Source organism: Orcinus orca, chromosome 1, assembly GCF_937001465.1.
Source record: "Orcinus orca chromosome 1, mOrcOrc1.1, whole genome shotgun sequence".
Classification (NCBI taxonomy): Eukaryota; Metazoa; Chordata; class Mammalia; order Artiodactyla; family Delphinidae; genus Orcinus; species Orcinus orca.
The window spans coordinates 135,851,919-135,924,007 of NC_064559.1; the positions used below are offsets into that span (position 1 = coordinate 135,851,919).

At 40.0% G+C, this 72,089-nt stretch overlaps 2 long non-coding RNA genes across 10 annotated transcripts; both read right to left on the reverse strand.

Annotated features, from left to right (window-relative positions):
• Window positions 1-18,474: 18,474 nt before the first annotated feature.
• On the reverse strand, window positions 18,475-27,632 carry LOC125964258 (uncharacterized). The gene is made up of 2 exons (XR_007477128.1): window positions 25,540-27,632; window positions 18,475-25,264 (listed from the first exon to the last, which is right to left on the reverse strand). It is a non-coding gene; the product is annotated as an uncharacterized LOC125964258 (long non-coding RNA).
• A 586-nt stretch (window positions 27,633-28,218) lies between these two features.
• Window positions 28,219-54,380, reverse strand: LOC117202233 (uncharacterized). 9 transcript variants are annotated; one of them, XR_004484455.2, is made up of 7 exons: window positions 54,283-54,379; window positions 50,954-50,985; window positions 50,037-50,122; window positions 48,501-48,995; window positions 48,241-48,401; window positions 45,909-45,985; window positions 43,767-44,629 (listed from the first exon to the last, which is right to left on the reverse strand). It is a non-coding gene; the product is annotated as an uncharacterized LOC117202233 (long non-coding RNA). The 9 variants fall into 9 exon arrangements; XR_007477029.1 differs by lacking the exon at window positions 43,767-44,629 and adding an exon at window positions 28,219-28,356 and having other exon boundaries at window positions 48,241-48,995; window positions 54,283-54,380; XR_007477058.1 differs by lacking the exon at window positions 43,767-44,629 and adding an exon at window positions 28,219-28,378 and having other exon boundaries at window positions 48,241-48,995; window positions 54,283-54,380.
• Window positions 54,381-72,089: the final 17,709 nt, after the last annotated feature.

The window sequence follows — 72,089 nt, forward strand, 5'->3', positions numbered from 1 at the left end:
TGCCTTTTTTTGCCTCCAAAGCTCTTATCACTCCCTGACATGATTTTGCATGTTGATTTGTTTGTTTATTGCACGTTCCTTCACTACAGTGAAAGTGCCCTGGGGGCAGAAAGACCTTGTCTGTTTTATCACCAATGCCTAAGAGTGTGTGGGACACACTAGGTGCTCCATAGATATGTTTTAAATAAATGGAGGAATGAATTCCATTCTTGGCTTTTTTCTATTGACATTCTCCCTTCTTAGCTGCCCTGGGCAACTCTGGAGGTTCTTTGGCTATTTTGCACACTGTTTAGTGTCTTTCTCTGTTATTTCATTTGAATTTTTTCCTTACTTAGTTTGGGTTCCCCCAAAAGTAGAGCCTGAATCAATGGCTTTGGTGCTAGCAGTCAATTTGGAGGGTGATCCCAGGAGCGGAGGGAGCAGGGTAGCAGGGGAGGGGGCGTGGGGGAGGAGTGAGGGTGAGGTGAGGAATGAGGAAGAGCCATTTCGAGGTCACTGATATAGACATTGAGCACTCATTCTGCCTGGATTTCCTGAGAGATACACAGAACACCTCCCAAAACACAGAGGATGGAACATTAATCCACCAAAACTGAATAGTTTGGGGAAACGCTTAGTCCTTGCCATTGAGAAAACTTTGTGTGAAGATGAAAACATGAAATGCTTATGACCTATTTGTTGTACCAAAGGGAATTAAATCTTATTGAGTGCCAAACATGACCTAGGCACTGTGCTAGGCGATTTATGTAAACTATCTTATTTCATTATGGCAACAAAAGCTGCCACGTATTGGCTTCTACCATTTAGTTAGGTTCTTCGCATACATGGTCTTACTAATTCTCACAATAAGGGTTTTTATCTCTATTTAAGAGAGGAGAAGAGTGAGACTTTAGATAAAAGAAGTCATTTGCCCTAGACCACACCACCAATAAATGGCAGGTCTCTGTGACTCTGTTGCGTGTCCTGTAGAGAAACAATTGTAGAGAAAATCAAGAGGAACATACCTTTGAGTGAGTGACTGGGACACAGACATAAAAAACTATCAGGATGCAGAGATGGGAAAGATTGTTGTGAGCTAGACTTCGTTTTAACAAGATTTCATTAAGAAGGTGGATCTTGGTTAAATTTTTTAAAAGGTATGAGAGGAGGAGAAGTGGGGAGGAGAAGGGGATGACAAGCTCAAGAAGACAGCTGGAGAGAATGGCATGGAGACTGGCTAACTGGCTTCATGAAGCTGGAATCACTGGGCATCAAAAAGCTCACCCCACATTATCTTTCATAAAAAAGTAGCACGTCGTGGAATTATGGAACATGAAATGTGGATTTAAAACGTGATCTAAGTCAAATGAAAAAGAAGAAAAAAACTACAACTAAGAACAAAATCCAGATTGCGGTGATGATTCTGAGGCCCTTGAACCTTAGGAACTCTTTAATTTTTCAAAGTGTATTTGAAAAGACATATATTCTGTTTTTGCAGCCTGACAACAGTGGAATGCTAATAACATTTAATTTCCTTGACTTCTAACCTTCTTAACCTGCTGTGCTGTGGGAACAGCACAGTAAATCAAAATATACCGAATTGTATGGGGAACATGTGTACTGAGCCATTCCAAACTGCCTGGTGATTTTTAAAAACACCACTCACAATGGTATTTATGCTGTTTTTATTTTTCATACGTCTTTCTTCTCACTCCTGCCACAACTGGTTAGCACAGGTGTCAAAAACAACACACAAGAAAGAAGAGAGCAGAAAAGAAACTCAGAGAAAATGTTGAGGGAGGCCAAAATATCCCTGACATCCCTCCCGACCCCAACTGTTCTAAATATTCTTCCATTTTCAATTAAAAAAAAACTGGAATATCTCCTTGAGTCTACTAAATCACTGGCAAATTAAGAACCTGTTTTTAATAACATTTAACTTGTAAATAATGCATTAATTGACTAGCCTGAATGTTAGCTTGAGCGTTCAAAACTCTGCTACTAAATTTGTAATGAAAGAAATGTGCTGTAACAGTAGGCTATATGGTGAATATAACAGATTAAATATGACAGTTGATATTTGTGAAAATGGGGTTATAATTACAGGACACCTGCAGCTATTTTCCAACCAAAACAACAGAAATTAAACATGCATAGTGTGTGCATGTGTGTCACATTTTCTGGTGGCGCGTTTCTTTTGTTCTCCTGGAGTCCTGTATTGGGTTTTTTCCCTATATTTTGTCAGGTCATACGTCTATGCAAGCAACAAGTGGCTATTGTGGATACACTTTACTGGATCTCTAAATGATACATTCTGGGGAGGAAAGAAAAAGAACATGAATCTTTTTTTCCTAAGAATTAGGAGTTACTAAAAAAACATGACTGATGGCCCAGCATATTTATAATACTCAGAATTAGAGGAAACCACATGAAAAGGAACCAGCAGTCCCCTCAGTCTTGCCTGCCTTGCCCCCAACTATCTAGTAGGATCTCTGAGATGAAAAACATGAAGAATGTGGCACACTGCCAGTTATACATGATTAAAAATGTATGTAGAGGGGGTGGGGTAGAGAAGTTGCTGGAAGTGGGGATTACATTGATTATTGGCAATGGCTCATAATTAATGAAGTGCTTCAGTTACATTAATTTGTCTTTTCATTCATTCAACAAACAGATAAGTACCTTACGGTGCCTACACTGAGTCCTGAGACACAAAGAAGAGAAAGAGCAACCATGAAAGTCAGGGAAAGGGATGAAATATTAAGAAGCAAATCTTGGCCCATCCTGTCACATGCACCAGGGAAGTTAAGTCAGATAAAGACAGAAAAGCTTCTATTGAATTTGTCAATCAAAGGTCATTAGTGACCTTGGCAAAAATAGTTTTAGTGGAGTGTGAGGGACAGAAACCAGATTACAGTGTGTTACACAAGTAAGAGGCAGAACATGGAGAAAGTGTGTGTAGACTGCTTTTTTCAGAAGTCTGACCATGAAAGGCTAGAGAAAGAGGGTAAGAGGGAAAGAGAGAGAGAGAGAGAGAGAGAGAAAATGTATAAAAAGCCATTTTTTCTTGTTGCATATGCCCAGTCGTGGTCACAGCCATTGCACACAGAGGATCCTGGCACATTAACATGCACGTGTGCATCTCAGTTACACTTTTTTTTTTTTGCTATCAGAAGTTGAAATTCTCTTCTGAATTAAAACTCTCATTTCATATGCTAATTAGCCTTCATTTTACAAAGGATTGCATTAAAGCTTTGGATACACATTCAACTCTATTACATATTATCAATGAGTTGCCATTAACTTGATCAATAATCTGCATTTTTCTGTATGAAAATGTTCACAATTTACTATCTCATTCTAACTGGGTTACAGTGAACCATATATAATTGCCACACTTGTGGGTCGAATATCACTGAATATTGGCAGTTTCATGTGGATCAACCTAACAGTAGATTGGGGACCACAGAGATCATAGCATTTCAATATCATTTTGAACGAGACATAAGGTGAGAAAAAAGAAACAAAGAGGAAAGCTGGGACAAAGAGTGAGTGAGCAATAAAAAAAAAATTAGTAATCTTTTTGTCTGGGTTAGGTGTGTGTTCCCAAGGGAAATAATTTTGGGCATGTAGCTTGATAGTAATAATAGCACTTTTAAGGAGTACGGATGGCTCAGGGGATCGATTGGGATTTAGGGAGTGGGGATTTTACCTGCAAGCTGTCCAATTTAGTCAGACTAACTTGCAATTTTACACAGTTAAACATCTTAACGGATCTGAGACCAACAGACCAAAGTAAAACACTCTTACAATTGGATGTCTGGGTAACTCTTGGCAAGTCTTTTATCCTCATTGTAATGTGATTGCTCCATCTTGAAGATGAAGGTATGGGTTACTTGCTCAGTCTCAATCTCATGTTAGAAGTCCAGAATTCTAAGTCAGAGTTAAGACAGTCCTGGTGCAGTCAGCAAGGGAAAGTAATTTTTTCCAAACTGTTTGCACTAAAAATAAACTTAAGATAGTCTCAGGGGACAGCTATCCAGTCCCCTTCACGGACAGTATAGTCACTGTGGTGGAAGGTTGAGATGGACTAGGAAAAAAAACTAAAACCTAAAGAAAGACAAACACCCTAATGAGGGCACCAGTGGTGAGTTGATGGGAAGTGAGTTACCACTGGGAATGTATTACCTGAGTGTTTTCTCCAGAGAAGGGTCATTGGACAAATCTTCAAGGAGAAATTTCCACAGCAGTTCACTATTTGGGCTCTAGCTAAGTTCTTGGAATGTCCTTTGTCAGTTGTCAGAGTCATATACTCATAAACAAAGAGAAAAAGACTCACTAACATTAAACTAAAGAACAAAGAACACCAGATCCTGGTTCCTTCTGTGCTAACAGAGAAAACATGAAACTGTTTAAACTAACGTACCAGGGGTCCATGTCACCCTTGATACCTTCATGGTTGGTCTCAAGTTGCTCACCACTGTGAGGCCAGGGCTAGGCAATCCATCAGAATAACTCACTGCTCCTTGCAGGGCACCATACTCGGCATGGGAAGTCTTGAGTCATAGGCCTTGGTTATACAGCATCTTAAAGAAATATCCTAGTTCTCCATCAAACTATAAAATTCCTCCTTCTACACAAGGAAGGCGTATGGAATTCTCTACCATATCTGGATTTTTATTTTACTGAGTTATAGGCAGAGCTCTTTCCTCTATTATATTAGATTTATATTATTATAAAATTGGTCATGGAACTTAAGAAGATCTCAAAAGCCAGGTCTGGATGGGGTTCTCTCTTTCAGTTTATAAGATGTATTTTGTAACACTTGGCATAGTTGCTTTTAATATTATAATATAATATCTATAATGTATGTGATGAAATACATAACCTGCCTCCCTAAAGGTAAGATATTTCCTAAATCCTAAAGTTAAATAATCTAAACCACAGGGCCAGACATGAAATTACAGCCAGAAATTCATACCAAGTGTCTAACCTCTCTGATGTTACTCCTGGGAGCTAAATGCCAATTGTGTTTGGAAAGAAGTAATTTGACCCATTGTGTTGCTTGAGGAGGAGTTCTTCTGCCACACGTGGAAAAAGTTGTGGCTAATTATATGATTGTTTCAAGTTATTTGTTCCTCCTTAAAAGAAGCGTATACTTCCCCTTTCCCACTGACATCAAGCTTGACCATGTGACTTGCTTTGGCCAATGAAATGTGAGTAAACATGCAGAAGCTTTGAGAGCCATCATGTGGTTCCACCTTGCTCTTCTTCCTCAACCTGGAGAACAGAATGACCTAAAATATGGACTCCTCATTCAGCTTCAATTCCAGAATGAATATATGTGGTACAGAGCTGTAACTGGCCTATAGCCAACACATAACAAGAGAGAGAAATAAATCCTGATTGTTGTAAGCCACTGAAAAATGGGAATTATTTGTTACCTGCAAATAACATAGAAAAAGCTGACCAATATAAAGGTAAAACAAATCCATCGGCTACAGGAAGCGGCTCTGCTCCCTGAAACCCACACATAACCAATCTAGCTGTATCTCCGCACAAATAAGGATGGGGATAATGAGGGAGAGGAACGAAGAAGGAAGTTAAGGAAAGAAATCCCAGGGAACTATTGGTGGTGTTCTAGAAGAAGTGGTTATGTTCTGTCAGCTGCATCTTAGGACATTTATTTACTTCCAGGTTTTATCTCCTCTCCTCTCAGTTGGAACTCCCAGGAATATATTACTGTGAGAACATCGCTTTGCCAACGACCAACCATATATGACTCCAGGAAACCAACGTGTTCTATATTCACCTCAAATGTGTTCTTAATATCCTCCAGTGATTATACTGTACTACATTTTTGTAGTCCAATAATTCTTCCTCCCTAGACAACTGTTTTACACCTACTCTTCTCTCTTCAAACCTCTAAACACTTTTATCATCCTCTCTCCTTCCTAGTTTACTGAGAGAATGACAGCACTCAAGAGAATTTCACTCAGCTTCCACCACCACATCAGCTTCCCTACCTGCATCTGTGTCCATCTACTCAAACTTCCCTCCTAGCCATACTCCTAGTCAAGACCAAACCTTCACTTGCCACTAGAGCCTATCCCATTCACTCACTAAAAGACATCGATCCAGCAATTTTCTCTCCTCTCTTCTGTATTACCAATGTTTCTTTCTATTGGATCACTCTCTTCAACACTGAAGCATTGAAAAGACATGTTATTTTCTCATATCTTCTTTAAAAACTCTTTATTACAATTCTCCTCTAGCTATTCCCCTTTCTTTTTAGAGCAAAACTCTTTGAAAGAGTGTCTATACCCTCTGTCTCCAATTTCTCTCCTATTCTCTCTTGAACCTACTCCAATCCAAGATTTTACCTACAACTCTCTGCAGACATGGTTCTTATCAAAGTCCTAAAGACCTCTACTTTGGTAAGCCAGTGATCATTTCTCAGTCCTCATCTTACTCAGCCAGTCATTAGCATTGGACACAATCACTGTCTGCTCTTTGAAACACTGTTTCTTCATTGGGCTTCCAAGACTCTCTGCTTGTCTGGTTTTATTCCTACTTCTCTAGTCACTCTTCTTTGTTTACCCTTGATGTTTCTCCTCATCTCTCCATCAGAGTCCCCAGGCTTGGTCCTTGGACGCTGTCTGTTTTCTATCTGTGCTTACTCTAGTGAGAAACTGATCCAATCTCATGGATCTAAGCACTTATACTTCCAACCTATCTCTGTTCCCTGAAATCCACACTCATGTATCCATGACACATGTCATAACTACTAGGGAACTAACAGTTGACATGTTAAAAACTCCTAATAGCCCCACCACCACAATCTAAACTGTTCCTCTCACAATCTTTCCCATCTCAGTAATTGGCAACTCAGTTCAAGTCAAAGCTCCTTGAACTTTCCTTGACTCCTATTTTCTCATAACCCACATCCTAACCATCCAGTAAATCCTGTTCATTCTACCTTCAAAATATATCCAGAATCCCACCATTTCCCATAGCTTCTACTACCACCATTCTAGTCTGAGCCACCATCATTTCTTGCCTGGATTAGTGCAGTAACCTCTTAACTGTTTCTTCTTTTTCTGTCTTGATCTTTTTCTTACTCTGTTCTTTACATAGCAATAAAGGTATTTCATTTAAACATGCCAGATGGTACTTTCTACTCAACATCTTCCCAGAGTCTTTCTCCTGATCTCCCCTCTCACTTCCCTCTTTTTCATTTAACTCCATTCCAGCTGTATCGGTGTCCTTGCTATTCTTTGAACATATCAGGCATGTTTCCATCTCAGCACCTCTGCACTTGCTGTTCCCTCTGCCTGGAATGCTCTTCTGAGTACTTTCATTGTGTCTGTGAAATAGGAAGTAAAGTCACCACAGCTCATCTGCTGACTTCCTTCAGAACTTTACTGGGTCAGATCTCACCTGGCCACTCTATTTGATGCTGCAAACCCCATCCAGAATGATTAACCCTGTTTCTCCACTTATTCTTCTTCTAAGCACTTATGATTATCTAAGAGACCTAATATTTTACTTACTTAATTTGTTTATTGCCTGTATCCCCCAACAGAGAACATAAGCTCCATGAGAACAAGGATTTTTTAACTACTGTACTCTAAATACCTAGGATAGGGCCTGGCACATAGGAGGCTCAAAAAACATTTGCTGAAACAATAAATAAAATATTTTTTTTCAAATTACCTTCTTGATGGCTGGGTTCAATATTATTTTTTTTGTCCTGACTTCCCTCCTTGTCTGCTGATTTGTTTTTTGGTATTTAGGGCCATTCTACTACTTGTAATTTTCCAGGTCAAAATTCCACATATCCTGTCTTTTCTTTGTTTCTTTTCTTTTTCTAAACCTATCTTCCAGTCTGCAACTTCACTTCCTTGATAGATGGGTGTATTTATGTGTTTTTAGTGTTTTATCCCCTTTTCTTAGAGTGATAAGAGAATGTCAAAGTTGAGATGAATTTTAGAGTTCACCTCGTTCCACCTTCTCATTTGACACAAATGGAACCTTGGTATGGAAGAGGGAAGAAATCTTCAAGATTACACACCTAGTTCCTAGTTAATAGCATAGCAGGGCCACCCACTTTCCTCCTACAATACCAACCACCTCATCTTCCTTCTGGTTTCTGTAAGTACAACCAGCTTCTGTTAACTCTTCTGCCTCTTTTATTTTGTCTCTCCTCTTAGTTATATCACTTTGATATCATCATAAATCTTCTTTTATCTCATTTTGCAAGAATATTTGTATAAAATTAACAGGGAAGATTTCCATAGAATTTAAACAAAACCGCTACAGACTCTACTAAAGTTTTCATTAGACTCTTTTAAGATGTATTATGTATAAATATGTAAAAGATGTGTTAGAGTTTAAACTGCAGAACACAAATGTTTCAGAAAACATGATTAAGATGTTAATAATAGCATCTGCCTCAAAGGGGCATTACAAAGATTCAATGGAAAAATGTACATTGTCTGACACATGGGGAAGACAGAAAAAACATACACTATGCATGGAATTATGTGTTTAAAGTGTGAGTGTTGTGTGTGTACCAGAGTTCCTTTGTGGTCCTGTTCTACACAATATCAAAAAAAATTTGGTGAATTTGTAAGGGTCCAATTAGTTATAATAATTTATTATTCTACTTCCTAGAGTACTTTTTTGCATACTGATTTCTTTTTTCTAAACAGACACGACATCTCTTTAAGTTAGTGAATGCCAACAGTTATCATCATCTCCATTTTGTCTGATGGAAACTGAAACTGAAACTCATCTCAAACATAGCTAAGTAATGGAAGAGATGGAAGCAGAACCTCGAACACCTAATTCCTAGTCCTGAGTTAGTCCATTGAGTCAGTCTGCACTATAAGTATGAGTAAATAATTTAAAATAAAAAAACTAAACATTATTTTTCTGTACTACTAAAAATTTGGACATTTCTCTCATGGAGAGGTTGACTCTATATTCCATGCCCTTGAATCTGTGACTGTTTGGCCAATAGAATACAGATGTGAAGCTGGGCCGAATTTCAAGCCTAGACCTTAAGAAACTGGCAACTCTCACTCCCTGTCTCTAGGAACCCTGGGTCAGTATGTAAGAAGTCCTGCTGCCCTGAAGCCACAATACTAGAGAAACAATGCAGTCAACACTCCAGCCAATAGTCCATGCTGAGCCCCACCTTCCAGACAAAACTGCTATGGTGATAGTCCTGTGAATGAAGCCATCCTGAACCCTCCAGACAAGCCCATTCACCTGCTGAAGACCACTGAGCAACCTCACCCAATTCAGCATGGAGCTGAAATATCACTGAACTGAGCCATGCCTGAATTCCTGTGCAATAAAGTCCTATATAATAATATAAAATGGTCGTTATGCTTAGCTACTGAGTCTTGGGGTAATCTATTATGCAGCAACAGATAATGAACAGAATTTGATAGCCGAAGCCTTGTAACAGTGGTTTGGGAACCAGATGATGGGCAGAACTGGAACGACCTTGAGGACACTGTTAGTGAAAGCTCGGAGGACTGGAAGGAGACTGCTGGTGAATACTTAGAAGATAGTGCAGTGATTACTATTGGAAGCTGGAGAAAAAGTTGACCCTAGCAGAAAGTCTGGCAATGCTGTTACCTGTGGCAAATGTACACAATAGAAAATAGACCTAATAAACTGAACTGGCTTGGATTTGGATTTCCAGAAAGAATGCCAAATGATTCATTTTAGCCATGTGATATGATATGGATAGAGAAAGGTAAGGTTAAAAAAATAAAAACTGGTCTTCCCTGGTGGAGCAGTGGTTGAGAGTCTGCCTGCCGATGCAGGGGACGCGGGTTCGTGCCCCGGTACGGGAGGATCCCACATGCCGCGGGGTGGCTGGGCTCGTGAGCCATGGCCGCTGAGGCTGCGCGTCCGGAGCCTGTGCTCCACGGCGGGAGAGGCCACATCAGTGAGAGGCCCACGTACTTCAAAAAAAAAAATTAAAAAAAAAAAAAAAGAACTATTTAATTATTATAATTAAATAATTACTTATATTATTTTATGGTATTACTGCATAATTCCTAGGGAGCAGGACTGAGACTTAATCAGTCCAATGCCAGTGTGTGTCCAGTAAGATTTAAGAAGTGTTATAGACTAGGGACTGCTCTGTGCTTTCCATTCTCTCCATTCTTGAATAGGAATGCCTATTGCTTGTGTCTGACCTCTGTCTCAATATTGCATGCTGGGGGAAATAACCTGTTCCTTTAATTCACAGGTTTTCAGACTGAGAGGACTCATACTCTTAGAAATAGACCTGAAGAGTCTTACTCATGCCTGTACCTGATTTGGATGACAAGATCCTGGATCTTAAGCCTGGTCTTGATGGTGCCTGGATCCTGATATTGTCATGAGATGAGAAGTTTGGAGTCCTTCCGAGAGAGTGAAGGTATTTTTGTATTGGGAAGGAATATGAAAAATCAGTGATCAAAGAATATACTGTGACAGATTAAACATTGCCACAAATTCTCTGATATCTCTTCCATGGAGAGCTAGAGTGTATATTCCCTCCCCTTGGATCTGGGTGAGTTCTGTGATTTGCTTTGATCAACAGAATATGGTAGAAGTGATGTTGTGCCAGTTGCTGTATCCAGGCTGAATCTACTGACAACCTCCACTTACATTCTCATGGAACACTGTCTCTGGGAGCCCTGAGCCCTCAGCTACCCTGATGCCATGTTGGAGAGACTCATGTGTAAGCATTCTAGTTGACAGTCCCAGCCAAGATCAGGCTTCCAGCCTAGACACTAAATTTGTGAATGAAGCCATCTTAGCATCTCCAAACCAGCTCATCTGCCAGCTGAGTATCCCAAGTGATCTCAGTTGACTCCAAGTGGAACAGAGGGAACACCCAGCAGACCCCTATTCAAACTATTAACCAAAAATATAGTGAAATATAATAACATAGTGTTCTAAGCCACTGCGTTTGGGGGTAATTTGTTACATAGCAAGAGATAACCAGAACACTAACTATTCATACAATAAGTAAATACATCGAGGCATATTTTTCACAATAGATTATATGCCCTAAAGTGGTGATGAGTTGACTTTTTGTAAAGGTAACTACATTTCAAATGTGATAAGGATGATTTGTATTTTTCTTATCCATAAAGCATGCAGATAACAGTCACTATCTCACTTAGTTCACAGGAATGTTGAGAGAAGCAAATGAGATAATGTATATCTCATCTGCAAAGCCTTTCCCACTATGTAAATGTAGGACATTATTATTACTTTTTAAAGGCATATTTGAATAAAGTGAAGGGTTCCTTTGCAATTCAAATAATCATCCAGTTTTTATCAATTTTGTAAGTTCAGCTCATCACAGGCCTGATTTTTCTATATACCCAGGTATTTATAGGCATGTAAAATTGCTGTTCTATAAATGTAGACTTTATTCAGTACTGCATTAAAGCCATGCTTGCTCATAAAAATGTAAAGATATATTTTAGTACAATGTTGACCTGTAGCAGACATATTTTAACTCAGATAAGTAAAGCACAACTGGTATTAGTTCATTCAATCAAACGTACAACTCTTGGGAGAGGTGGGAGATGCAGGTAATAAGTAGCTTGAGATAGAAGTTCTACTCCTAGGTTGTGGTTCTGCCTCATCTTGGCACTTAACGAGGGGCAAGGTGTGCATGAAGGAGAGAGAGAAAGGAGCATTCAAATACTTTCTTCCATGACAAAGAACAAAGTGTTCTGAAGGCCTAGAAGTAGACCCATGCATTGCTTCTGTTAGGAAAGCTGAGACTGTGAGAAATTTGGGTTACTGAACTCAGATTTGTTAAATGATATTTCATGCTTTTAATGACAATTTTTCCCCCTCAGAAAGCTAAAATATATATAAACGGTCTTTAAAAGGTCATTCCTTAGATTTACTATCAAAGAAAAGAGCTAAAAGCGTGTAAACACATACTACACACACACAATTGTCCATTAGTTTCACTAGCAGCATCTGCTTTTACACCCTAAAACCTTTCATTTGAATGAACAATACGCAATGAATGGCCCAATCCCTCAGCTATCACAGCACATGACATTCCACTATCAACCCCTCATTAGTGTTGGGCCCCTTTCCGCAGAGCAGTCAGAATGCCATAAGACTGAGCACTTCTTTTTAAGCGTGCTAGTCAAGCACATCACAAGTGCCTGGTAAGGTGCTCTTCAAATATTGGTGCATCTTCCCTTTCAACCTATGACGTTTCAGAGATTTCTGGAGCAGTAGAACTTGAGAGGGTCTGCTCCCTGTTAAAGGAAAGACCAACTTGGGCTGAAGGAACATTGAAAACGTAACCAACCTCTGTTTCCATTGCCCTTCAGCAAACACCTTTACTGCAGTAGCACCTTAGATTCAGGGCAAGTACTAAAAAAACAAACAAACAAACAAAAAACCTTTCATACAATCTTCCACCACATGGCCAAGACAAGATCCAGCATTCACTCTCACTTAGCATGTTAGACTGACTAGTGTGTAAAATGCAAAAGAAGTATCGAGACTTACTTACTGGGTACCCTCACAACAACCTTATAGACTAGATTATCATTCTCATTTTACAAATGAGGAAACCAAGGAATAGAAAGATTAGGGAGCTCATCCAACATCACATGGCTGTCATTTATTGAAAGGAAAGGAACTGGATTAAAACCTGAGTCTGATTCCTTAACCCTGTGCTTGACCACTGATTATACTGGCTTCTGAGTGAGGATGGGGGCAATAATGATAGCTATCATTTGTTGAAAGATGATATAGTAGAGTCACGAAACCTGGGGCTTTTAAGACAGGCAGAACTCCAATCTCAACCTCTTAACACCTCTATGGCCCCAGGCAGGTGAGTGAACATCTTTAAGATGGACATAATTACAATATACTCATAGGGTTAGTGTGAGTTTTAATAATCTATTCAGTAACTGGAATTTAATAAGCACTCAATAAATGAAAGGCTAATTATTATTAGTTCCTATGTACCAAGCACCATTCATATATTATGAACAACCTAACAGCAGCCATGAAAGGAAGGTATTTTATCTATTTTATAGACCCAGAAACTGAGCCTCAGATTGCCCAGAATCACATAGTTGAGTCAAGATTTGATCCTAAGCCTATATGACTACAAAAGCTTTGCTAGTTACATACTGTTCCTCAACTTCTCTCAGTGCACCAGCCTAGGCTGAGATCACCCTGAACCAAAAATGACATTTTGAATAATCAGTTAACTTTTGTAGCTACTAATGTGGTGAAACTGCATTGTTCAGTTAACCCATTGCTTTTCAAATTCTATTTTTACTCTAATGCTCAGGGGAGGAAGATATCTAACATATTTAACTTATCTCTCCTGGGGAAAATACTGAACTTATAAATGGCAGCACTTTATAAAAATATTCAAAGTTAGCTTAATTTAGAGAAAACGAGTCTGGACTAAGGATCAGGACACTTGGATTTTGTTTTGCTTTACTTTTCACAACTCTCCACTGACAAGCTGTGTGCACTTAGACATGTAACTTCAGGACCTCTACATTCTCCCCATGAAATGAGACATGAGAGACGAGCTCAGAGGGTTCCTTTTAATTCTAAGGTGCTACTAGTTAGTACCTCTTACACACATGTACATATACACATGTAGCAGTCACGAGCCTCTAAACCAGTTGCTCTTCTCAGTAGGGATCCAGCAACATTACTATTGATTAAAGAGCTGTTTCAAAACTCAGTTTTAGGACCCTTGAGATTCTGATTCAGTTGATCTTATTGAAGCTTGAGATCAAATTTGTATTTTCTTCTTTTAACACTGCTCAGCTTTCTCAGGTGAGCTATCAGGCTCCAGAATCACTGCTTCAGACTCCTTCGCAAGGTCGGCAAAATCACCATGCCCTGAGAACACAAGGATGAACAAAGCCTGCACCAAGGCCTCCGCCCACAAGAGCAAGTTCACTGGTGAGGTAGAGCTGTAACGCACCAAATTTGATGTTGCTGGCCATGTATTAGCCCATGGTGGATAGATGGGGGAAGAAACCTTTACAAATTACTTTCCTGTAGAAAAAAATGTCATACTGCTATTATGGCATCATTTTAAAACTGAAGTAAAGGCCTAGAAAACAATAAAATTGGCCCATGTAGTTGTGGTGTCACATTCAACTTGAGAATCACCCAAAATCAAGAAAAAGTATGATCAATGAAGCCCAATGATATGGTCAGTACATGAGCACCAAACCTATACCCCAGTACCTAGGTTTGCTGAGCTGGGATCATGACATGACACCCAAACAATTAGTGAAATTGAACATGAATGGGCAAAATAGATTGAAGAGATTCCAAAGACAAGCACAGTGACACCCAATATCAAGAAATGAGTTATAGCTATTTACTATTGTCAAGACCAGCTGAAGTCATGCTGGAAAGGATGCCACCAGCCAGAAAGAAATGGGTCTTTTCTTAAAATATAAATACTACTCAGACCATCATAGTAAATAAAAATATTTACCCAAGGACTAGTGACACTGTACGTAAAAGGCGGAAGATCATGTAGGCACATATCCATTGTCACTATTTCTAAAACTCAAGGATCATGCAAGCCAGAAGGCCACACAGATCTCTCACCAATTTGAAGAGGTATTTTGTGTGTGGTCTTAAGTAATTCTTGCTCGAGTGTTCAAAATAGAGCTAATAACACTGCCTAAGAGTGTTTGACAATTATTTAATTATAACCTGCAAAGCACACTAAACACCTTGGCAGAAAGAGATGTAAGAAAAAATGGGTGAAATGGATAAGAGCAACATAGTCCTTAAAAATGAAACAGTGCACCTCAGATTGGGACTTGAACCCACACGGCAGGGACTTGACCCTGGCCAAAACTCAGACTGGGACTCAAACCCACATGGCTGGGACTCAAACCCGGCCAAAACCCTGATTGAGACTTGAACCCACACGGCCAGGACTTGAACCCGACCAAAACCCACAGTCTTCCAACTGAGATCACGCACCTTGTTTCAGGATTTAATGAAGCTCAGGTTCTTGATGTCTCAGCGCAGAAAGAATTCAATGAGAGACAAAGTGATACGTAAGAAGTGGATTTATTTAGACAGAAACACACTCCACAGACAGAGTGTGGGCCATCTCTGAAGGTGCGAAAGGCACCAGGGTATGGGATTGTCAGTTTTTGAAGGGGTGGGTAATTTCATATGCTAATGAGTGGGAGGAGTATTCCAGCTATTTCAGGAAGGGGCAGGGATTTCCAGGATGTGGGCCACTGCCCACTTTTTGATCCTTATGGTTGGCCTTGGAACTGTCATGGCACCTGTGGGTGTGTCATTTAGCTTGCTGATGTGTTACAGTGAGTGCACACTGAGGCTCAGGGTCTAGGGGAAGTTGACTTGTCCACCATCTTGGACCACTTGATTCTAATCAATTTATGTCATGTCCTCAGGCTATGTTGTTCTTTCAAAGGTTGTGCACTTCTCCCTTCCCTCCTGTTTCAAAAACACCCTGACACCTTCCACTATAAGCTTAGAAATCACAGGAACCAGGCCATGTCTGTCTTCTAGATCTTCTAATCTCAATATCTCATCAGGTATTTATGAATGAAATCTTTCATTCATAATCAATGAAGGAAATTGTTCATTCATAATCAATGAAGGAAATTCTTCATTGATAAACTGTGAGTCCTGTGTAGATGGCCTCAATGCTCTGCCCAGAAGGATATACAAAAACATAGGGATCTGTGGCTTAATACAAAAATTTATTTGGTCTTTGCCCCAGTTCCTGGCACAGAGCTCCTAAAACCCTTGGTATTTCCTGAGTGATAGTAGTGTCTTTTGTTATTCCTGAGTTTATGCTAGTGATATGAATTAGGGTGGGGTCCCTAGATAATCTCAGGATGGGGCTGGTCACCAGAAAGACCAAGTGATTAGAGTGTTGGAACTTTCAGCCCCACCCACTAACCTCCAGGAAGGGGAGAGGGAGGGCTGGAGACTGAGCTCTATAAAAACTCCTGAACAATGAAAATCAGAAAGCTTCCAAGCTGGTCAACACCTCTAGGTGCTGGCAGAGTGATGTGTCTGGGAAGGCATGGAAGCTCCATTCTCTGCTCTTCCTCTCCTCCCCAATACCTTGACCTATGCCTCTCTTCCACGTAGTAAGTAAAAGACTTTCCAAAGTTCTGTGAGCAAATTGTCAAACCTGAGGAATGGCTCATGGGGATTTCCGATTTAGAGCCAGTCAGTCAGAAGTACAGGTAGCCCAGGACTTGTGATTAGCATCTGAAGTGGGACCAGTCTTGTGGGACTGAACCCTTTAACTTGTGGGATCTGAGGCTAACTCTAGGTAGGTAGCGTCAGAATTGAATTGAATTGTTGGATATCCAGTTGTGTCTGAGAAATGGAGAAATGGTGTTGGAAAAGACACCACATATTTGGTGTCAGGAGGAAAGAAACCTTCAGGATCAAAGGGTGCAGCCAAGTTCATGGAAGCTAAACTATAAGTTGTAGGTGTCTTTGCTGACTTCACTCTCCTCTACACCCCTGAAGGTCCATTTCATTATGCCTACCGGCATGTGTTTGGAAATCCTTGATATTGGGAAGAAAAACTGACCTATTTCCTCATACCAGAGCTTTCCTGGACTGATGTCCCAAAAGGTTACATTTCTAGACTAAAAGACAATTGACCAGGAACTTCATGTCAAGCAAGAAATCTTAAAATGAGATGCTGTTTGGGTTATAATTTTGCTAATATCTCTGCTATTTTAAAATTTTTATTTGGTAGAAATAAAGCCTGTTTTAATGTGAAATGCCAACCTAAGTCCAAACTATTTCACAAGTGGCCTCTTACTAAAACTCTGTAAAAATGAAAAAAAAAAAAAATCCAGAACACAGGAGCAGCCAGGTAACCCACAGTCTCAAGTCCTCTCCTAAGTGAGGTGACAGAAACAGCTTGTATTTTTGTTTTATATTTATTTTAAGTCATAAGCAATATATTTTCTAAATCAATCACTCCTATCTTCCTATCCTATCCTATCCTCCTATCTTCATTCCTTTCTCTAAGCTTCAGAGCTCTCTTTCTCTATCCACTTCTTCACAACCCTAAATAACTTCAGGCTTGTCTCAACTGCTTATAGTAAAGTATATAATGTTCTAGAAAGTGTACTAGTTGGGGATCAAGAGACCTGAGTCTTAGGTCTATTATTGCCTAATACTGCCACTAACTAGTTTGGGGATTTAGAGTTAACATTTAAATTCTCTGAGACTTTAGTGGTTTCATTATTTTTTTTTTAATTTTTTGAATTTTTTTTAATTTTTGAATTTTATTTATTTTTTATACAGCATGTTCTTATTAGTTATCCATTTTATACATATTAGTGTATATATGTCATTAGTGTATATATGTCAATCTCAATCTCCCAATTCATCACACAACCAGTGGTTTCATTATTATAGTAATGCATTTGGACTAGACAATTGAAGATCTAAGATTCTCTAACAACATTTTCTATAATGTTAGCAACACTGACTAGTTCCTGAAATTAAGCAAAGGTCTCAGAAAAAAAATTCTTTTCACAGTAAGAAGAAAATGGTTGATGCATCCTAATTTCATCATCTACAAAGTAAGAGGTCAATAGATTGTTTCATTCTTGGCATAACTGGAGAAATACAGGATTACACATGTTAGCTAAAACTTCAGTGAAACACAGGAAAACATTGGTTCCAATCTTAAGAGGAAAAAGAGCAAAGAAAATCTAGTCCATATACCAAATGAAAGAATAGGCAGCAAAAAAAGCAGAGGGAGAGAGGAAAGCACAAAACAAGATGGAAAAGGTAAATAAAAGCAAAAATGTAGTTCTGAAAATAAATATAAATAAATTAAAGTTCTTTATTAAAAGATTAAGACCAAAATTGGGTTAAGAAACAAAATCCAACTATATGCTGGATTTAAAAATATACATGTAAATTAAAAGTAAAAAGATGGGTAAAGATCTACCAGGTTTATGTAAATAAAAGATTAATAGCACAATAAGTAGACAAAAGGAACTAGATAAAACAAAGACTGTAAATTTAGAGTAAAAAAAGATAGACTTCACAACAAAGGTGTAATAGGTAGGAGCCGTTATGTACCTAGTAACTGGCATTAAAGTGTATAAATCACACAGCTCTCAGATATAGTGGGAGAAATAGGCAGATACACAACTGAGACCTTGAAACTTCCTTCTCTGATAAATCAGTAGGCCTAATATAAATTATATTTAACTGGTAATTTTTAAATAATATGATTGTTATAGTTTAAAGTTTATGCCCTTCCATGAGTACATAGACTTAAAAATATGTAGAATGTTTTTAGAAGTTAATCATGTAAAAGAACAAAAATTAAACTTTGACAAATTCTATAAAGGACAAGTGTACAGTCTACATTCTGCAACTCTAATGAAATAAACTAGAAAATAGTAACAAGAATTTTAAGAAAGGAAACTTTATTTGTAAATTAGAAAACATACATAAGTAACTTGGATCAAAGAAAAGATAAAAATTGTGTTTACAAATTATATGAATGTTAGAAAATTGAATATTAGAACATTTCATATTAAATCTAAACAATAGATTTAAAACTAGTCAGAGGAGATAGGAAATTTCTATACTTGCTTTATTAGAGCAGAACTAACACAAGTAAAAGACTTAAGCTTAATTAAATTTAAGAAGTTAGAAAGTAAAAATATTTTTTGAAAGCAGAAGGAAATAAATAACAAAAATTAAAGCAAAGAGTAATGAAAGCAAACACAGAAAAATGTAATAGTCAAGCATATTCTGGCAAGTCCAGAAAAAAAGTTAAAAAGATAAATAACTTAAGACAAAATTACATAAAATGAGAAATGAGAGAACTAGAGATATGAGAGATACTCTTAAATTATACAATATAATATTGTGTTAAACTTTCAAAATTCACTAATGTTCTGGGAAAATAGAAATGGCTAAAATCAACTCATTAAGACTAGTAAATTGAATAGGACTTTGTCAGTGGAAAAAAAGATTAATTAATTCTAATAACGTTTCTAAGTCAAAACTACTTTACCAGTCTTTGCAAGTCTTAAATAATCTGCCCATCACATATACCATTTTAGCACAGAAAAAGATGGAAAACTTTCAGACCCCTTTCACGGTGAGCTTAGCCATAAGAACCTAATAAAGATAACATGGGGAGCTTCCCTGGTGGCACAGTGGTTAAGAGTCCACCTGCCGATGCAGGGGACACGGGTTCGTGCCCCGGTCCGGGAGGATTCCACATGCCGCAGAGCGGCTGGGCCTGTGAGCCATGGCTGCTGAGCCTGCCCGTCCGGAGCCTGTGCTCCGCAGCGGGAGAGGCCACAACAGTGACAGGCCCGTGTACCGCAAAAAAAAAGAGATAACGTGGGGAAAAAATTACAAACCAATACTACTTCTGAGTATAGATATAAATTCATAAGTAAATTTCTTGAAATTGGGATCTCATAATTAAATAATGAAGACTGTGAGCTTTTACCCTACTTACAGCAGACAAGTTAGCCTGCCATGGTTTCATGTGGCAGAAGAAATGAGACTTTGGGGTCAGAGACAAAAGATTTTATTACTTATAGCACAGGAAGCAGCCTGAGCATCAGTATGTATGTCAGTGCCCCCCATTCTCAGGGGGATGATGCAACATAGGCCCAGGTAGATGCCTGCACATTCAGTGGGTTGCTTTACAGGAGAGGAACCCTGAGCTTAGGAAACTTGAGTCTTTAAAAGTGGGCAATAAGCATCCTCCCATTGCCCCAGAGGGAGACATTATCTTTATTATAGTGGACAGTAAGCATGCTTGCTGTTTGCTCCAGAGGGAGACACTATATCTTCAAGGCTATAAGCAAACCTGCCCTTTGCTCTGGAGGGAAAGACTATCTCCATCCATGAAAAGATATTCTGAAACAAAGAGCAGTCAGTGCCTCTGCTTACAAGATACACAGAAATGTGTGAGACCCATGAAGACTTGCCACCCAACACATCATCAGTAGGTATTATTCTAAAAATGCAATATTTAATATTATTCTAAATTTAAATAATATTAAATAATATTTATAAATATTAAATAATATTTAATATTATTCTAAAAATGCAATATTTAATATTTAAAAATACAAATAAGGCAAAAACACAACAATATAATACAATTCAACATCTAGTCTTTGTGGTTAAAAAGAAAAATTTTTTTATAAATAGAAATATTATTTCTTTAAATGTCTAATTGAAATCTATCTGTTAAAATCGACGTAAATATATTAAATGTTATCCTAAAGCAACACGCAACATACTTACAGTGAAACCCTATAGGCATTCTCTTAAAATTGGAAACAAAATAAGGACGGCCATTATAACTGCTATTATCTAACATTATTCTGGAAGTTCCAGTCAATGAAATGAAAATGAAACATATGTAAGAAGTGTAAGTATCAAAAATCATCATTATTTTAAGTGACACAGTTATACATAGACAAAGCAAGAAGAACTAAGGAAAAACTTTAAAAATAATGAGTTCAATAAAGAAGCCACAACAAAATAAACATTTAAAAAAATGTCCAGTGCCAGCAATAATGAGTTATTTTAAACAATGTTAAACCATAATAACTAGTTACATAAGATTCCATTCCTGCTAGCCTCAAAAATTTTTAAAAAATAGAAATAAACTGGACAAGAAAGAATGCCACCTATACAAAGATAAATTCAGCACTTCTGAGGCTTTCAAAAGAAAGTATTTTAAAAAAATAAATCACATTGATCCTAGGTGGAAAAAGGAATTTTGAAAGTTATTAAATATTTCCAAGTTGAGCTGCAAATATAACTATATTCAATTAAATTCCCAGTAAGAATTTAGGGATCAGACTTGATAAAATATTTTTAAATGTATATGGAAGAATATCACATGATGATAACAAACAAGTTTCTAAAAATAAGAGTAATGAGAAGGGACTTATCCTTCTAAATATTAAAACATATCATAAAGCTACAGTAAAAACTCAACAAGCAAACAAAAACAGTGAAATTAAAGAAAAATCAGCATATAGTGCAGTGGGGAAAAACAGAGATCAGAAAAAGGTATACACATCATAAATCAGTGGAGAAAGGATGGTACTGAGCCAAATAATTTTTTTCTTAAAAAAACAAACAAACAAAACTTAGTCTCTCTTATATAAAATAATTTCTGGATGGTAAAAGTTATATTTCTAAAATAAAACCATAGGAAGCTAGAGTAAAAGATTGGTGAAATCTATTGGGGAGGGCAAGGACAAAAGCACAAAAGTCAAGATGGAATAAGTCATGAAGGAAAATAAGAATAGATTAACTGAAGAGAAATAGAAATCTTTATAGCAAAAAAATGTCACTATAAGCAGCATTAAAAGGCATTCTATAATGACAATAAAATATTGCAAAAGTAATGATAGATGTATTCAATAGTGGGAGACAGCATTGGGTAGTTTACAAGTTCAAGCTGGAATTTATGTTCAAAAAAAGTTCATGTGTTATTTATGATATAGAATAGATGAAAGGAGATAGAGAGAAGTGATTAGGAGCACGGGAGCAAATCCCAGTTCCAGCTCTTGCTAGGGATGTCACCATGCCTCAGTTTTATCATCCCTAAAATGAGAATAATAACACCAAACCTCACAGTGTTGTTGGGAGAGTTATGAGAAATCACAGCTTGGCAAGGGAGTAAATACTAAATAAATGTTAACTATAGGAGTATTAGTTGCAGTATGGGGTATAATAAGTTACACTTTCACTCTTGACTCACTTATCGCTCTCCGTCTGTGTCAGGAACTGGGTGAGAGGTAAACACAGGAATCTAACTGATGAGCATCTATACATAATCCTAATTGTTGATTAAACCGGATTAGAGAAGCAGCTCAGCCTGTGGCCCAAAGAAGTGAGTCTTATTTGGAGAATAAGAGAAACAGAGAAGCTGGCTGCATCCTGGAGACCAGCTGCTCCAAGGAGATGAAGGGGCTGAACCGAGAAGTCTGGGGACTTCATAGGGTCGTGGTGGGAATAACTGAGTTGTTACCTTCTCCCACGTCACCAGCCAAAGAACTCGTTCCACCTTGGGATCCAGAGAGGATCCCAAGTCAGTGTTCTGCATACACATCTCCTTCCTGGTCAGCGGAGGGGAAGCCCTCCTCACCTCCAATCATAGAAACATGAGGTGAGAGGGAGAAGCATTCCGCATCCCACCCCCCCCCCTTACTATTTGGAAATGATTTTAAATGAAGAAATTGCAATGGAATATTTTACTGCCATTCAAAAGTATGTTTTGGGGGTATTGGAAAATTGTCATAATACAGTGCTGAGGGGGTAAGGTGAAGCAGAGTCCTGTTATTTATTCATATTTGCACAGGAAAATTCTGTAAGAAATACAATAAAATGTTAAAAATTGGTTATTTGAGGGGTAGTGAATTTACAGGCAATTTTAATTTCTTATAGTTCACTGTATTTTCAAAACTTTCTACAGTTTCTTATTACATTCCTATTCAGAGATAAAAGAGAGAAATATGACTCTTTACTAGCTTCTTCAGACAATTTCAATTTCTCAAACCAACAGAACTCTAATTTGAAAGGATTTAAAGTATATGGTTTACTTCTTGGCACAGAGATTTTAGAAATGGATCAGGAAAGAGAGACTTTTCCTTTATTTCTATATGCACATCTGTATTTTTTATAAGCATGTATTACCCTTGAAATTAAAATATAAGCCATTAAAATTTGCATTTTAAAAAGTGGGTTTTTTTTTAAATCTTCTACATCAAGAGACAGGAAAAACAAAGCAAAGCCAAATATATATGCGTAAATGTTAAAGTTTATGGTTGGGCTTGGGTAGCCTACCACCAAGAAGCTGGGTATTCATTTCAGGGCTCTGTTTCTGTGAGGTTCAAGGGCACCAAATGGGCATTATAAATATTAATAAAAACTTCAAAAGCTAAACCACATTTTTATGGAGTTAGGAGCATAAACTGAAAGAATTAATTTGGGAAGGAAAAGATGGTGGTTTTCTATGGTTGTTTTGTTTTGCTTTTGCTGAGAAATCCAGCAGTTCTTATTCTGTCACAATAAGGAAAACTGTATAGTTTGTTGTTTTGAAAACCACTGATGCTTGAGTGTGTATCAGGTCACAGACAAACACGCAGAGGGTCAAAAATATTGTTTTCAGAGTAGAATTTATATCTAATTGTCTAGTTATGATCTAGCCCCCAGGCCCTCCAGGGGTTGGGTCATCTATTAGACGATACGTGTAAGCTTGTACATATGTGTTTTCTAAAAGCTGAATCCAAATCTGAAGAATGTGAAGGGCAAAAACATAACTGCATAACTGACCTCTTGAAAATAATAACCAAATTGAATGAGCAGAAAGGATGGGCACTTCTAAGATGGAGCTGCCGGACGGTGAATTCACGGGGGCAATGATGAGAGGGGACAGCCCTGCAGTCCTACCTTCCAGCCAGACTGTGCTCCCTTTATAGGCCTGAGAGCAGCTGCATTAAAGTTTAATCATAATAAGACTGTGTTCTATTTACATGGCCTCTTTCATCCCAAGAATTTGAGGACTTGGTGGACCTCCTCACATTTATCTTCACATCACCTCTGAAAAGCAAGCTGGAACAGGTGTTGTCTTTCTTTTACAGGCTGGGAAACCAAGGCAGGTAAACAGGTCTGCTGTGTCCCCTGGTGAGACAGGGAGTTAAAGAGGGAAGGCTGCACGTTTTTGTCCCTCAGAAGGAACCAGGCTAACACACAGGAAGGACTAAAATCTGCCTTCCAGTTCAGGAGGAATCTTGATGATTAGATAGAGTATCGGTGTCAGTGAGCAGAGTGAGCAGATGGATAGAGGTATGAAATAAGAGGTTCAGGAAATGCCCCATCTCAGGACGTGGAGAAAAGGTCTCCTTGACCAGTAGATGTTGAAAATTCCACACAGAGTCCTTTCTCTATGTTATTGCATTGCAATCTCAAAACCCCCGTGTAAAGTGTCAATATCTCTAGAGGCATACTACAGTATGTTTAGCCACTCTCAGACAATAGCATTGCAACAGTAATTAATTTATGAAATTTATCTTTAATTATATTATTAGCTGAATCCTGACTCTCAATAGAGCTAGGAGCCAGGCAAAATACGTTTTGATGGAAGGAAGGAGTTATCAGTTATGCTCTGCAAACTCAAGTCCTTTTTGCAAAGAAGCTATATATTAATTAATTCAATTATTTAACTAGAAAAATTGGTCCAGACTATTTCTGATGGAAGCAGAATAAGGCAGGGAGAGAATAATAATAATCCTGGCTCGAGTCTTGCCTGGCCATCCACCAGCTATACAACAGCAGGCAGTTCAGCCTCACTAAGCCTCCACTTCTCCTGTGTTACATAAGAACAATCATGTGTGATCTCAGTTTGGATTCCCCCAAGGGCAAATCTTGAGTCAAGAATGGGGAGCAAGTTTGAGTGGTAATCCCTGGGACCACTGGAGAAGTGAGATGGGAGGGGGGGAAAATCAGTCCAAGTGGCTTCAGTGAGCGGTTCCCACTGTGGTCACTTCTTTCAACCCCTGTGAGGACCCTTTGGGACACTGTGGGAACTTGCTTCAGAATTGTCGCAGCAAAGGGAAAAGAAGCTGGGGGGATTTATACAGGAATTCCCATTCTTCCAGGGTTGAGGGTTGTTCCTGGGCCAAGGATTCATGGGTACTTCCCGTTTAGCCCCCAACTAGGCTGAGGATCTTCCCATGAGGCCAGAGCACATGTCAGGCAGAGAGACACCGCCATCACGCAGGAGACCAGACTGCCCGCAGGAGGCTTCCTGGGGTGGAGCAAGGAGATGGAGATGGGCACCAACGGTGTCTGTCACACACAGAGCCGCTTCATACAGCTGCTGAGGAAAGTCATGGAGGATAATGTGAATGTGATTCTTAGCATAACATCAGGCACATGAGAAAGAGCCAATGTCAGTCGCTGTGATTGTCATTATTGCTACTTTTTTTTTTTTAATTAAGGTGGACCTAAGCTTACTGTCACAGCAGAGGGTTCAGGGAGCCACGAGAGAGCCAGAGCCCCTGGGTAGGTCTGAGAAGAGAAGCCATAAGAATTCAGAAGAGTGAAAATAGTACAACCGTGAGGGTGTCAAAGGCAACCTTCATGTCCTTCCGAGTTCTGCCTCCGTGATCCTGGGGGACACTGGTGGGTCAGCTTAGCCAGATCTCTAAAGAGAACCAGAGAAGAAAAAGAAGTCTGCATGTCCTTGCCACCAGCCTTCCAAGGTAGAAGCACACCTGGCAGTGGAAAATCCCAACCCCCTGGCTGGGACAAGAACTATCTGACTGCAGAAGGAAGCGCAGTAAATATTTCTGGTTTAACCTGGGCCACATGACAGCTTCTCTGAAGTTTTACTTCAACTTGAGGCCCAATTCAACTGGCATGAATCCCCACAAGTTAACTCCCAGGGAAAACACAGCCATTTGAGAAGAGAACTGACACCTTTTGCAAAAGAGCAGAACCTTCGGTCCGGTACATGCAGGATGACTGTCTTCGACTGAGGTGAGATATAATAGATCCAGGTGAACCCCCATCGACAGGCACGGCGGCCTCGATAGCTGAATCCATCACCATTCCCCCTGTGCAGTGTTGTGCTTCCACCCCCCTTGTATATGGAACACGGCTTACAAAAGGAAACCGTTTTGTTTGGCAGGTGGAAAATCATTTCAATTGTGCTATTTTTCTGTTTACCCGAATAAATATAAAGATGCTTTTCTTTTCCGCAAAGAATTGTTATTGCTATTTGAATCTATGTTGCTTCCAAAACAAACATCTTACTTTTAGTTCAGAGAAGAGCATTCTATTCCACAGAGGAGTGATATTCTTCAGAAGGCTGGTGGGAAACTTGTAGAATATATTGAAAGGATAAGACTAATTCCAGAATAAACAACCTGGAAACTTTGTTTTCTGACCTCTAATAACTATGAATGGTCCCTCCCATAGGATGTACTATGGGAGTGACTGGAACATGAAGGATTGGCTTATAGGACAAAGCCAAGGGTGGTCCAGTCCCTCTCTATATCCACAACTGATCTTACAAGACTATTCTGAGAGCTGTCTGTCTCTCTTTCTCTCTGCCTATACAGAGCCCTGTCTTCCCCTATAAGCCCACTTCTGCTTCCAGTTGTGTTCTGTGGAAATCTCACTCCCTCTCTGATGAGCAGGTGCTTACTGAGACCTGGACCAGATCTTAAATTACAATGAGTCTCATGGAAAAATTACTGGATTCACTTGTGGCTTCCTTCTACCATCCCACCATTCAAGTCCCAACTCCTGCAGGGAGCCATATCTACCAGCTGTCTGTGTCATTGCCTGGCCAAATCTGTCTAGGATTTCTTTTAGTCTGATTTTGCTTTTATCCTTCCAATCCATGAAATGGATGCTAACTTACATAAGAAAATTCGATAAGTAAATATGCTCTTGTTATTGACCAGCCTCTCTCTCTTTTGTCTTTTTTAGGAGTCAACATGATTATCATCCTCTTCAAAACAAGTGACAATTGGGCTTCCCTGGTGGCGCAGTGGTTGAGAGTCCGCCTGCAGATGCAGGGGACGTGGGTTCGTGCCCCGGTCCGGGAAGATCCCACATGCCGCGGAGCGGCTGGGCCCGTGAGCCATGGCCGCTGAGCCCGTGCGTCCGGAGCCTGTGCTCCGCAACGGGAGAGGCCACAACAGTGAGAGGCCCACGTACTGCATAAAAAAAAAAAAAAAAAAAAAAAGTGACAATTAATGAGTGTATTATCCTGTGCCATTCTCCAAACACAATGAGGGCAATAGCATTATCCCCATTTTAAACAGGAGGAATCTGGAACTTGGAAAGTTAAGTAACTGACCAAAGCATTGTACAGCTAGACAGGGCAGCACTGTCAGATTTAACCCAAGAATCTGCATAGTTTGTGTTTTAAACCACCATGTACTTCTGCCTTCCACCATCTGATTAGGCTGTGGAGTCCTGGGGGACCATCTACCATAGCACATATGCAGATCTTCTATTAATAAAGGCTGAAACCTTAATATCTTCCACGTGTGGTGCCCCATACATTTACACAGCCCCTTCCACATGCATTCTCTTATTGAATTTGAATGGTAACAATCACGATAGGGATCAGTCAGGCACAAGTCTGCTTTCTCTGCTTAAAATAGAAAACTTGAAATTCAACATTCCCTATCCACAAGAACAGCCAATAAGTGACATCTACTTAGCATCGTTCTTTTTTTTCCTCTCCCGTCAGGGTACAGGCTTCTATCACACATCGCATCCCTCTTTTTCGTTTTGCCGCTATGGAAGCAGAATGTTGTTTCCTCTAAGAAAAGCGTTCCCCTGATGGGAGTGACACGCCCGTATTAATGGAGGAATAAAAGTCTCACGATTGAAACCTAGTTAGAACCTGCAGAATTTATAACTCAGCAGCAAAAATTTTCTCTTTGCAGAAAACTGGGACATAATCAAGGCTTTCAATGGAGGGCAGAAAAGGGAAATCACAGAAAATCAATTCAGTATTTTTGAGGCGTGGAATGGAGATAAAGGAAATGTTCTCTCAACGATTTTGTGGGCAGAGAGATATGATAATTGTTTTCCTCTTTAAGGCCAGGACTTCTCCTCAGTTCATGGTGTGACCTTGCTGTGTCTTTCTGGGGTCTGATCCTGTTTCCCCCAGTAACTTTAAGAATATAATCACATACTGGTAAAGAGCTCAGTGCAAACACTGAATGACTTGGGTCACCATCACAACACTGCCACTCATCAGTGTTCTGACCTAAAGCAAGTTCTTTAATAGACTTTCAAAGTCCATTTCCCCATCTGTAAAATGGGGATAATAAATCTGCCTCAAAAGATTGTTGTTGAATTAAATAAGAATCCAAAGCACGTAACATGACTGATAGAAAGTCTTTAGCAAACTAGAGCTACAAATACATGCAATATTCTTTTTTAAAAATCATTTTAAAAGTCCTGTTGTGCTCAGTCTATTAAGTATCCTGTAGTCTAGTGATGACAAATACTAATAAAGATGGTAAGTTATAGCAGTTGGGGTAAATGATACACTTGATACACTGTGACATAATAAAAGGACACCCAGATCTCAACGTCTTAGCACAATCAAGTTTTGTTTCTCACCAATGGCAAGTCCAAAGTGGGGTTTCCTGGTCAGACACACTCCTGGGTTGTCCTTCTTCAGGTGGTGACTCGGGGACCCAGCCATCTACTGCCGAGGGGCTTCCTCCATCTCTCTTGTGTCTTCCAGTTGTTGGTTTTCAGCCACTTAAGGGAGGAGGGAGAGAGGCTAGAAGTCCATGTGACATGTTCTATGGTCACCCACATCCTGGTCTCTAGTCCTTAGTCACGTGACCCCTATCTAGACACACAGGGCTGGGAAATGCTGCTTAGCTGTGTGCCCAGGAAGGAGGGGAGAAGCAGATATGGGTTAACATTGCCAGAAAGGATCAGGAGAATCATTTCACTTTTAATTTTGATACAAGTAGGACTTATTTTTTGGAGGCGTGTATGAAGAAGAGATTATATTAGTCACTTTACATTAGAAACATTTCATCAGAAAACAAAACTTCATGGATCAGAGGCCAAATTGCAAAGGGGATAGAAGTGTGATTTTGATCTTCTCCTGACTTATCTCTCCTCTGCTCCCCCTTCTTAATCAGTGTCTTTCTCTGTCTTCTACCCTCCCAGACCCCCACCATAGGGCTCCATATAATGTTTCATATTTCAGACAGTGATGTCCGTTAAAATATGCCTTATTTCCTCAGAGCCATATTGTCTGATAGGTGACAGCTAATTAATCTGATAAAGTAATTCACGCAGCTAGAATAACGATGATTGTGGGAATTGTGTTACTAGGCCCAAGTAACCTGTACTTTTAATAGGTTCCTTCCAGCCAGAGACAATGGATTAACCCAAATAAATTGGTCTAATGGTAAGAACTGTTCAAATGTGAGAATCTTAGTCATGATGGCAGCTCAAAGAGGACACGTGTAGCAGGAGCTGCTCTGATAGAAACCTTGGACACCTTAACTTTGTTCCCTTTTACTTAACATTTGTCTTAACTGGGCTGGTGAATTATGTAACTGTAAAACTATTTTTTTAATTAAATTTAATTTTTTATTTTATATTGGAGTATAGTTGATTTACAATGTTCTGTTAGTTTCAGGTGTACAGCAAAGTAATTCAGTAATATATACACATATATCCACTCTTTTTCAGATTCTTTTCCTATATAGGTTATTACAGAATATTGAGTATAGTTCCCTGTGCTATACAGTAGGTCCTTCTTGCTTATCTATTTTATATACAGTAGTATGTATATGTTAATCCCAAACTCCTAATTTATCCCTCCCCCCAGTCTTTCCCCTTTGGTAACCACAAGTTTTTTCTTGAAGTCTGAATCTGTTTCTGTTTTGTAAATAAGTTCCTTTGTAACATTCTTTTTTTAGATTCCACATGTAAGTGACATCATATGATATTTGTCTCTCTTACTTACTTCACTTAGTATGATAATCTCTAGGTCCATCCATGTTGCTGCACATGGGATTATTTCATTCATTTATGGCTGAGTAATATCCCATTGTGTATATGTACCACATCTTCTTTATCCATTCCTCTGTCAATGGACATTTAGGTTGCTTCCATGTCTTGGCTATTGTAAATAGTGCTGCTATGAACATTGGAGTGCATGTATCTTTTCAAATTATGGTTTTCTCCAGATATATGCCCAGGAGTGGGATTGCTAGATCATATGGTAGAATGTTTTGATACTAGGCTGAATCATTTAGTTGGAAAAGCACTACATATTTAAGAAAGAATTTTCTGTAGCTACACAAGATTCCTTATATCACGTCCTTTCCTTTCTAAATATGGAAATCCAGCTCCCTGGAAGAGTAGCAACAGTCAATGACTCCATGGAGGTCACAGCCATCATCATAATTGTGTTCAGGAATTAAAATCCCTCACTGACTCTTGATTGGGAAGAATCACATTATGTCCACTTCTTCCTGAACCCAGGGTGTTGTGGGGATTTGGTTTTGGTTTTGGTTTGGTTTTGGTTTTGGGGTATGTGCAAAAGCAAAGGTTTTTGTGGTAAATGTCAATGAAGTAACCCAAGCCCCTTCAGCAGGAATTGTTTCCCTGTGAGTAGGTTCATAAATGGGCAATTTCTGGCTTCCATGCCCTGAGTGTGAAGAATAGATCTGCTCTTTCTGATGTCGTAAGGTGGGAGATGGACCTTTGCAGGCTCGTTCACAGTATGAAGGCCACTCTGGAGAAGATCTACTGTCACTCCTTTAAGAAATCGGAAGCAAGGAGTGGGAGGAAAAGCAAGACTCTGCAACCGGGGTGGCTGTACACAGAACCACCCTCCTCAAGAGTGTCGAAGGACCCCAACTCCCAGGGACTGTCCCTGAGGTCGGCTCTCACATCCAGTGCCCTTTCCCTTCCTTGACACTTACTGACTGTTGAACTTTTCAGTGACCCACTGAGTTAAAGATAAACACCCCTATGCTAGAGAAGGAGACTCTTGGATACAGAAAAAGAAACAACTTTCCCAGGATCATATTGAATACAACGACTGCTCATGGGGACCTTGTCTTACGTCTCTCTAACCAGCCGGTCTTCACATCCCAGAGCTCTTATATGATTGGCTCTCAGCAGGCAGCAAAAGGCAACCTTGTTCCCACAACAGGACTAATGAAGAGGGAACACACGTTGCAGATAAATCTGAGTTCAGATCTGGCCTGGCTGTGCACTAGCCATGTGACTTTGCAAAGTCCCCTGTGGCCTCCGAGCCTCAGTCTCTTCCTCTTAGCATGGGGATCCCAGGGGTAATTGTAAGGATCATGTGAGCTGACGTGTGTGAATGTCCGGCATCTGGAAAGCATTGGCATACAGAAGCATTAATAGCTGATGATGATACTTTAATTTTTTTAAGTTTATTAGACCCCCTCCTGGATATACTGCCCAGGCTGGGGCTGGCCTACGAGAAATAGGATACATATGTGCTCTTGATGGGCTTAAAAAGCTAGTTGGAAGGAGAGGCTATATGAAACAGCAAAAGAGTACATTTTCAGTGCTAAATGAATGGAATATAAAATTAGTAAAATCAGAAATAAGAAGCAACAGTAATAAGTAGAAGTGTCAGGGAAATTAAGGTAGTTTTGGGAGAGAGTTTGAGACAGACACTAGAGGAGAAGTATTTTGCCCACTCCAGGGGAAGTGGCCTGAGCAGCAACGGTGAGGCTTACATATTTAACAAGAAACTCTCAGTTAACTCAAGTGATTGGCTCTTTGATGGCGGATTCCAGACTCAATTAACAAGACACTCAGATTGCATTTTGAGAGTCGCTTCCTGATGCCCTGCAAGTTATGTTTTGCAAAGATCTAGCCCCCTATCTGGAAGTCCGGCCCTGCCACAAAAGATCAGCTAATGTCACAAAGGACCTTTCAGGGTGAGGCAGTGTGAAGGGTCAAATGACTTAACTTGCTCTTCCAAGGGCCCACATCATCCGAGTAAAGCTCACTAAGATAAATACGCACAGCAAGTGCACAGTGTCCTGCTCTTGATCTTTTAATAGGTGTTGGCAAGACAGATGCGAACTCTCTACAGTGGTCATTTCCATCCTTTGTTTCTGAGGGCTAAGCCCTACCCTTATCACTCAACAGAGGTTCCCCAGGGCAGAGCTGGCCGCTGTGTGTGCCTGCTCATGTGCACATGCTTACTCATGCAGACGTATGTCTTGAGCAAGCAGAGCATCTTAGACTTTCATGGGAACACATGTCATGGGGACATTTCATTAACATGCAAAGTCTGGTTCAATAAGTCTGAGGTGAGGCCTGAGATTCTCTATTTCTGACAGGCTCCTGGGTGATACAAGGCTGCCTCTCCAGAGGCCACGTTGAGAGGAGCAATTGGATCCCGTCCAGGTGGTTTGGGGGCCATGTTTGTGGGGACTGGTGGAGAACCACTGCTCTTCCGTGACCAGGGGACCCCCGAATCCCCGAGGGGTAGTCCTGTTCGGATGCACTGTTGTGCAGGCGCTCCAGGCTGCATTCCCGGGGAGGACTGCCGTGGCCAGGATCGCCGTGGCCAGGAGACGTCCCTTAAGTGTCTGGTAGCCTGTGACTAGAACACCTGAGACCAAAGGGACACCTATTCCCAGACCACTGAGGTGTGAGGTCATGGAAACCTCCACCGTGCTCACAGGGCCCCTTCTTTGTGGAGGTCAGGAGATTCCCCCATATGCCTTAAACCTACAGACCAGGCCTGGTTCTGTCTGTTGAAACTTCCTCTGAAGGACTGAGTAGTTCCACGCAGAGTGAAATAAGGCAAGAGGGGCAGCAGGAGCTCAGAGTTCCCTCCCTTGGGGGGCTTTAAGTGCTGCTTTGAGTGATGCTGTTGGGAGGACGAGGGCAGATCATCTTAAGGCCTGCCTGTAGTCAAAAAGAGAGCTTTGGAAGTGAAATGTTCCCACAGCTTTAAAGGCTCTGAGAGAGCAGTGCCTGGCTTTCCCCACGGACACAGTGACACACTGTGATCCAACAGCTGCATGCTTCCCACTGTCGGCACGGGTCATAGTCACTGAAGGCCCCCAGGTAGTACTGCTTTTGTCCAGGACCCCCCTTCTGTGCCTATAACACTGAAACTACATGACATCGTAACCTTTATATGAATTTCTTCTAGACAGCATTTAAAAACACCCAAATCTTTCTTGACCTTTACATTTTAGCAGAGTTTTTTTTTTTTTTTTCTTAAATTGATGTTACAATAATTTTTTTAAGCTGTGGCATTTTTAAAGCTACTTCAAGGGGAACTTCACTTTCCCTTACCCATCCTATTTGAGACCAATCATTAATCATGAAGGGAAGGCACAAAGGACTCAAAGCCAGCTTTATTATGTTTTCATGTTTGTGACATTTTCTTTCTATCAGCTAGTGGGAAGTTCCTACCCTTTTTGTTTATTATCTACAAGTTGTAGAATTTGTTTTCCAGGTTCCAGCCCTCTTCCATCTCCTTCCACACCCTCCTCTGTCATGACCCCTCTGGCTTCTGAGAGGGCCTTTAGATTGGGGTCTGCAGAGAATGGCCAATGGATAGCATCTTAATCTTGTAAAATATGAATCCATTTTGTCTTGGGCAAAACAGACTTTTCTGCCTGTCAAGAAAACTCAGCTGTCATATTTCAATCTATTTTTTTCCCCATAAGGGCGACTCTTATAGAGGGACTGTAAAATGATGGATCCACATTTGCATAAGGGTTTAGGTCAGAGGTCACAAAAAACTGAGGCCCCTAAGGCCACTGTTCTGCCTGGTTATAGTCAGGTAGATCTGATAGCAGTGGCACCTTCTAAACCAGGGGTTCTTAACCTGGAGTTCATGGATACAGCTCTGTGCATAGTAGAATTCAGATGGCCATGAACTTGGATGGGAAAAAAATTGCATCTTTATCTTTATTAATTTCTAACTGAAATTTATCATTTTATTCAATTATGAATACAGGCAAGAAACTACTGTGGTATTGGCAAGCATGCCTTCACTGCGTCATCAATGGAAATCATGGGTGTTTTCATATCACATCACAGTTGTTGTAGATATCTTGAAAAATTGTGTATAATTACCACTACATGAAAATACGGTAGTTATTAGTTTGGCTGCTAGAACTTGTTATTTAATGCATTAATAAAGAAGCACGTATATTACTATCTCATACATTTGTGCGTTTTTTAATACTTTGATAATTATATTTCTATGTAATTGGTTTCCTTTGTAATTCTATGCATTTTATGTTATGCGTTTTAAAACATTATTCTGAGAAGGGTCCATAAGTTTCACCAGATTCCAAAGAGGTTCATGGCACATGCAAAAATATGGGTAAGAAGCCTGACTTAAGAGTCCCAGTTTGCCAGTGTCAAAGTGGCCATGTCATTCATTTTTGTAACATTCCTAATGTTTGTAGGCATTTGAGTTGACTTGCTTAAGTTTAGGGATATTTTTGAAGAATTTTTCTTTATATTAGGAGGTATGTGCTTAATCACAGGGGGTATCATAGTCATTTATTCATTTTATTATTCATTTATTTAAAATATCCCTAATGACCTTTTTTTAAGCTTTCTGTCAGCTACTGTGAAAGATTATCAAATGAAAAGACATTGTCCCTGCCTCCAAGATCTTGGACTCCAATAAGATGTTTATCATTCTTATGAACTCCTTATTAAATTATAAGTGTTCTGTACTGTTATTCTCACCACTAGCAAGATCTTTCATCCTCTTCTAGAAAGTTTGAGGACTTTCATCCAATAGCCATTTATTAAGTATCAGTTGGAGGTGTGGACAAGGGAGATAGATGTCTCTAGATGACTCTCAATTTTCTAGCTTGAGTCTCCCAGTGGAGAATGCTACCTTTCAACAAGAAACAGAATGTGTGTGAGGGGAGACAGGAGATCATGCTTCCTGGGGAAGGAGATTGTTGAGTTTTGACCTTGATGAACTTGAGGTTGTGTGATTATAGTTGGGTATGTGGATCCAAAGCTTAGAAAAAGTCTGGATTCAAAATCTAAATATGGGAACCATCAGCTGTACAGGTGGTTAGCAAAACCACTGGCAGGGATGAGATTGCTCTTTTACCATGCAAACATGCATCCTTTGAGGACTTTTATGTGGCTAAAACAATGACAGGTGTATAGTAAGTAACTTCCCAACCCCCATTCCTCCATGGAACAGTACACAGTAACTTTGGAACTATGAAATCTCTGTGCAAAATCATATTCTCAATATTAGCTTAAGACAATGCCAAGAATGCTAAAAAAAACCCCGAAATATATATATATATATATATATATATATATATATATATATATACACACACACATACATATAGTGAGTAAAAAGAGAAAAAGAAACAAATTCTATGCCCTTCTGCCCCTCCCAACTCCTACCACAGAGCTTTGCTGCAAGCAAAGACAGACCAATAAAAACTGCTAGGAATACAGAAGAAGGACACAGGCAATGGGACCTTAAGGAAAGTTGGAGAGGATACTAGGAAGATTAAACAGAACTGAACATCCTAAAGGAGATTTCAAAGTTTGTGCCTTTGAAAGGGTAGGCAACTCCTTTAGAACCAGACACACAATTTAAGGTGGGAGACACAGTTTAAATGAGCAAGTATGATTTAAAAGAACAGTCTTTCAAACACATAGCTTCTGGAAGAGAAAAAATAAAAGAGGAAAGGAAAACAAAGGAAGGAAAAAGAGTCCTTTAGCAATTAGGTAGTAAGGCAGAAATGAAGAAAAAGGTAGCGTCCTGCAAGAAAAAATACATCAACAAAATTAGTGGACTCAAAATCCTCCTCCACCACCAAAACAAACAAAACCTGCTAAAGCATTTGAATTTTAATAGATCAACAGTGAAGAGTGCCTTTTAACCAGGACCATGTAAAGCATTCCAGTATCACAAAAAGTAAAATCAGGACAATAAAATCCAAAAAGGACTATTGCAGAATGAATTTACACACAAATCAACTGAGAAAAATCCAACCACCCTCTTCCAAAAAAAAAAAGACAAAAAACAAAACAAAAATAAAACATGAAGCAGAAGGAAACTTTACGTTTACATTCCAAATCAAATTAAATATATCATAACAAGGATTTAAGGATATGAAAAAAACACTTTAAATTATAAATTCAAACACTGAGAACAGAAATGGACAAAAAAGGTAGGAATGAAAAAATAGTTGATTGAACTCAGGAAAGAAATGGAAGATAAAAAGATGATATTATCTCATAAATAAAGAGGAAATTACAGTGTCCAAGAGGAAATAGATTCAAATGAAAATTTAATAAGGGACATTGAAGAAAGACAGGGAAACAACCAAGAGAATGAAATGACACAAAGGAAGATATAAAGAGGATCAGGGAAAAATAGTGGAAATAGAAGACAGTTAAAGAAGGAATAATATTTGTACTACTGGAATCATAAAGAAGAAAAAGAAAACAAATGAAATGCAACTAGTCTTTAAAATTATAATCCAAAAAATTTTTCCAGAAAGAGGAAAAGGCGTGAATCTTGGTTGAAAAGGTTTAGTAGGTATCTGAGAAAATTAACCAAGAATGATCAAAACTGAAACATATGCCTATAAAACTGTTAGATTTCAAAGACAAAGATAAGATCTTCAAGACCTCTGGACAAAAAGAACAAATACTGTTTTCAAAACTTTTTTTTGCAAAATTAATAATGTCAAGAGAGTTTGGCATCAAGACCGACATACAAAGAAGGCAACAGTGGAGTACTATTTTTTTTAAGTTTAAGGAAAGAAATTGTGAACAAAGGATTTCATACGCAGTCAAGCTGTCCTTCAAATATCAAATTTCAGTATACAAGAACTTATGGAATTCTGTATCCATAGATTGTTCTTAAAGACTCTATGAAAGAATGAGCTGCATCCAACAAAATCATATCAGTCCTTCAACAAAAGGACTGATAGGGAACATTTTAAAATATATAAATGTACATATAACACTAATACAAAGGCTGGGATGAGGGTGAAAGACTAACAGCTGTTGAAAGTAGTTCTCTTATTGCACTATTTCTACTATTTCACACAGTAGAAATAATGCAATAAAAAATAGGAGAAGGGAAAGAGAAGTGGATATGCTTACATTGCCATGTGGGCATTAAGTGAATTTTAAAGAATCAAAATCCTGATTTGGGGAAAAATTTAACAAAATAAGTAAACCACTAGGTAGGGAAAATATATAAAAGAAAAAAGAAATGAAAATAACAACCATTGAAATGAAAAAAAAAAAATTAATCAAAAGAGACTGAGTTGCAGACCTCTATGCAAATAAATTGAAAAACCCAAACAAAATGGATAACTTCTAGAGAAATACATATTGACCTCATTAGAGTTAGAAAGTTTAAATATATGAATTTCCATATAAGAAATAAAGAAATGTACTAAGGAACTCCCCCACAAAAAAAAAAATCAACTAGCACAGATAATTTTACAGGGAAATTATACCAAACCTTTAAACACTAGGTAGTCCTAATGCTTTATAAATTACTATACAACATTGAAAATCAAAGAAAACTTTTTAATCCTTTTTAGCATGCAAATATAATACTTATACTTAAACAGATAAAGACAATACAAAGAAAGAAAACTACAGAACAACAACACTCACTAACATTTCAACGCCACTTCTACATTTTTAGGTATTTGGTACAACAGCACATCACTTCCCAGTATCAAAATCTGCAACAGTTTTCTATGGTCACTATAACAAATTACCACAAATGTGGTGGCTGACAACAACAGGAATTTATTTTCTCATAGTTCTGGAAGTGAGAAGTCTGAAATTACAGTGTTGGGAGGGCCATGTGCCCTCCACAGTTTCTGGGAAAATGTGTTCCTTGCCTATTCCAGCTTCTGGTAGACACCAGCATCCCTTAGCCTGTGACCACATCACTCTAATCTCTGCCTCCGTCTTCACATCACCTCCTCCACTACATAAGTATCTAATCTCACTCTACCTCTCTCTTATAAGCACATTTGTGATGGCATTTAGGGCCCACTTGGATAATGTAGGATAATTTCCTCATCTGAAGATCCTTAATTTAATCATATCTGCAACAACTTTATCATATAAAGTAGCATTTACACGTCCCAGGGATTAGGACCTGATGGCCATTATTCAGGCTAGTACACATAATAATATCTACAGGAGAAAAATGATATGACTTTTTCCATAGATGCTGAGAAAGCATTTGACTAAGTTCAACACACATTCATGATAAAACTACTCCAGTATATAAGAATTGACAGATACTTCTTGAAATGATGAATAGTTCTAAAGTCAGTATCATATTTAATGAAGAAACACTAGAGCCATTTCCACTATGATCAGGAACACAAATGCCTATGATCTCTACTACTATTTGCCCTATTAGCCAATGCAATTAGACCAGAGAAATCAAATAGAGGCATAAGAATGATTAAATAAGAAGGAAAACTATATTTGCAGGTGATATGATAATATACCTGGAAAACTCCAGAGAGTCAATAATAAAACTAACCCAAACAATGAAAGAATTTATTGAAGTAGTGGGATATAAAATTAACATATAAAAATTGATACCCTTCATACAAACAAACAATAAATAGGAGAAATAATGGTAAAGAAAACCCATTTACCACAGCATCAAAATGCAGTATGTACTTATGACTAATTTAACAAGTGGCAAACCTACAAAAGGAAAAAAATTTAAATACCCCTGAATTACACTAATAAAGCCTGGGACAAATGGAAAGATATCCCCTTTCTTAAATAGGATTATAGCATTATAAAAATATCAGTTCTCCCTAAGCTAATTTATAAATGTATTACAATTCCAGTAAAATACACCTGCAAGCTATTTTCTGGAGTTAGACAATTTGATACTAAAGTTCAAATGGAAAAAAGAAAAAAAGATGCAAAAGTAGGTTGAAAAACACTAAAAAAAAAAAAAAACTGTGTATGGTGACTAGTCTTACCAGAAATTAAAACATTCTATAAAGCCTTGATAATTAAAATGGTGTGGAACATGAATAGACAAATAGACTAGAATAGAACAGTTCAGAAATAGCCCCCAGTACATATGGAAATTTAGTATATGACAAAAGTGGCATCTCAAATCACTGGGGTAGAGATGAATTTTTTAATAAATAGTCTGAAACAAGCAGGTAGTCATTTGGAAAAGTTATAATAGATCTATATCTCACATCATATAGTAGATAAACTCCAAGTGGATTAGGGACCTAAATATAAAAACTGAAACAGGACAGTATAAAGGAAAACACAGCTAAATTATTCTGTTCTTTAATCTTGGGAAGAAAAAGGCTTTCTAACTATGGTTTAAAATCAGAGACCAAAGAAAAAAATTGATAAATTTGACTGCATACAAATTAAAAATTTTTGCCTGACAAAAAGCACCATAAACAAAGTCACAGGACAGCTGAAAAATAGCAAGAAAATATTTGCAACACATACTAGAAAAAAAGGCTAATATTCCTTACATATAAAGAAATCTTAATTATTAAGGGACAAAAGACAAAAATCCTGGTAGAAGAATGAGGAGAAATTCACACACACACACAAAGATTAAAATGGCCTTTGAACATGTGAAAAACTGCTCAAACTCACTCATACTTAAACAAATCCATGTCTCTCATCTAACAGATTGGTGAAAAATTTTAAATATGGGAATACTTTCTATTAGTTAAGCTTATTGGTGGAGGTATGGGGAAACAGGCACTTCCAAACTTTCCTGGTGGGAATGCAAACTGGTACAGCCCTTCTGGAGGAACATTTGGCAATGTCTAACAAAATTGCATATGCATTTTCTTTCTGACCTAGCAACCTCACTTCTAGGGGACGTATCTCCAACAATGCAAAAGCACATACATTTGAATTTAATCATTGCCTCATTGTCTGTAATTGCAAAACACTGGAAACTATTTAATTGCCCATATGTGGAAGAGTGCTTGAATAAACTGGTATAGCCATACAATGGAGTACTATGCAACTGTATAAAAGAATGAGCAAAACATCTAAAACTGATGTGGGGTGCTTTCTACAACATATAGTAAGTGAAAAGAAGCAAATCCTCAAAGAGTATATCTCCTTTTCTTAGGTGTCTGCTATTTCATGCAAAAGAAATTCAAGAAGGATAAAGAGAATTTGAATAAACTCAAAGTACCTGCCTCAAAATACTTATCAATACAAAGGGAAACATAGTAATTTTATCATGGCGAAACCAGCACGAGCCACCTTAACCAAGTGATCAAGGTAAATATCACCAATAATAAGATATATCAGTATCATGAATCCCTTGATATGATGTGCTGAAAAGGGACACAATATCATTTCTGTGGCATTCTTGCAAAAACTGCATAATCTTACCCCAATCATGAGAAAACATTAGACAAAGCTAAATTAAAGAATATTTTACAAAATTACTGATCACTGGTCTTCAAACAGAGCCAGTCATAAAGGACAAGGAAGGACTGAGGAACTGTGACAGATTGGAGGCGAAATGCAGTGTGAGGTCCTGGAGAGGATCCTGGAACCAGAAAATGCTATTTGTAGGAAAATCTGTGAATTTCTAATGAAGCCTGTAGTTTAGTTAATATTATTGTGCTAATTTTAATCTCCTAGTCTTGATAAGTATAATGGTGATAAGAAATTTTAACATAAGTAGAAGCAGAGTGAGGGATATAAAGGAACACTTTATAGTGTTTTTTCAACATTTTCTAGGTCTAAAATTAGTTTAAACTAAAATGTTTTAAAGCCCAAATAAATAAATAAATGGATCTCTGAACTTCTATTAAGGGTTTTCTGGAAACCTCCACCTTTTCACAACTCTCCTATAAAAGTTTCAAAACATTTCGGAAACCACATACGATTAATCTTAAACTCACAATGATCAGAAGGGCAGTCTCACACGTTGCAAATTAGTGAAGAGGAGAAAACTAGAAGGGACACCAGACGAAATGGAGCATGTGAGGGAGAGATTTGTAAATGACCTCTTTTGTGTTGCTAAATTTACTCCTAACCTGGAATGGGCTACAACCATCACAAGGACACAAAACTCATCAGGTAAATTCAAGGACTTTTTAAGAATGCATCTAACCACCTCCTGTCCAAAACATTCAAGCTTAACCTTTCTCCTGAAAATGCAATCTGCTCTTTCCACCCCTCCCACATACCAGACTCTGAGACCTAGATTGTCACACGAGCAGAACCATCCCCTTGTTCTGATTGAATAGGTTCTTGTCGTTACATTATCAGCTTCAGATCCTAGGGGTATATGGAGATATGCCTATTCATTGCTGAGAGAATTCACACACAATTTCTGTCCTTCACATAACTTTGTCCTTAAAGGCTATTTTTGGAATTCATTTCAATTATGTTTTCCCAACAACCATATTAGGAGATGACTGTTGTTTCTTCATATTAGAAGGGAAAAAAATGAGACAAAGATCTCAAAACAATTAATTGAGGTGCTCACAATAAGAAACATAATGATAACGATAACACCAGATTTAAAGTCTCCAGCCTCTGCACCCTCTTTTTGTCTAGAAAACTGTGCTGCTCTGGCACATGTGTACATGGACCTAATGACCAGAGGAAATCCAGCTGACAGGGCTCTGTCACTCCATTCACAATACAGTGATGTGCTTTGCATTGCTTTATACTTTTCAAAGCCCTTTTCACATATTTTATTTAATTTGATCCTCAAACCACATTGTCACATAGGTAGAATAGAAATTTCCTTTTAATAAAGATGTTATGGTCTGAATGTTTGGTGTCCCCCAAAAATCCATATGCTGAAATCCTAACCCCTAAGCTGATGGTATCAGGGAGCTGGCCTTGGGAGGTGATTAGGTCATGAGGGTGGAGGTCTTGTGAACAAGATTAGTGCCCTTATAAAAGAGGTTCCTGAAAGATCCTCCTTTCCCTTCCACCACGCATGGACACAGTCATAAGCTGAGAAATCTATAACCCAGAAGACAGCCTTCACCCAACCATGCTGGTTCCCAGATCTCAGACTTCCAGCCTCCAGAACTTAAAGAAGTGAATTTCTGTTGCTTACAAGCTACCCGGTCTGTGGTATTTTGTTATAGCAGCCTGAACAAAGACAAATAACACCATACCATTCAATAACACTTTAAACCATATAAGGCTCCTTTATGTGCATGACCTTATTTAAGTCCCACTGAAGGAAAAAGTGTGAGGTAATATTACCCACATTTTCAATGATAACTGAGGCTCAGAGGTCGACTAATCCAAAGTCACTCAGGTAGATTTAAGAGGACACCTGAACAATCTTCCGACTCATAGTGCAGTAATTTTCCCCCATTCTGCCATAGCTGCATACCCAAATGAGGAGAAATCACACGTTTCTAACTGTGACTCCAAAAATGAGTCCGTGAGTGACTTCCTCCTAGAAGGGGATCTAACGGGGTCATTCTGCTTAGCCACTTAGCCACACGGCTATTCCAGTGGGAGAAGCAGAAATAGAACATGGTCACAAGTCATGCTAGCAGGAGCAACACCTGATCAGGGGTCAGGCTAGGAATCGGGCAGTTATCTCTATGGATATCTGTGGTCCACTTAGGAACCATTCCAAGGACTCCAGGAAAGCCAGATAGGATGTACATTAATTCACTAATTAAAAGCTCAGAAAGAATCATGAGGTATTTGAGGTAGGAGCTGATTAGGCTTAGGGCGGCTCCTATTACATAAAAGGTTGTATTGAGCCAGCTCCCTCCGCTTTACCTCCTGCCCTAGTATCTCTTAAAGATATGGGGGTTCCCCCTGCATGACCCAGGAGAACCGGGTTTCATAAACAACAGGACTCCAGAGTCACGCTTAACCCTCGAGCATGCTGCTGCGTTCCATGATATTGCAGAGCCTGACCACGGGTTTATGATAGAAAAAAAAGAACCAAGAAACTGAAGAGGGAAGGGCTGCAGAGGTGAGTCGGTGCCCAGAGAATGGAGTTCCTCCTGGATCCTGGCTATGCTGAGGATGGTGCCCGGTGGAAAATTCTGGCCACCCCTGTAACAGCCCCATAGCTCAGTTGGACAAAGCTCACTAATCTGGCAGCTGTCACTTTACTTATAGTCACATAAGCAAAATGATTGGTTCTATTGACAGCAGCCTGGACTCCAAGAGTCACACAGGTGTCACGGTCCTGGGCAGGGAGAGCTTCTCCCATCCTCCCTATGGCTTCTGCAATGCAAGTTTCAAGGCCTTTTCCTCCAGGGCTGAGGGGATTTGCATTCGCCTCTGTTTTTATAGGGTTATGTTTGGGGGAAACTTTCATGTGTGGAAAGCAGCATTCTAATAAACAGTGGCGCGCAGAGCTGTGCAGAGTCCTGAAGCTGAAGGTCACGAGGAAGAAACCCAAACAAGTAAACTCGGGGATGTTTTGTCCTGAACTTGTAAATCCAAACAATCTCCCAGTTATGAAATGGAAAGTTTGTGGGGAAAAACAAATGCCTTGGTTATTACAGCGTTACTACATTCATAAAATATATTTCATGGAGGGGGGGTGGGAGTTTACACAGGGGGTAATGAGATTTTTGCCTTATACATTATTTATAACCGCTTAATCCAGGTACTGTGGGTTATTTTTTTTATTCCTTCTTTTTCACAGCTACAAAACACTTCAGTATTTCTAATTTATTTCTGCTTACAATACAGATGTTCTCAATTGTGTTTCTAACTACATTTCAACCATTATGATCGCGTTTATTTGTTTGTGTCAGCACACAAGCAGGGGTTGCATGTGCAATACACAATAGTGAGGCTTCGAGAAGCCTGTAAGAGGCCTCTTGTGCTTTAGTTATCAACAAATTAAAGCAGCTTGGCGGCACTATCTTTATCATCAGTGGTTTTCATCTCCGGATAATTCGCCTGCAGTTGGGTAAGCAGCGCGACAGCCCTCTCTTGGTGCAGAAAGGTTGCACGCCTTAAAACAGCACTTTTCGAGATGACCATTTGGAAGGAACATTTGGAGAACATTTGGGTTATGTCCTCTAACTGAATTTCCAAGCTGTTGGTAACGGGCTAAAGAAAACGCAGTCTGTACTGAATCCTAAGAAAGCAAGAGTGTAAGAGCCTTGAAGGTCATGTGTAAATATTGACATTTTAATTTTATTTAGCATACCAAAGTGGAGCCCTCCAGTTGCTTATCTTGCCATAAAAACCCACCCATCTGCACTGCCCCGCAGATTGTCGGGGAAGATCTGATCTGAGCAGCCGTGGGCACTCCTCCCTGCCTTTGTTAACAAGGCTGAGTTTTGTTTGTGCAAAATCTGAGTCAGAGGGGTATTCCTCCCCTCTCATCTCCACCGCGGACCGATGCACCTGATTAGATAACAGAAATCCGTGGGCTGAACGTTCATGTAGTGACAGGAAAGCCAAGAGGCAAACACACTCAGGGAAAACAGCTGCCTGCTCGCTCACAGAGTCAAGTCAGGTGTCCAAAACCAAAGTTACTCGAGGAACCAATAACTGGCTAATTTGGCCGGAACACCCTCTTGTGTGTCCTCAGAAGCAGCATGAGGAATAAATGCCAACGTGTCCTCAGGCTTTGTATCCTTCTCACAATCCAGGACTCCACCTGCAGAGCTTAATTTAAACAGGGCCGAATTCTGAAAGTGAGGTACAAGTGATAGCTTGGTCTTCCCGCCAACAACAGTGGTTAGGGCTCCCCACACACTTAGCAAGTTCGCCAAGATGCTTGAGTGTTAGCCGACAATGGCATTGCTTTCCTACACCAGAGCCAAGAGCCCTGCTTATGTAGAACAGCCTGGCAGTTTGATAAGATGCCTGAGGCTCCCATCTCCCTACAGCGAGGTCACTAGAATTGTTTTCCTCCTGAGACATGGTGAATGGAAATGCAGGTCCAGCAGATACAAGGAGCCAGTGAGTGAAACATGGAGGAACCAGGGCCACCTCAAGTGGCCTTTGGCCTAAAAGGTTTCTTCTAAGTGGAAAGAAGAAAATTGAATGCGGGAACAAAATGACCTTTGAATGCTTCATAACTCAGGCTCTGACTTACTCAAAAAGGGGGACATGATATTAAAGACCAACACTATTTTCTGCCCTCTGCATTTGAGCTTTGAAGGGTGCTCCTCAAACATTCCTGATCTAGGGCTTCCCTGGTGGCGCAGTGGTTGAGAGTCCGCCTGCCAATGCAGGGGACACGGGTTCGTGCCCCAGTCTGGGAGGATCCCACATGCCGCGGAGCGGCTGGGCCCGTGAGCCATGGCCACTGAGCCTGCGCGTCCGGATCCTGTGCTCCGCAACGAGAGTGGCCACAACAGTGAGAGGCCCGCGTACCTCAAAAAAAAAAGAAAAAAAAAAACATTCCTGATCTAGCCTCTGTGCCCAAATCAATGTCATATTTACAATTCACACTATAGCTGAAATATTAACCATCCTTCCTTACTCTAGCCTTGTTAAGTCCTGGCCTGCACAGCTACTGAAATAGTGCAATGTACTAAAGCACTCTCAAAGATATGTTGTTTGTTTTGTTTTGCTTTTAAGCAGTACTGAGTGGGCGGAGTCAGTCCCATTCAAAATTCCCAAGCGGGCAAAATGTGTGTCACTTGGCCCCTTCCTCCTTTGTCTGTGCTTTCCCCTCACCTACTTAGCAAACCTTCCTTTCATTCCCACTGATGAACTTCCAAGTTCCTTCTAGCTCAACTAGTTCCTTTCAGTCACTGGAAAACAAAGCTAATAACTACCTTAATGTATTTGCCTGCAGAAAGTAATTTTTTGTTTTGCACATACCAAGAGAATTTTCATTTTAAGGGAAGCGAAGAAAGCCAAAGGAATGACTCTTCGGAGGTAGAATGTCAGAGACATGACGCTTGGATAAAATATAACTTGGGGCAGAGGAGTGTACTCTCAGCCTCCCTAAAGTGGATGAAACAGTCAAGTCAGTACCCATCAGGCAGACCTGCTAAATTTCAAGACGGAGACTACCCACCACATTCCCACTGTGATGTTTCAAGCATGGTGTATAGTAAGCTCTACCTACCTACTCAGAACTCAATACTAATTAGTTCTAATTAATCTTATACCTGATTCCTAAATAACTGAACTAAATTAACAGAGTCTAGTTATTCCGGTTATTCTCAAGGCCCTATGGAACAGTGGTTTTAAAAATTCCAGAAATGGATAAAGAAGGCATTGGAGTTGCTCTGAAACATCTAAGTCAGAGTAGCACAATTCATTGTTTTTATACAGAATTTGATTACCTGGTTAGCCCTGATTTGTTTCAGTCTAAAACCTATGATGCTTTCTTTTCAGTTTGGTCTCCTCCACATACTTGAACCTGTAGAGGTGGGAGGGGAGACAAAGAAGACTTGTTTTATTTGAGCTTGTGAAAATAATGGCTCTTATCAAGTTCAATGTCATAAGTTTTCCTCCACAAGAAGGAACAGTATACTTCCCGGTGAGCGATAGTTCTTGAGTACATAGAAATGGTTCCTAATTCTCAGCAGATAGAGCACTTGAGGAAACAGGGGCATTCTCCTAAATCACAAAGAATAACGTGATGGTCAGTATGATTGACTGTTGTAAGCTTTCATAGCTTCTTTCACGCTGAGATCCTGAAATATGGGAAAAGAACAGTGCCGGCTGGCCAGGGGAAGCCATTGCTGGGAAAAGGAGCATAAACATCCCCAAATATCCTGGTTTTCCCAGGATAACCATCATTTTCAACATTATTCTGAAAAGTAATAAGGTAATAAGAATAGGAAATTTAGGCTATGTTTACTGGATTCATAAAACATTCCCCTCAAAAGGGGGACGTTTTTAATTTTTCATGAAGTTTGAAATCTACAATGGTCTGGCATCATTTCCAGGCATATAGAAGGAATTCATTTTTATTTTCATCTGAATTAGTGTGTCCCAAACAGTGGGCACAACAGAAGCACCTGGGAATTATGTGGAGTTTGGGGTTCTTGTTTGTTTATTTATTTGCTTGTTTGTTTGGCAATGTATTTTAGTACCCCACCATAAATCTACACTGAAATTGAATTTCGTAATCTGTGTCAAAGAAATATATTCTTAGAATGAGTCCCCAAGTAACTTCTGAGACTGACCCCCTAATTCAACAACACTAATATTAACACTTTAACCTTACCTTTGAATGCTGTGATGACCAATGTTCAGATTTAAAACCCACACCTTCTAAATTTGGTGCATGGGGACAAGGAAAGGAGAGAGTGTTTAAGCACTAAAGACAATGTTGACAAAAGTGAACACAAGGTTAAGGAATTTAGAACCCAGTATAAAAGGAGCAAAGAACTCTTTCTTCCCATGTCTTCTTTCACTGTGCTCTCTCAATTTTTCCCACAGTACGGCTCCCAGGCCCTCTCCCAATACCTACTCTGTAAGGCTTTTATCCCATGGCCCTTTCACCCTCTCCCCCTGCACATCTGCTTAGTTGATCTTCCCCATCTCCTTGACTCCAACCCCATGTATATTTGATTCATGTATTAGTCTGCTCAGGCTGCCATAGCAAGGTACCACAAACTGGTGGCTTAAACCACAGACATTTATATTCTCACAGTTCTGGAGGCTAGAAGTCTGAGATAAGATGTTGTCAGGGTTGGTTTCCTCTGGGGCCTGTCTCCTTGGCTTGTAGATGGCCATCTTCTCCCTCGGTCTTCACATGGTCTTCTTTCTGTGTGTCTCTGTGTCCTAATTTCTTCTTATTATTAAGACACCATCCATATTGGAATAGGGCTTACCCCAATAACCTCATTTTAATTTATTGCCTCTTTCAAGACATCATCTACAAACACAATCACATTCTGAAGTTAGGGGTCAGGACTTAAAGATGTGAACTTTGGGGACATAGAATTCAGCCCATAACAGCTCTGAATCATCTAACTCTAGACCTACATGACGACTGGCTCGTGTGTTTGAAAATCTCTCACATGAAAACAAGGGACAAGACCTCTGTATTCCTTAAGAGATCAAAACAAGGACCAATGTGTGGAAGATAAAGGTTGAAAGTCTCAGCCCACATAAAGAATTATGTGACAATGAAAGGAATCTAGTTATTAGGGGCTGTAGCCACTGACAGTGTGTCCCCATCACCAGAAGGGCATGGCAGAGACTGGATGGACCCCTGTTGCTCAGGAAAATCTAGCAGGAGCCTATAAGATCCCTTTTCCTTCTTTAATTCGATGACTTTAATGAGGAAAATGAGCTCACATGGATTAAATCAAGATGACCAAAATAAAGCAGTAGAAAATCCAAAAAGCCTATGCCTAGATGTGTCTGTAAACATAACATAATCAGATATGAGGAGAAAGGTTCTTTGGAACTCTTAGATTCATCCTTTCCCTGGGGTAATATAACGCAAATAAGGTAAGAGTGTGAACCATTTCAAAAGTAGTGAGGCCTCAGGTAACACGGGGAAGGCTAGAGCAACTCAGAAATGTCTTTCCCAAGAGAAAATGATCATTCAGCACGTGGATGTCCATGGCTATTTAAATGGAGATTTTCCCACAGAAATCACAAAGATCAGAACCCAGGTGATCTGACACAACAACTCTGCTCTAAGCATCAACTTACAAGGTATGTGCGCGAAAGCCATTCAGGAGGCCGTTGGGTGGCATGTGTCAGCATCAGCAGGCCAGTTGTTGGAAGACCCTGACTCCAGGACCCATCCTTCCATATATAAGTCCACTGACCTATGGTAAGGCCTTGTCTTCTTTGAACCTCAATTTCTTAATCTGTAAAATAGGAATATTACCAATCCTCACAGCAAGTTGTGAGAATTGATGTAATCATATAATTTATGAATTTAACTATGCAATTTAATTCAACTTAACTGTGAACTGTAGAACATTATTCAAATATATGGTATTAATATCATTGCTTTTCTTCTTGCCCAAGGTCACTGCCTATACTGTGTGCTATAAATGCAAGTCATCTTCCTCTTAGATAGAACATGAAAGATTTCTAGGGACACTCTTTGACAGCACAACTCATTCGGAAAGATGCAGACTTCCTAGACACAGTGGAGAAAATAATCCAGGAGAGGCATTCCTATCCCAAGAGACTACAAGGACATAATCAAAACCAAAAGCTGAAGAATGTACAAAAATGAAGAAATTCCATACGTCAGAGAGGCAAGTGATCTTGAGATTCTTTTCATAGATGATACGTCCAAACTTTACTCCCCATTAAGCTCTATCTAAGATGCTTATTAAAAATGCAGGGACTTCCCTGGCAGTCCAGTAGTTAAGACTCCACAATTCCACTGCAGGAGGTGCGGGTTCCATCCCTGGTCGGGGAACTGAGATCCCACATGCCGCATGGCGTGGCTAGATAAACAAACAAGCAAACAAACAAATATGCAGACTCTCCCTTCCTGGAAATCCTCCCCACTACCATCACCCCTGATATTCTGGTTCAGTAGGACAACACTTTGATAAACACTTTCCCGGAGAGTGAATTCAGACTCTCCAAAAAAAAAAACATCTCATGCTTCTTACAACACTGTGGAGGCTTTGCAGTATTTACCAAACCTGGGTTCCATGCACAGGATCTAGGGGTGACCTGGGGTTTCCTTAGCATCTCTCTCCAGTATCTCCATCTGCCTCCCTCCAAAATATGTCAAAATAAGCATTCAAGCTAAGTAAAGATTTTGTGCTTGCTGGGCAAAGCAGCCTCGAGTCAAGGCCCCTAATCCTTCTCTCCTTCCAGATTACCACCTTAAACGCCTGTATCTAGAAATTTTGGATTTGCCAACTGCCCAGAAAGATGAGAGCTACTTGTGTGACAGTGTCAAGTCCCTGCTGAGCTGTGTGAGGCTGGCATATGTAGAGCTGTCTTGGCTTATCAAGGGCTCCTCCTGGCACATGTAGCTCAGATGGAATGAAGGGCCTGGGAAGACTCACCCATCCTACCCAACCCACCACCCACTTCCACCAGTTTACACAAGAATAAGTGAAACAGGGCTTCCCTGGTGGCGCAGTGGTTGGGAGTCCGCCTGCCGATGCAGGAGACACGGGTTTGTGCCCCGGCCTGGGAGGATCCCACATGCCGCGGAGCGGCTGGGCCCGTGAGCCATGGCCGCTGAGCCTGCGCGTCCGGAGCCTGTGCTCCGCAACGGGAGAGGCCACAACAGTGAGAGGCCCGCGTACCGCAAAAAAAACCAAAAAAGAATAAGTGAAACAGCCAAAAACCAACTCTGAAATATATCTCTAAAGACCATGAAGCCCTGAGTAAGAAACTGAGACATTTAGGGGAACCTTTGGAATTTTGGAATTCTGTTCTTACACCCTGCTAATCGCTGTCACTGAGAAGTAGCAGGACCAGTTTTTGCCGGTCATTATCACCTGCCCTTGACATGATGGACTCACCTGCTGCTTCTCCAGCTCATGCCCCGCCGATCCTGTAGCCATGGCCACATACAGCCTCTGGGTTCTCCCCTGACAGCCTGACCCACCTGAATCCAGGAAAATGCTTGAATCAGTGAGGGATAACGAATAGCAGGTGACACTTGAAGACAGACCCTTGTATCCTACACTATTTCTCTCTTTGCTAAGAAGTATATTTGCAATCTGATCAGTAGAGTATATGTAGCACTCTCTTTTATAATATTTTTGTAGAAATCAATACAGTGTAACCAAATTGGTGTCAATAGGTTAGATTCCTTATTTATCATTATTGAGACTTTTCATTTCTTCATGGAAAAACTATTGGTTTACATCATGCCATTTGACTTCTGGTTCAAGTGCTTTCAAAGAAACTGATTTTTAAAAACGCATCCTTGAAAGCCTGACAGTCTAACAGTTGAAAAATCTAAGTCAGGACAGAATGGCAGACTAAAGATAGGTAAGATGCGAAAGTAAGAGGATAACTAAGGGCAATATTAAGTATACAAATATATGTTTATCAACAAAAACCAGAAGACCAAATGGAGCAGCTAGTAATAAAAAATAGGCAAGCACATTTTGACTTAAATTTTAAAAAGTACCCAGTATCCCAATACCTTTCCTATTCAAAGAAAAAAATGTAGCCATTATTCAAAGGGAAATGTGTGTGTGTGTGTGTGTGTGTGTGTGTGTGTGTGTGTGTGGTACATTAAGACGAGTTCCACTTCAATTTCTGAGCCTCGTTAAGTCATCATCCTCATCTTTGCATTTGTGCAAGGCTTCACAGTCTACAAAGCACTTCCACAAATACTACATATTCATCCAACCAACATTTATTGAGTTCCTCCTCTCTTTCAGTCTGCTGGACACAGGAAGTAAAAATATAAAAAGTTAATACTTACCTTTGAGAAGTCCATAGAAGCAATCTCCTATCCTAAGCAAATTTAAGGAAGGGAAAGTCTTTGCAAAGATCAGAATGGGACAATGATTTTTTAACATGCAATTTTCCCCTTAGAATTCCAAAATCCTAGTAATGACAAAGGAGAAAAAATGATCACCCATTTCCCCATATTTTGAGAAAGCCATTTCACTACTTCTCACTCATTGGACTCTGTTACTAATCATTTGAGAGTTTCATAGAGTGTAAGCGGGCATGCCTCCTAAGCCTAAAAGCCTAAAAGTTTTAAGGGATGCCCTTAGACCTATAGACCTCTTCTCTATTTGCCATGTCCTGGACTAAAAGGCGGTAATATCCTTTCTCCTTAATTGTAATAGGTTAGGCATTAGGTTTACAAATAAACCTTGAGTATATCAATTTAAAAAGCAATTAAGGATCACCGATGATGTGTCATGCACTGTGATAGGAATTACAAGAGAAAAGTAAAAGCATGTCCCTGACCACAGGGAGCTCAGGAGGGGAGAAATACATATAAAAATATATTTAAAATACATATATATTTACATATATATAAGTAAATATAAAGCAAATGCTCCACAATCAAGGTAAAGGTAGTACCTGAGGGTAGACTTTTTCACCTAGCTAATCTTTTCAACTCTCTCACTAACGTCCTCAACATTTTATGCTGGTGGGAGGAGCATCTGAAACAGATAGCTGTCGTTTTAGGCACTATGTTCTGCTGTTATTTAAATTCTTCAAAATGTTAGAATGGGTTATGAAAATATGTCCTCTGAGCCCTTTAGAAAACAAGCCAGACTAATTTCACTTAGAAAAGAAATCACATCAGATTAATAGTCTTATTTTGATGAGAATATTGAATTAGCTACTAGATAGATCTAGTGAATCTTGACTTGAACAAGAATTCTGAGAGGGACTCAAGAGTTCCTGCTGGTCATGTTGAAAAATAATTTGTACCAAATGATACCACAAAAAGATGAATTCGTAATGATTAAACTACAGTGCCCAAATGGTGCTGGTCAGCCTTGTGGAGAGTTTCTAAAGACATTCCTTAGGCCTGTGCCCTCAGCCCTGTTTTAGCAACATGTTACACAACAATTTGCACAAAGATGTAAAAAGTATGCTCTACTGAAACTCCAATGAATTTTAAAATCTCAGAATACGGCAAAAAACTGGCACTGAGCCTGGTCCATGAAAAATATATTTTTGAAAGTTTCTATAATGAATGAATGAATAAACAAATGGATTGCATAGATTTGAAAGAGGAACTAACATTTAATAAATCATGTAATGAGATAAATGTAAGGTCCTGCACCAGGGTCTAAAACTACCAAAGTACAACAGGGAAGGAGAGAGTTTTCTGAGCAGTTTGATTGGAGTAGCCATCTCCTCCCCCCACAAAAAAGATAAAACATAAACAAAAACATTTAATACTCTAATTGGTTGTATCAATAGAAGTATAGAACCTAGAATGAAGGAGGTGATAGTCTACTTTGTACTATCAGCCCATACGGAGCATTTTGTTCAATTATGAATGCTACACACTGAAATAACTTAAGGGGAAATTGAATGGTGAGTAGGCTAAATATCATGTCATATGAGAATTTATTATACTATGTGGGATTATCATCATAGTTATAAAAAGAACTAAGTGACAAGTGCTTTACATGCATTTTCTCATTAGGTCCTCACAACATTTTGCCTGCGAAGCAAGTAATATTACTATCCCATTTAACAAATAAGAAAATAAAGGCTGAGAGAGGCCAGGCCATTTGCCCAAAGTCAGAGAGGTGATAGACAGAGGCAGCTTTGAATCTCAACAAGGCTTCTCTGATTCTAGAGTTTACACACTTAAGAAAAGGAGACAAATATTGGAAAGACTATGATGTGGACACAGAATTGGAGCCTATTCATACTGGCTTCAAGAAAGAGCACTGGAACCAAAGAATGGAAGCTACTGGGAAAACTGGCTCATTATATGAAAAAATTTATAATAGTTCTTTTAGGTGTCTCACACAGATCCCCTCCCATGCTTTTCCACACCATTTCAGATCAAATTGACCATTTCCTTGAATGAGGGCAATTATATTAATTGCAAACAGTTTTCTGTTTTCTGTCTATAAGAACTCACAGTTAGATTTTTAAGGTGGTAGTTACTGTTGGTCACATTTCTAGGTCTATCTATATTTCTGTTCCTATTAACTACTGCACAGATCTGAGCAATGTGAGGATCAAAGATGTGTAGTTTTGACTTTATAACATATGCTAGCTCTAGCTGCCCTTGAAAGCCAGGAATTGTGCCTTCCCTCGGTGCCACCTTGGAGCCACCATGGGAGATGTACAAGTCACCCTAGGTTTCAAAAAGAAGCAATCCATTTCCAAGTTGCAATCTACTTGAAATAATCTCCCCAATTACATGGGAGTAATTTACTCTATATTTACTTTCTGCTTTGGACTATCAAATATCTCTTCCTCTCACCCGCAGGGGCAGCAGCTGGGATTAAAACTTCCACTACCCTCCGGGCTGGGGCTTTATTATTTAACTCTTTCGTGCCCAGGAGTGGACAAGGTTTGCACCAGATGATGACTAAACTTCCCTATAGCCTAAGACATATTATTGCAATATTAACCTTATTTATTTTAGATCCAACCTATTTCCAAAGCTGTTTATTGTTTTTAGTACAAATTCTTTCTCCAGCACTGAGGCAGACCAACGTAAAGCTAAGCAGTTGGAAAGTAAAACATTTAATCAGCTAAAAAGTCCACCCATGCGATACCAAAGAGACAAATGTATGTATTGTTTGCTACAAGATCAGGAAGAGCTCCAGGGGTGCTAAGCCAGTGGCACCTCTCAGCGGGGTAAAGTTTCACTTTCCACCCTACCAGTTGAGGGCGCCAGAGCTCAGAAAAGGGAGTATTTTTATTTCTAATTCTCTGTCCTGGGTGTAGCCCTCCAAATCTCTGGGCTTCCTCCTGTTCTGTCTCCTGTGGAGAGGAAGAAAAAGGCTTTTCAAATCAGTCTTGGCCTCTCAAAACCCAGAACCGTGGGTGAGCATGACTCTTTGTTTTTAATAGTAGGCTTTATTTCTTAGAGCTATTTTAGGTTTACAGAAAAACTGAGCAGAAAGTACAGACAGTTCCCATATACCCCTCCCCTCCCCCACCCCCATCTCTACAGTTTCCCCCATTATGACACCTGGTCTTGAGCATGACTTTCAATAGAGTGGTCCAGATTTGCAGTTCTGAAGTTTCCTGACCTTAACGTGGCTAAGAACGTGGTCAGACCCATCCCTGTTCCAAATAGAACTCCCTCACTCTGGAGGCTTCCATCAGCTGCTGGGACCAGCCATCCCATCCTGAGCTGAGCTCTTCAACAAAATGAACCTGGCCTAGAGGCAGCCGCCCCTAAAAACAAGCCAGACAGGAAGGAGGAGGCAGCAATGGGCTCTGGGAAGAGCCTGAGGACAGCAAGTCTCAACAGAGTATTTTGAAGAGATCGTTGGCAACATTATCTTATTAAATTACAGGGGGATCATCCTTACTTGCGTAAACTCTTCATGAAAAACAATTAGGCAGCCATCGTGGTGGTGCTGTTATCAGTGAGAGTTGCCCCCGCAAATCTCTTTGGCCAGGGCTGCTGTGCTAGGATGAACTTCTCCCTGTGCCTGGCCCTCTTTCTGCACTAGCTTTTAATTGCTAACGAATTAAACTTTCCAAGGAGATAAGAATAATGTTGTTTTGTTTGCACACAGGCTGCACGACTAACAAGGACAATATAAATAAACCCATTCCGAGCTTTATCTGCTCTATCTGCGGGTGGACGCACAGTGCCTGTGTTCTAGTGAAGCCTGGGATGGCTTCCACACAAGATTAAGCGGTTATCGTGGAAGCCAAGGCTTGCACACTGTTAAAAGCCGGAGCTAATACGTTCACTGAAGACGTTATGCCTAATTATGCTATCTGGCAGTACGGAAACCTGTTCCCCAAACCTTAAACCATCCCGATGGTTTGGGTGTGGGTCTGAACCCTGTAAATACGCCAGGACGACTCTGTAGGATTTGGAGCCAACTATGCTCCGTGATGGCTATGAAAATGGGCAAAATCTAGTCCTTGCACATTCTATCCCCCCAGGATGGTATGCATTTCTTCTTGGTTCTGTGGCTATCGCAACAAAAAAGTGTGAGGGGAACTGTTTGTGCTTTTATTTTTGGAAACTTACTTCAATCTCTGCAGGCATCTCCTATGAAATACAGAGCTCTCTGTCCACCAAGTTGTTTGGGAGTGCTGGTGGGGATGGAGTTCTTTATTTATGCGTTTGTTTCAAGTTCAAAGAAGGGCTGCCCTGCGGGATGTAAAGTACAGCATGCTGACTATACGTAATAATACTCCATTGAATATTTGAAAGTTGCTTTCAAATAGAGTAGATCTTAAAACTTATCAGAAGAAAAAAAAAATGTTTATAACCAAGTATGGTGACAGACATTAACGACACTTATTGTGGTGGTCATTTCACAGTATATACAGATGTCAAATCATTATGTTGTTTACCTGAAACTAAAATAACATTATATGTCAATTATCCCTCAAAAAAGAAAGAAAAGGAATGCCTTCATGGCTAGGAGAAAAAACTGATGTCTCAAGTTCTGAGTCATGGTTTCTGCTCAGCTCCTGATGTCAGTAGAGTGAAGTGTCACGTGGTTTGTATTCCTTGCCTGTAAGCAGGTACGGCGTGGTGTGATACCAGCCCTAACCACTGTTTTGGCTGTGTGTTGAATGCACAGAATCCTCTGGTGATGTACGAGCCTCGTGTGTGTGTGTGTGTGTGTGTGTGTGTGTGTGTGTGTGTGTGTGTGTGTACCTTCCTCTGCCCCAACCCCACTGATGTAGGGGAAGCAGGTGCAGGGTGCAGTCAACCAGGGTAGGAATCTGATGCACTGAGAGCCAGTCAGAATGTCTGCGGATCACTAACCATCAGTTCAAGAGGCTTCAAAAATGAATTTAATTCGATTACTCAGAGATTGAAATCACACATCAAGGCCTTAGGAGATCTCATGGTGAACTAAATCAAGTGGATCGTTTCATTCCTCAAATCATGCCTGAGGCTCCCAGGCAGAAACCATCACCATGACTGCTTATGAGGCGATCATTCCCCGCCCCCCCAGACATATCCGGACCGTGCCTCCAACAGGTAGAAGCTTGACCTATGCAGCTATCCTCACCCATACTCCCAGCCTCTTTTCATAGATATTTCCAAATACCTAAGATGACCCTAAACGCAACAGAGTTGTTTGTTTATTTTTAAAATCTGCAACTGGTCTAAAAGTAGCCCATCATTCCCTAAAACAAGATCCTTTCCCGGCGTCCCACATTCCTCCCTGTAGGATTCCTGCCTTCCCTTCTCTCTTACACCAGACTTCTAACCAAAGCCCGTTGCTGATCACTGCTCTCTGACTTCTAATTCTTCCTTTTCCACATTCTCAATTTTACTGCTCCAGGCTCTGATTACCTCAGTTTTCCTTGTTTCTCACCATTCTAATCCATTTGTAAATACTGTGTTTATCTTGTTAACTTACTTAAGCAAGAGGTACACGGGCCTCTCACTGTTGTGGCCTCTCCCGTTGCGGAGCACAGGCTCCGGACGCGCAGGCCCAGCGGCCATGGCTCACGGGCCCAGCCGCTCCGCGGCATGTGGGATCTTCCCGGACTGAGGCACGAACCCGTGTCCCCTGCATCGGCAGACGGACTCTCAACCACTGCGCCACCAGGGAAGCCCAGCAAGACCTTTCTTACGGTCATTTCCGGTTCAACCTTTTTCTTGCCTCTGTGTCAGTCTGGCTTCAGTCTTTACCCCCTAGTATTCAACCTTTCACCAGCAACCATTGTTCCATCCATCCATCCATTTCACAAGGATTTATTGAACACCTATGGGGATCACGCACTGCTTGAGCCATTGGGAACAAGAAGGTGAATAGGATCATTCCCTATGCTCAAGGAGCTCACTTGCAAAGGTGGACATGTATGCAGTGCATGCACTTAATTGCCTCAGTGTGGTACAAGCAATAAAGAGGAGCCCAGGATACTCTGGAGGTCCAGACAGGGAGGGGAAGGCAATCAGACGGTCCTCTCCTCCTCCCGCTCCAGGCTCGTGTCCCCTCTGCAACACTAACACCGGGCCTTGGCTCACATCGCCCACACCTCGTACCTGAAGTGCCCTTTCTATCCATATCTTGGCTACATTACAAGATTATAGTCCCTCGGATTCCAGTAACCATCACCAGACCATACTTACCTCCACCTTGGTGAACTTTTAGACTTGCCATTCATAGGACCCAATTTAGGAATTGTTTTATTTGTGTCGCTTTGCCTTCTCAACTCAAGTTTGACCTCTAATTGGAGCGTCTATAATTGTGTCTCCACACACCTGTTGTATTCTGCACAGTGTGCTGCCAGGAACACAGTAAATACTCAATTAAAAAGACATCTGATGGATTATTGATACTTAGATTTTCCTAACCATTCCCCCCTGCTTTCATAACAGGAGTAACATCACATCTACACATAGTAGGCACTTAAGGAAAGGAAGAGAGTGTGAGATATAGTAAAGGACAAGGGCTATGAAGTCAAACAGATCCAAGTTCAAATCCCAATTCAACTACACTGTCTGTTTGATCTTGAGCTAGTTTCGATTTTCTGAGCCTCAGCTTCCTAAATTGCAAAATGAGGACTAATAATACACACTTCGTTTCTATTTCAGGGATGATTAAATGAGTCTGTGTAAGTAAAGTGCCCGGCACAGTGCTTGGCACTTAGTTAGCCACCAAAACATGTTAGATCCTGTCCTTCCCACTATTCTCCCTCCTCTCTCCATCCCCACTCTTTCACACCAGGCAAAATTTAGCAAAAACCAACAGAGACATTTAAAACTTCTCCTCCTGTGTGCTTTTGGTTGCAGAACAGAGCTATAAACTTTTCTCAAGCACCCACCTAACCCCTGGTGAGTACCTACATTGCGTTCATCACACCCAGATCGTCACAGGGAAAATGTTCGTTTATGTATTTTTTTTTTACTGTTGTTATGTGGACATGAATGTAATAAGAATTCTGTGATCTTTGAGTCCTACAGCTCTCAAAAACATGTGATGCTCTACATTTCTGACTGCCCTTCATTTGGTCCACTGGAATGTGAGATCCAGGGAAATCCCTGTACATTCTTCTGCCCACAGAAAGGGTTAAACATTCCCACTACAAAAGGACTTAGTGTTCTAACTGTAAATGTCATGGGAACATGGCCTGGAAAAGCTGAAGGCCATTGCATTATACAATTACCTATTTACTGGAGACAGTATATTTAATAACTAATCATCTAATCTAATAATACTGAAGAATATCAGACTGAAAGGTCAAGTGTTTAAGATTAGGAAGAAGTCAGCCTTAAAAGTACATTTAAAAGAGCCTCACAGATCAACAAGTCAGCCTTAGATTCTGCCGTGCTACTGCTGCTTCCAGGCCTTTAGGGAACTCAGAAATGTCACTATCTTTCAAACTCAGAATATATATTACAGCCTCTACTCATAGGGGTTTTATTGCATGAGGTCTCTTAGTTAGCAGTTGAAGATGATTGTTTCATCTTGTGTAATGGCATATTAGCTCTATGAAGGAAAATGTTATACTAGGAGGTTTTCAATGTACTCTTAATGAGAGCTTTTGCCCCAAGTGTTATTTTTCCCTTGGGACTTCCTTGTGACAAGTTCTGTTTGCTTCCATTTATGGTTCCCTCTTCTGGACATCTTTCTCAGAGACCTAAGTGGTCATCATTCCCAGAGATTTTCATGGTACAAACTCTTCATTTTGTAAGATCTTAAAAGCCTCATATGGAAAAATCACCCTTTATTCCTCACATTTGAAAGCTTGAATAGACACCTTCCCCATTCTTTAATAAAGGAAAAGTCTTGTCACCTTTCAGATTCCATAGATGAATCTCTTGAAGAACAACCATCTGGTTCTGATGATGCAAACTTGGCCAGCAAGACATTTATTTTTATTCTAGATATTTGAGTCCTTTTCATTGATGTTTTCATAAGTTGCTCTCACTTCAGTCCCCTGATGTTTTCAAATCTTGGTAGTTTGCTTACAATTTCTAAGAGTAGAACATCTTTGGAGAAAGATCTAGATATCCACTCTTCTTCTGGGAAAAAAAACAAAAATATAAAAACCCTGTAACTGTCAGGATAGAATGGGTTATGCCGAGGTAGCAAATTAGTTCTGAAATCCCAGTGAGTTATCAAGACAAAGGTTTATTTATTTATTTTGTTCCAGTTCATATTCATCACAAGTTAGTGAGAAGCTCTGCTCATACAGTTACTCAGGGACCAGGTTGAAGGATGTTAAACCAGCTGGTCATGTCTCCACAGCAGAAGGAAGAAGAGACAAGGGGTATCTCATCAGCACCCTTCTATGCCTTGACTCAGAACTGCCATCATCCCAATTCAGTTTGCAATCCATTAGCTAGAACTTGTCACAGTTTCCCCTAAGTTCCAGGAAATGTGATCTTCTCTGTGTGCAAAAATAAGAGGAGAACCAGATATTGGTGAAACCAGAAATGTCTAACACAAGCACACACACACACACACACACACACATCACCACTGTCTACACTGAGAGTATATGCCTCAAGAAGAGTGAAGCCAACAAAACAGGCTGCACACAAGAAATCTCTAAGCCTGGATACCCAGTGAATCCAGAATAACTGAAACAATTAAAATACTTACTGTGTGCTTTTGTCAAGATGAATCCAAATTCCTGTTCCGCTTTTAGTTCCTTGATTTTTTTCAATACTTTGTTGTAAGATTTTTTTTTGTCAAAGTTTTACATTGTAGGTAATAAAACAATTTCCAAGGAGAAAGATTGATGCTCACTAGTTTAAAGGTGTGAGGTCGATTACCACTTGGTTCATATCAAATTCCCTAGCAAACCCCAAGTTCCTGAGTGGGAGTTCGGGCTCTTTATTTATTTCTATCAGTTCCTGTGGTTTGCTTCTCTTTGTTCAAAAGACAAATTCATACCCAAAATAGCACCTGGCACAGTGCCCGACATACAGTGGATGTTTAGTATATGTAACAATGCTTAGGAATAACAAATGAATGAGTGCGAAATTAGAAACCTCTATACCAAGAGTATTTATACAAATTTCTAGACTTATACTCAATGTCACCACAATAAAATTCATAATCAGTGTGTCTTACCTATTGTATATGATAAGTAATGTCAAGGGCAGTACTGATTGCAGTAAAAGGATAATTAGAAAAAGGACAGAGACTTTTCTGTTTTCCTCCAATTTTGAATCTGTCCTCCCCCATTCTCTTCCCCATTTGCACAGATTCTTAGGATAATAGTTTTCATTTATCAAGGAGGCAATATCACTTCAGCCTCACACCAGGGGAAGCAATTGTGCTGTCTTCAGTGTCCACCTGAAGGGGAGAAGCCACCAATCTTTCTTGGAAATAAGGTGCTGTGGAAAATAATTGTGTAATTCTTCTCTCAGTAGAAGACAATGCTGGCCAGGATTATGCAACAGGATTCCTTTCTATTGGAAGAGCCTGACTTATAACTCAACCACTTTCTGCTACTTATATAAGAACAAAGTCATGTCAAAAGAAGCCAGTATGAGGTTGCCTGTTCTTCATTTCAATTGGACTTTTCCTTGGGCATAAAAATAAATAATACATAGCACGCAGTGAGTTTTGCTTCATGTCAGGCAGTGTGCTAATGTTACCAAACCAAACTTGGGTCCACTCACATGCCACACAGCTAAGCCAATCTACTGACACTGCATTGTGGTGAAGGAAAGTACAGCATTTATTTGCAAGGCACGAAGCAAGGAGAACAGGCAGCTCATGCTCAAAAGACCCAAACTCCCCAATGGCTTTCAGGGAAGGATTTTTAAAGGCAAATTTGGGGGTGAGGGTTGGAAGGTGCATGACTTTCTTCTGATCATTTGGTGGTGAGGTGACAGGGTGTTTTGGGTGTTACAGGAAGCTTAATCATCAACTTCCTGGTTCCAGCCAGTCTAGGGTCTACATGCTTGTGCTCAGCATGTAGTCACCATCTTCCACCTGGGTGGGGGTTTTGATTCTGCAGAAAGATATGCATCAGATCGTTATGATGCGGAAAGATATGCACCAGATTGTTATGTATATCCCTTGAGGAGGAAGTAGGGCTCTATTTTATTGCTGAACTATTGTTCAACCCATCTTGTTTAACTGCTTTTCTTTTTTTTCGGCATTCTCTCACTTCCCTAATTAGTAACTGCTTGAGTGTTCTCTTTGGAACTCAGGGAAAGCCTAGGAGACTAAGCCTTTTCAACAAACAAGGAATGGGGGATATGGAGGGGCTTCTGAATCTGGGAGGGCCCTGAAGTTTCCTGCTTGGTTTCAGTCCCCTCTTTTCTTTGATACTCCTCAACCCTGAGGGAAACAGAGGAGGGACAGGAAAGGGGATAAAGTTTTGGATAGAGAGGATAATCATAAACTCGGCAGGGAAATTTTGTTTTAGGGGGACTCGACTTCACTAAGCATGTTACATTCATTATGCTTTTCCAAAGTGTGGTCATGTACCCCACAAGTTGTGCAGGACAAGAAGAAAATATTAAAATATTTATTTCTGTTTATTTTGTAATTTCATTATTTAATTTCCATTTCTGTGTATTTTATAATTTACATAAAATATAGTACAATGGTACCTGTATAAAAAAAGAAATATATACTCACACATATATATGTTGAAAATACATGGATGGCCATTTGCTCAGTTTTTTTGTTTGTTTGTTTTTAACTGACGAGATAGGATGATGATGATGATGATTCTATTTACAGAAGAGGAAACCGAGGCTGAAAGACATCAAAATGACTTGTCCAAAATGTCAAAGATGGTAAATGGCAGAGCTGGAACCAGTGTCTGATTCTAAAGTCTATGTAGTCTGGCATGATCATTAAAGGAATTCCTGGTGTTCAAACACTGGTGCTTGAAAACCAGTCTCATTTGTGCCTGCAGAAATGCCAACCCCTGGGATAGAAGAAACTCCATACTTTGATCATCTTCCACAGTGAAGCAGAAGGAAAAGACGAAAAGAAATTGAAGGAACCAAAGCCAGACAGACGCTAGGTAGTAAATGCAAAAGAATTCAAAGAAAGTAGAAATCAAAGGGAAATGTCACAACATTTGGTCCGACACCCTATTCCTCACCCATCCCCTTCATGTCCTTCTACGGAAATCAGATTCCTGGCATGGGCGATCCATTGTTTGAACATGCGTTAATGGACACATCCAGATTCCTAGCACCAGGGAGTTGAGAGGCAATCAACACGAACTGAGACACTTAGAGCTTCATCTTCTACTGATTGAGCGCTGAGGGGTGTGTATCCCTATGTGGTCCCTAAGAGCTACACCCAGGGGAGAAACATTTACATTGTTCAAAATGGTTGGAGCTGTGTCAGTTTTTGTGGTTGTTATCTTCAATTTTCTTAACTAGTAATGAGGGATGCTCGTAAACGTTAATCCGAAAAGCACTAGACTCTCTGTAGGGCATTCATTATAGAAGACTTTGAAGCTTAGGAGGAAGTTCGGAGCTTAAAGGAAAAAAAAAATTTAAACAACTCTATATTGTACACATTAAAAAAATAAGTGCAATGGAGTTCTTTATAGGTAACCAAGTTTCTCAGGCAGTGATAAAGATTTAATTTTTTTAAATCACTGTCAAACCCCTTTGCACATTATTTGCATAAGTTCTCAAACAATGGGACTGTTTTCATGTAAATTTCTTTTCAGGGAGACTCCTGCTTTTTCTGAAAGCAGTGTAACTGTAGCTGAGTTATATAAAGCAACATTTTATTGCCTCCTGCAGAAGATGCTTTGTACTAATGATCTGAAAACTGGTGTTTCGTGCTTGGTATTAGTCGATCGGTGGTTCAAAATGTGAAGAGAAAGAGGGGCCTTTATTTTGTAGTTAATTAGTTCTGACTAAGATGGTGGTGGGAGTGCTTCCCAGAACTTCCTGGATCCCTGGAATCCAGAAACCCACTACAAAACCTAAATGAAGCCGTTGACCCCATCAGAGGAAAAAAAAAAGAAAAGTGATTCACTAATACATGCCTGATTTCAATGAGAAATCTTTCTGTGTTTCAGAAATCTGACTCTTTTCTCTAACTGCCCTTGTCACCTTGCTGGCTGAGAAAAGGGAGACCAAAAAGCAACATGAATATGTAAAAAGGTGAGTTTTGTTGGAACTACAGAAATAGAACTGAATGCCCCGTAAGGAACAAAGTTGTCCCTTCTCTGAGACTTTATGATGAAAACAAAAATAGAAACAAAACAAAACAAAAAAACCCAACTTGCTCGTTCTGTGGTTTGGGGCTCTGATATTTCTATCTGAAAATTATAGTAAGTCAATTAAGCAAGCTTTTTCTTCACTCCCCGTCTCTTCCCTTATTTCTCAGGGACTCCTGAGTTCTCTAATTCCTGAACACTCCTAGGGCAGTTCAGCTTACAATGATAGAAGGTTCCGTGGTTGTTTTCTGAATTCCACATGAACTCCTCTCTACATTTGCAGAGAACATGGCTCCTCGATGGCATTGAGTTTCCAAGAGAAAATGCTCATCCCAGTTTAGATCACCCACAGTCCTCAACACACACCGCACAAAAAGGTCGGTCCTGATGGCAAAGTTCAGGATAGAACTGTGTCAACTAATTTAATCATTGACCATGAAATACCAGTTATCTTAATCTTATGTGCAGCCCTAAGTCGACTGCATATTTTTGTGTAATTGAACACTGACCCTACCAGGAAGAATTCAAGGATGTTGCTTTTTAGTTAATATTGTTAGGAATGAAATGTCTCAATTGAAAACAAAACAGTCACGTTATTAAGGTGCTGAGTTTTCTCCCCAACACTTAAAGCGTTACCCCTCCTTCAGCCTTTGGCTTTAGGCCAGTGCTTTTCCACCCCACCACGACCCCCAGAAGAACCACACGCCCCTTCCATCCCACCTTTTTTTTTTTTTTCTGTCACCTATTGAAGCATTCTGTGTCACAGGACTCCATTTGGACATTTAGGAAGGAGAAGAGTGCTCTGGGGGAACTGGGCCACGGGAAGCAGTGAGCTAGCGGGTCATCCCCCTAACACCTTCTGTTTCTGGGTCTCCCTTTCCTTTCTGGATACCTGACATGCTACTGGAGCGGCGAATACAACAAGGCCAAGATGTCTTCATTTTCTGCCAAAGCAAGGCCTCAGCTACAGTGTGGTGGAGACCCTGGATTTCTGAGGCCAACCGGTCAGAAGCATCCCCAGCTGCTGCCAGCAGGGTGGGAGCCGGAATCGAGGAGACCTAGGAGGCCGGGCCTGCTGCGCTGTGTGTGACTGCAGCAGAGGCCGGGGCCCGAGGAAACCCCAGCAGCAAGGGAAAAACAGATTGACTCTCAGTGACTCATTTAGCTCCTGGATTGGACAGATCTCTCCCCTGTTGGCAATTTGGCCTGGCGTCAATAGTTCGGATACTAGGCTGAAGAGCTTAAAATAATTGGGGGGAAAAAATCTGCAGAACTGCCAGCCGTCCAACTCTTTACTCTGTGCTGAAAGACACAGGACAAATGACATCTAGGTTATTAAATATGAAGTCACTGGATCTGCTGCCCATTTGGTCTAAAAAGCAGAAAACTGGATAAAACTCAAATTTATACTTCAGCGTAGAGGGCCTGTTTGTCCTTGAGGCAATCCATGAATTTTGGCCGTGCAGGCATTGTGACATGTGGAAATAATGTGGGGCGGGGGGAATGGAGGAGGAACAATGTTTGATTTTGCCCCCGCTCAGCTTTCACCCCCTGGGGAAAAAAAAAGAAAATGTCAATAAAGAGCGTGAATGTGAAGAGAAATGGAATCAGAGCCCAGAGTTTAGTAGCTGGCAGTTTCAACTTTATATACTTTAGGCCGACAGGCGGCTGGATTTCCTGTACTTTATATCCAATGTACGAAAACAGAAGCAACAGGCTCATCTGGTATCAGTAAAGGTCAGTTAAACTTATAGAGACATCCTTTGGAGCAAATCCCCAGTCCTGTATTTGCATATTTATGAACTAGAGATTATGACAGGCCATTCCATTTATTAGAGCAGTGCTGCTATAGTTAATAGTCTGTCAGCATTTCCATTATAAAGCCCGTTTTTCAGTGTTTTAATATCTCAGCTGTTAGAAGTTACATCAGGCTGAAAAGTGGTCTTCAGCATCTTCAGGCCACAGCGGGGTGAGCTTCTCTTGGTGGTGGTGATGGGGCTTGGAACCCCACAAAGGCACTTAAATCGAGCCAACGATTTTTACATTGGGCATTGGCAGTAAATATAAAATCCAGGATTCTGAGAAGGGTTGTTGAATTCTTCTCTTGCCCCACCACCTCAAATCCCCAAATCATCTTTTCCTTGTCTTGGTATCCTTGTCTGCATCAGGGCTTTCACTCTCTATTTAGAGGGGAGACTGTGATTTTAGGGCAAAAATTCAACATTTTAACAAGGCAAAGTAGTCTCCCCCCCCATTTCACTGGAACCGGAGGGACAACAGAGCCCCAGAGTCAAGCAAAGATGCTGGAGACATCCATTCATTCATTCATTCATTGAGAATTGGCTCATGCAATCATGGAAACTGGCAAGTTCAAATTCTGCAGGATCGGCCAGCAGGCTGGAGACACAGGGAGGAGTTGGTATTGCATTTCAAGTCTGAAGGACATCTCCTGGCAGAATTCTCTCTTACTGAAGGGAGGTCAACCTTTCTCTTAAGGCCTTCAACTGATTGGATGAGACCCACTCACACTACGGCACATAAAATTAACCATCACAGGGAGTAATCTGCTTTACTCAAGGTTTACTGTCATAAATGTTCATCTCATTTTAAAAATGCCTTAACAGCAACATCCAGACATATCTGACCAAGTATCTGGGTATGGTGGCCTAACCAAGTTGCCCCTAAAATTAACCATAACAGGCATGAACAACATCATATCTTAAGCATCTCCTCTATATCAAGTCCTGGGTTTGACCCCGGCAATGCAAAATTAGTGACACAGTCCTCGTCCTAAGGATCTTATGGTCCACCATCTCACTGCTACCAAGATTTCACAGCAAAATTACAGGACCCAACAGAATTAACATCTGGTTCCATGCTTTGCTTTCTCTTTTCAATGACTCAGGATACCCTCTGGTAGAAGCATATCAGTGGGCGTGATGTCAGATGCATTCTTAAGAGAAGGCACTGGTGTCTAGGGACTCCTTATCATCCAGGAAGACAGCTTGCTCTTTCCAAACCAAATTCTTGTCATTTTGACCTGACACGAAGCTGCCGAGTAACTCAGTGATATTCAAAGCTCCCTTGGGTTTTGAGGAGCTATTGGAATAAGAGGAAAGAGGAAGCAGGTTGCCCTCTCATTAAAAAGTCATCCATCCAAAAAAAAATGCATCGTGACTCTGGTTATACAGCTGCCTGACACATCTCAGGAGAAGCCCCACATCCTCACCTGGAGAGTCTCCTTGGAGCAGGTTGAAAATACCCACTTTGCTTAGCAGAGCTTCCAGGATTCTCCCTCCACAGCATTACATACCAGACCCAAGACCCTTCATCAGAAGACAATCTTCAGGACAGTCTGACCCTAGGCAAACCCATCTGTATAACCAGCTCTCCTCGTTAGCTCTGATTTTGAGAGCTGCCTTACATAACAGAAACAATTCACCTTGCCCTCTCCCCTATGTCTCTTTTTGGGGTCAGTGGCCTTTATTTTCTTTACTTAAGATGTATCACACTCCCGGACACACAGAATAGGGTTTTGAAGTCATGAGGCAGAGAATGTCACCACGATATCACTCAATTTTCCTGTAAGAAAAACTTTAAAAATAAAACTAAATACACAAATTACAGATGCTGCTATTGTTACTTGCTGGCTGGGGGAAAAAGAGGCAATCGGATAAGAAGGCCAAAATGTGCCCATTCAATCTCCTGAGGGTGTAGCTCAATATCCTATCAAGAGACGTGACATGCAGTCTAAGGAACAGTTGCCCTCAGTGCCTACGAGTTTGACTCTTCTTTACTTCCACGCTTTAGATTCCCCATGAAATGAACACGACTTACGTAATTGCTTTCAGCAGCATCTCTGAATGAGAAGAACAATTACATAATAAGACATACACCAGGATGTGTGTAACCGTGTAAGAACAGCATGCCTTACCGTGCTAGGCTGGTCGCCAAGAACCACCTAGTCGTGCTATTTTATTACAAGAACATACGGCCTCAAGGCATGTTGAAATTATTTTGAGGATTTCTAAAAAAAAAATTTTTTAAGTTTCCTGATCAAAAGAGAACCTCAACTTAAACAAAACAACAAAATAAATAAATTTTAAAAGTCTGATCATGATCCCAAAAAGTAACAGAAAAATTAGACCTAACCTAACAAAACCTATAGTATAAAATTAAAACACAGTGTTATGATTCACTCCCGTCACCACAGGACTTAAGATGACCAAATGCCAATGAGGAAAAAAATAGAAGCTGGACTTCAGAGTGACATGTTACTCTCATAGTTGGCCAGAGTTCTGACCAAAGTGGAGCTATTTCTCAACCAAGAAAGTTTCAGCTCTTTAGAGCCTGCCCTTCCCCAACAAAGAGACACGCCAAAGGCTTTTTAGACTGGCCACACTCTGAACTTCTTTCCTGCGGTTCTGATAGTCACTGAATCAAAAAATAATCTCAGAAATGTGAGAGCTGAGAGGTTTTTTTTGCAGTCGAACCTTCTCAATGGTGTCTTCCCTCAAGTGAAAGTATGTGGCAGGATAAAATTCTCATGCCTTATTTTTATAGTGCATGTATCTATCTATCAATCTACACACACACATAAACATATACATGTATGCATTATAAAGTTCCGATATCTTATTTTTCTATATATGCAAGCTAATTACATTTCCATCTCTCCTGTTCTTCTAATTCATTCAGCAGAAACAAAACCTCATGTGCCAAGAATAAGTATGAGACAAGGGTAGGGGTGGGAGGGATAATTTTTCAACTTGTAAGATTAGTTTGTCATTTCTTAGGTGAGATTGTATCCACTTCATAATCAATACACGTTTCATATCAAGGCAAGTATAGAGGCATATGATTAATAGACTCCAAATCTACACAACTGATGTGGGGGTTTTTTTTTTGGGTTTTGATTTTTTCTTTTAATTGTGCTAGTGGAGGCTTAAGATATAGAAGCTATGATAGTTATTGCTATGGACTAAATTGTATCCCCCCAAATCCACATGTTGAAGAACCTAACCCCTAGTACCTCAGAATGTAACTGTATTTGGGGATAAGGTCTTCAAAGAAGTTAAATGAAGTTGTTACGATAGGCCTTAATCCAATAAGACAGGTGTCCTTATAGAAGAGGAGATTTGGACACACAGAGAGACACCAGAGGAACAACCACTAGAGGACACAGCAAGAAAGTGGCCATCGGCCAGCTAAGGAGAGAGGCCTCAGAAGAAACAAAACCTGCCAACACCTTGATCTTGGACTTCCAGCCTGCAGGACTGTGAGAAAACAATATCTATTGTTTAAGCCGCCCACTCTGTGGTATTTTGTTATCGCAGCCTAAGTAAACTACTATAGTTACTAATTTCTTAATTCAACAAACATCTTTTGGGTAGTTCTGAGTGTAAGTAATAATGACAGAATGGTGAACAAAACAAAATCCAGTTTTTTTTAGGGTTTACCATCTACCAAATAAGTAATTTGACAGGGCATGCAAAGAAGGCATCAAATATAGGCATGGTTTTTTTTTTTTTTTTTTTTTTTTTTTTTTAACATCTTTATTGGAGTATAATTGCTTTACAATGGTATGTTAGTTTCAGCTTCACAACAAAATGAATCAGTTATATATACACATACATTCCCATATCTCTTCCTGCTTGCGTCTCCCTCCCTCCCACCCTCCCTATCCCACCCCTCCAGGCGGTCAAAAAGCACCGAGCTGATCTCCCTGTGCTATGCGGCTGCTTCCCACTAGCTAACTACCTTACTTTTGGTAGGCATGGTTTTGAATCTATTGCGTGTGTGCCATCTCCAGAATGCCAGTTGTAAGCTGGTTTTGAATATTTCCAGTGATTTTAAAGGATATCAACTGAATATTTCAGTCACCTTAATGATCACAAGTGGTCAGTGATTCAACAAATGGACCGCAAATAATGACTCCAGTTTCGCGTGTAAACCCAATCTAAATCCCCATTGAGTTAAATTCAAGCCAACACCTACAGGATTATTGGTACCACCCTGTAGGGTGTTAAAGCCGCTCACACCCACTCTGGAGGGCAATTATGCACATCTCTTCTTAACTCCGAGTTCAGTAAGATCATGTGAGTAGCTTGCAATCAGCCACAGTAGGAGTATTTACACCACGGAAATTGTGAAAGGCTACACGTCAAGCCCCCCTTCTTTGAGCCCATTTTTAAGCCTTGGCCAGCCACCACTCATGAGGGTGAGCTCCGGCCAAAGGACAGTTCAAAGATATTTAGAAAGTGAATCCATTATTGAGAAAATATTACAGGGGTAAAAAGGGGTATAAAAATATGGGGTTAAAAAGAAGAAATAAAGTGGGAGATTCTGACATATTAAGCAAGAGCAGTGATTCTCAAACTTTTTGGCCTGCACCCAAATCCCCAGGAGACATAGGGTGGGGCAAGGGATTTGCATTTCTTACAAGTTCCCAGGTAATGCTGACACTGCACTAGATTGCCAGTATGGCCATTCCTCCCACTGCTAGCCCAGCTTCTGTGCTGGCCACCTGGTTGAGGAGAGGGTAGAGTTGCTTGACAGGTGGAGCTGATTCCATTGGATTGGCAGCTCTTGGTAAAGGAAATCAATGGCCACGTATAAACAACGTTTAAGCTGAAGCCTGGTGAAATGTTCCCTGGGGACCCACAGGCTGCTCACAGCCAGAGGCTGCACTGCCCAACATTGCCCCCAGCATGTAAAAATAATACATGCCAAACTCCTTCATCTACTCCTGAATGTTCTTTTGTTTGTTGGTTGGTTTTGGGGGTTTTTTTGTTTTGCAGTACGCTGTTGTGGCCTCTCACTGTTGTGGCCTCTCCCGCTGCAGAGCACAGGCTCTGGACGCGCAGGTTCAGCGGCCATGGCTCATGGGCCCAGGCGGTCCGCGGCATGTGGGATCTTCCCGGACCGGGGTACGAACCCTTGTCCCCTGCATCGGCAGGTAGACTCTCAACCTCTGCGCCACCAGGGAAGCCCCTGAATGTATTTTTAATATGCCTGTATAAAAGGTGGTTTGACCAAAACAATTTCAGTTAACACCTATTGGAAGACACAAGCTTAGAACCACAGTGAGTTATTTGTCTGGGAGGCAAGACCCCATTAAGACCCTTGGTGTTGTCATTAATATTTGGATTACCACAGGCAGACCATGTGCCCAGAAACAGAAAACTACACACCACAAAGAGAGGGAGAAAGCTAAAAGACGTGACTGGTAAGGTGGATATATGATATTTGCTCTCACAAAATAAGGATGATAGAAGAATTCCACTGTGTTCACATTTCTTACCCTTTGTAATGTTGAAGATCTGAAATTTGGTTGTAAATAGATTGGCATTTTTTTTCAAATTACGTTCTGCGTAAACAAACAGATTGAAAACAGGTTGAAGTTTGGCTCTTTTATAAATATGCAGCTGATGATAACACTGTCAGAAATGAAAAATCCTAGATGATTAATAAGAAATTGTTCAAAGAAATGATTCTTGCCAAATGAAACATCAATGAGATCGAAAATAATTTTCATTGACAAAGCATGTGCCTGTTGGGCATTCCAGAGGAATGTGATGGGAATAAACTTGATTGAACCTTTAAAAGACTTTCTACTTGTTGGGTCAGATCTTCCTGCTAAATCCCTCACTGTTAAAGTGCTGTTTTGCTTTTCCTAACTGCTCTGGGCACACCCTCTCACAAACTATGTGTTGTGAATCTAAGGATCACATTGTAGATGAGTTCTTGGATTGCTCAAGAAATAGTTCGAGCTATACTTTCAAAAAGACTTCTGCTCACCCAGCTCCTTTGGGAGAAGTTTATCCAAAAGCAAAAAGGAAGTAACCTCAAAAGCAAACTTTGGAACCACTGCAAACGTGGAAGCCATGTGCACACCATGCTGTGAGCATTTTCTGAAGAAGATGTATGTGGGCTTCACTCCTCTTGGATAATAATCTGGAAATGATGAATAATTCTTTTATGTAATTTATTGTAGTAAAAGTCTCATAGAAGTTAAGATTTATGAATGTTAATATCGCATTAATTGTAAATTAAAACAATAATATGAACTATTTTTTCAACCATAAATTGGCAAAAAAATTTTTAAAGAATGTAGTATTTTGTAAGGAAATGAGGAAATGGGTGAACTCTCAAATTCAGTTGGTGGGAGTATAAAGTGAAACAATCTTTTTGGAGGACAAGTTGGCAGTGTCTATCAAAGTTCCAGATACACCTATCCTATGAAGTAGCAGAGTGTAGGAGTTAAGCATAGACTCTGGATTCAGAGAGCCTGCATTTCAATCCTGGCTCTACCACTTAGAGCTGTGAGACTTCAAGCAAGTTACTTAACTTCTCTGAGCCTAAGTTTATCTTCTGCAAAACGGAGGTAATAATAGTATCTATGCTATTATGGGAATGAAAAAAGTTAATATTTTAAAGGGCTTACAGTGGTGCCTGGCGTGTAGGAAGCTCTTTGTAATCTAACACCTCAATTCTAGAAAAATATTCTATAAAAATTCTAGCCAAACCTCTAAATTCAATGCAACACTGCTTCTCACAGCATATAAATGGAAGCTAACTCTAGATACCCATTACTAAGACAATATGTAAATAAATCATGTTACATCTGTGTGATTGAATAAGGTACAGCACTTTAAAGGATGAGATAGAGCTACATGTACCCCAAGTACAATATTTTGCTGTGTACAAAAACAATATTTTCAGTATAATCCCATTATTGTAAAAGCAAACTCTGTGGGGTGGGTGTGTGTGCAAAGATACGTGTCATACTAACAGTGTTT